Source organism: Schistocerca nitens, chromosome 4 (assembly GCF_023898315.1).
Source record: "Schistocerca nitens isolate TAMUIC-IGC-003100 chromosome 4, iqSchNite1.1, whole genome shotgun sequence".
NCBI classification, from domain to species: domain Eukaryota; kingdom Metazoa; phylum Arthropoda; class Insecta; order Orthoptera; family Acrididae; genus Schistocerca; species Schistocerca nitens.
The window spans coordinates 378514433-378586521 of NC_064617.1; positions in this window are offsets into that span (position 1 = coordinate 378514433).

Consider the following 72089-nt stretch of genomic DNA (forward strand, 5'->3'; position numbering starts at 1 on the left):
TTCCTGTAAGAAAAGACACCACCTCGTTAAGCGAGGATGTAGGAGTTTACACGTCAGAAGAAAACTAAGAGCCTGATGATCAGAATAGACTTTGATTTTCTTGCCATTGATGTAGTAGTTGAATCTCTTGAAAACCCAAACTACTGCAATAGCTTCCAACTCAGTAACAGAATAGGATCGTTCAGTTTCTGTAAGAACCCTACTAGCAAAACTAATCACTCTGATGTCTGGTTTTCCATTGGGTTCATGGATCTGGAAGAGACATGCGCCTAACCCCTGAAAACTTGCGTCAGATGACACACAAAATTCCTTTTCCATATCTGGATGATAAAGAATGTTGCTATTTAACAAAGCTTCTTTGATATCGAGGAATGCCTTTTGACAGTCGTCAGTCCAATTCCACTGAGTATTTTTCTTTAGCAATTTCAATAAATCAGGGTTGTTCATTACTTGCTTTGATAAAAATCTTCTGAAGAATGAAGCGAGTCCAAGATAACCTTTAAGTTGTCGTTTTGAAGATGGGATAGGTAAATTTTTAATTGCACTTAGCTTAGCAGGATCAGGAGGATTCCGTCAGATGAAATGACGTGTCCTAAGAATTTGATTTCGGCTCGGCCAAAGTGTGACTTTTGCAAGTTGGCAGTGACTCCGTATTTCAGGAATCGCTGAAACACTTTCTGTATTAGTTCAACGTGGCCTTCCCAGGTTTTAGTGGCGATTAAAAGATCATCAACGTAGAGAGTGACTTCATCAATAAGATCTGGACCAAGAACATGATCTAGGGCAGAGATGAACACTCCAGAACTAACATTCAATCCAAAAGGCATGACCTGAAATTGATAGGATCTGCCGGCGAAGATAAATGCCGTATACTTTCGTGAGTTAGGATTTAGTCTCACTTGCTAAAATGACATTTTCAAATCTATGCTACTCAATTATTTAATTCCATAAAATCTCTGCAGGTGTTCTTCAATCGCTTCAGGTCTCGTTCGTACTGGCACAACAATTTTATTTATGTTTCGTGCGTCAAGTACGAGTCGTACGGTGTTATCCTGTCTCAAAATCGTCAACAAGGGGCTACTATATGGCGAATTAGAATACTCTATGACTTTCCAGTTCAGCATTTTCTTAATTTCATTACGAACTGCTTCCCTTCTTGCATACGGTATGGGATAAGTCGTGCGACAGAAAGTTTGGTGCGGCACCACTTCCATAGTATATTCATAGTCTTTTATAATACCGGGTCGTTTTGAAAACACGTTGATATAGTGTGACAACAAACTGCATAATTCCTGTCGCTGAGGTTCGGATAACTCTGTTGATTCTGTAGTCTTATTGTTTATTTCCTGCTGAGAGGGTAAGTCACTGACTGTTATTGTATCATTATATGTATCACAGTTACCATAAAACAAATTGAAATGATTACAAGGTGGTTTTCTGCCTATCCTTTGTAATCTAATGCTATTACAAGTGCCAAAGTTTTTTACTCTTTCTTTCACTAACTCCAGTGCAACTTCTGTTTGCTGTACTAACAGTGTGCAAATGCCTATTTAAAGATATATTCGGGCTCTATATCGTCGTAGAAAATCCATTCCCAAGAGACATGGCACTGCCAAATTCTTGACAACGAGGAAAATACATTTTATGGGTATTGATTGAATCTCCAGTGGTTCCCAAGCTTGTATACTGACCTTTTGTGTCTGGGAGCCGATGGCTCCTGTTATTGAACATCCTTGGACGGGTAATGTTGGAATTTTAATTAATGTAGTAATTTGCTTATAGAAACATAAGGACATAGCATTAATATTTGCACCTGTATCTAGGATTACAGTCGTCAAAATTCCGGCTATAGGAAGTTTTGTCATAGCTTCCACTTGGTCATCTATCGGTTCATCGCCGTCAGTCGTCTCTTTCTCTTGTAATAATTGTTGTCTTATGTCAATCCCGTCATTGTATCTCAGTACAAGTACGTCATAGTTAGTCTCTCCGTCGAAGTGGTCGCCCCCATTCTGTCTCACAGCATCACTTAGGGAGCTTTCAGATGCTGAACTTAGTTTTCCTGTTTGTGTGGTTTTGATTGGCCTTCATCATTAGAAAGTTCGACCAATCTGACATTATGTGAACACTGAGGAACAAAATTACTGTAATGCACAAACCTTGTGTCAAAATGTTGGTGCGTTTGTACTGGTGTCCAATACGTGTTACTGTCTTCCGCGTTTGCGAAAAATACAGGGGGATTGTAATGCCTTCGCGGGGTCTGATGATTTTTATTACTATTGTGATTTCCGGAATTGTTACTGTGAAATCCACCTTCACACTGTGGTTTGCCGTTAAACTATGTGTTTCTGTACATTCCCTGCGCTTGATTTTTACTAGGCGCGGAGTTGTATTGGTATGAGTGTGCGTTATCAGCTGTTTGTTCCTGTCCGTAATTTGAGTGTTCGCTGCGCGAATACGGTGCATTCCATTGCGATCCGCTCTGATGTTGCCAACCTTTTTCACTGAAACCATTTCCAAACTTCTGCTTGTACGGTTGATTGCCGTACTGGTTACCAGTCGTGTTATACACGGGATTGAATCGGTTGTGTTGATTATGTCTATCCCTTTTGTGCGGATACCCATTGCCTTTATTTCCGTTTTGCCAATCGTTACTATTTTTGTAACCGTTCCCCGGCTTTTCATAGCCGTTACTCTCGTAATGTTGTGGCCAAGAATTGTGCGGAGTATTCCGCGGTTTGTTAGCTCTCATGTCCTCATAGATCAGGTCTAGGGAATCTAATATCGACAGAAAGGTATCTGGATCATCATCTGGTATGGCTATCAGCATTTCACGAATCGATATGGGTAATTTAGACTTGAGAATCACAATTACATCTTTACTATTAATAGGGTTATCCCAGTACCTGATTCTGCCAAGATATTTTTCGAAGTACTTTCTCAGGCTACTATTCCTGGGGTCAAATTGTTCTGCATTATAGACTTCTTTACGAAGGCGCTTCTGAACACCTTCGATCCAAAATTTGCTGAGGAAACAGTGCTCAAACTCCTCATACGTTCTACACTTATCAACCATTTCGATTCCCCATATTGCCGATTCGCCACCTATATATCCAGTAACAAATTGGATACGCTGTCTATCAGTCCACGAATTTGGAAAAATGTCAGAGAATCCACGAAGAAAAACAATTGGGTGGATATTTCGTTTTTCCGGGTTAAAGGTTTGAAAAACTCGATGCTTTATCATGCTTTCTTCCTTCATCATTTTTACTACTGAGTCAGATTCTTGGTTTCGGTGACTAACTGGAATATGTGGTGGTGAAGTGTGTTCATTAGATACAACAGGTATTCGGAATTCCCGAAATAATTCATCTTCTTCCTCTGAGGCTAAAGAGTTAGGATAATTCGGTCTCTGTATTCGGGAACTACTACTCACTTTTGCCTTCAGGTTATTTAGCTGTTCCGTTACCTCTTGCTTCCAATTTGGTAATTCTTGCTGAAGGGTACGCCTAATGCTACCGAGTTCAGTCATTACGGTATCTCCGGAGCTTCCAGGAGCTGACAAGATACCAAGAGTGGTTGCTTTCACAGTCTCTATTAGGTCTTTGTTAATTTTATTTTCGGCAAATTTTTCCTTTCCAGCAATCCAGTTCTCATACTTTTCTCTAAATTCTTTCTCATGACTATCTAGCCTCTCCTTTACTTTCGTTTCAGTTTCCAGAGTCAAGTTTGACATTCCCTCGGTTAGTTTTTCTACCTGCGTAGTTACTCTGTCTAATCTGTGATTAACCGTGGTTACGGTGGAGTCAAGATTCTTGGTTGCGTTTCGGATGTCAGCTGTCTCGCTTTGCATGGTAGCTAAAGTGTCATTCAGTTCGAAAATTATTCCACTTCGCATTTGAGAAACAGCATCCTTAACTTGCTTTGCTACTTCTTTGGCTACGTTTTCTGTAACTGTTTTTATTCCTTCGCTTACTGTAGAAAGTTTATCTTCAATTACTGTAGAAATTTTATCTTCAAGCGAGGCTAAAATTTGTCTATTTTCGTCTTTCAAATCATTTTTAATGGAATTCACCATTTGGCGATTTTCCTCTTTCAATTGGCGATTTCCGTTCTGCATCATTTGACTTACTTGACTCAGTAGCTGTTTGAATACATCGTGTGTCACTACCCCTGAATTGCTTCCACCTGCCTCCTTTGTAACCGGTATATGGCTGCGACTACTAGTGGCAGAAACTATGCTGGCATTGTCTAATTCAGTACCGGTAACATTATGGTGTGAGGCACTGAAGTCCGTAAGATTTCCCACTTCACTTTCTACAATTGTTTCGATTGGTGTCTCAGCCCTACTAATTATCGTGCGGGACCGTAAGCTACGCGTCACTTCACTCGTTTCATTCTGTTCATTTGAATCTAGTGATGACATTTTATCGTCTGCCATAGCTCACTTATTTACAAACAGTAAGTCAATGAAGTTCGTTTGAGCTACGGCCGTCAGCTGTCGACAGAGATGTAATTTATCGGTTGCGAGTCGGTTGTCACTGCTACGTCACAAGATCGGAATGTCGGGAGTTGCACGTCACGAGAACAAGAGACTATTCTGGACCGAAAAGAAAGTATGGCTGCACACTGGTCAAAATAAATGAAAACTAAGGCTGGTCAGCTCCGTGAACAGGCAGCGGACATTTAAAAACAAATGATATGCAATACACAACAATGGAATATAAACAATACTTGAAGAAATTACCAATCTACTAAGTGCAATCTACTGAATTCAAAGCAAATTTTACTGCAACTACTAAAGATCGTCACAAATTGATTAATGTCGGCTGAAATTAAGGAAGCTTGGCTACGGCTAACGAAATTTTAACTTACGTTACTGATGACTGCCTTGGGCGTTGCAACTAGATTTTAGCACAAATTCGGTTCCAAAAAAAAATATCTCTCTTTCGTAATTTACTCTGAATATCTCGTTTGTTTCGCTCAATGGAAATTTTATTGGATGGTGTTTGATGCCATGGCCGGCTGGTGTGGCCGTGCGGTTCTAAGCGCTTCAGTTTGGAACCGCGTGACCGCTACGGTCGCAGGTTCGAATCCTGCCTCGGGCATGGATGTGTGTGATGTCCTTAGGTTAGATAGGTTTAAGTAGTTCTAAGTTCTAGGGGACTGATGACCTCAGAAGTTGAGTCCCATAGTGCTCAGAGCCATTTGAACCATTTTTGAACCATTCCGTACAGCACAGCAACATCAGCAAACAAACGCAGATTGCTGCTCACTCTATCTGTCACATCATTTGAACCAATTTTTTTTTGATGCCATGTAACAAATAACAAGCACAATATTAGCTACAATTCTTTATGAATATTTCCAAAATGCGTATCTTATATAAATTTTTATTCCTTTGAGGTTTTTTTTTTTTTTTTTTTTTTAATTCGCGTCCCTGTTCGGGCGCCAATTATAACGATATGTTTACGTAATGTGTATACATAAACATACAGTTATAAATGTCCCCGGTCGTAGTCGCTAATCATAACAATATGTTTACTTTAGTGCTGTAGCATATAGCTATAATCAGCGGTGGAAATATATTTGCGATCGCCGACCGTGTGCGGCTGTTTCTTGTTGGATCGTCTGATCAGTCGGCAGTTGCATTGCAGAGGAGAGTAAATGCCTATTCAAAATATAATTATTTTTGGATAGCTCAACATGAATTTCCTAAGGGACCGTAGTTTATCATGCATTTACCAGTAGAATATGGCGCGGAGAAAATATTTCGCCGCATACAACTTCCATCCGATTTCGACGAAAGAATTCGTGACTGTGAACTCTCTATTTGGCAGAAACATAAAGAAAATTAAATAACTTCATGAAGGTGTGAGACATAGATTCTATATTAAATAAATAGTCCATACACCAGTTCCATTTAACTCTGAATTTATGGCAATTAATAGATGAACTTACACTGCAATGAAGGATTTAACATGGATGCCGTTTTGACTGGCACTTCTCTTCTCGTAATGAAAATAATTCCTTTGACGTATTCACATACACGTCGCACAATAAATTTACTGCTATGCAGTATTGCACTTTTAGTATTGCACTTTTACTTTACACTAAGATAATATTATTTTTAACGATAATGAGATGGCGGAAAGACATGCGCGTCCGACACAAGTTACAAGATACAAGAGAAAAATGAGTAACTGTTCATCGAGAATATCTCATACATCAAAAAAAAAAATGTGTAAAAGTGTTAATAACGCTATTTATTTTCCAGAAAAACTTTGTTAGTGGTTTCGAACCGATAGGTTCATCTTCAAGAGACTGTTTGCGTTTAGATTACATTCGTTGTTCTTTACATTAACTGCTGCCTGTTTTTAGGAACTAATGCAAATAGAAACAAATGCAATATAAACGTGATGATGAAGCTGGCGGTTCGTAACCGGCAACGGTGCCATTTGTGTAAATAAACAGCGTTATTGACAGTGGCCGGTTGCTGTTTTCGTCTTTGCGAGAATCAAATCGTATTTTGTACACAGACTTGGTGACGAAAAGGTCCGTTTTCGGCAAAACAGCAGGAAGGAAGTTGTTCCAAGTGCTGTTAACACTGAGGCATTGCTTTTAGTTTGTGATAATACACGTACAGAAATACAGCATAGGGTTTTAACTAATAGAACGGTAGTCAACAAAAACCACGTCTCATACCTTTTAAAATTTGGAACTCGAAAGTTAAACACACCTTGGCTTAAAGACCATGCGCCCTCTACTAATGCACGTTTGAAAGACTGTCTCAAGGGTTTGGTACCAGGATCAAGTTTAGGAACATGCAACAGAGTACCGAGGACAGAACACCACTGAAAACGCGTTTTGGAAAGAAAAAAAGCAGTTGTCGTTGACGTTGTTGTTGCTGCTGCTTTTTTGTGGCGATCAACACCATGGTTATGAGCGCCTTCGCAATTACTGCATGGCACTAGTGGAGTTAAGACACATAAGATGAAGAAGAGCTAAAGAGCGACGAAAGTTCACATTCGCTACCTCGCACTCTTCCTCACAGTAGCACGCACAGTCCCTGTGAACGGTACAAAGGAGAGAAACGATTGAAGACAGACTATTAAAATATTGACACCAGACCTGAAGAACCACGAACATATAATCCCAGCAGAGGCGACTGGCCGACTGTTGGTATAATAACTGGATAAGCCAACCATCCTCTATACACACTAAAAGCTTCTATCTAATAGCTCAGTAAAGAGCAGACAAAACAAAAACTCGAAAAACACGTGACACATTCAGCTCATCATCGCCTAAAACTGAGGGGAGGTCTGCCAATAAACTGACTTGAACACTCTCGTTAGTATACACCACGATCAGTTAAAATGTGTGATGTCCTTAGGTTAGTTAGGTTTAAGTAGTTCTAAGTTCTAGGGGACTGATGACCATAGATGTTAAGTCCCACAGTGCTCAGAGCCATTTGAACCATTTTTAGTTAAAATGTGGCGAACCGTAATCGGCATGCAACATGCATCACAAACGGGCGGTTATTCACTTCTGAGAAGGAAGCAATGGGTCGGGGGTCTCTCCTATTCGAAGACTTGCACGCAAATTTCTTCACTTTTAAATGGTGAAAAAGAAGTGCGCCACAGCCTTGCAGTCTTTATTGACACCAGAGTCAGCTTGTTATCTATCGCTTCCAGCCACTATTCCCACCAAAGACGTATTACGTACCATCTCAGCAATGTCGGCACAGTGCCCAGAGGGATAGGCCAGTGGGCTACGTTCGAAGGGTATATTCCTCATTGGGAGCTGTGTCGACTATCTCATTCCCACGAATCACCACACATTATGGTACCCAGCAGAATGATAACTTCTTCCCAAGTCCTTGCAGCTGGAGGACAGCGTCCTGGATGTTCTGGACGGTTCCATCTGGTGGCTAACTATGCTGGATTGTCTGCACTGCTCTAAATGAAACAGACCAGAACATGAACTAGAAAACGCGATCACGGTTCATATGATCCACAGCTTTAAGAATTGCATATGATACAGCGTCAAAGATAGCAAACTCACTCGGGAAACGGAACCTGAAGACACTGGTGGGCGAAATGACGGAACAACCAGTAATGCACCGTGTTTAGAACCATCAGTGTACATGGTGTTTCAAAAATAGTTTTACGAACCATGTGGACAGGTTTCTTACGTTCATGAAAGCATATGTCTGAAAAATCGAGTTATTAATGAAAGCTGGCGATCTACAGCTTTCCAGTCACAACCCAACAACTTCTCCTACGTACCCGTTTAACTCATTGTATGTATGGCGTTACCAAACAATCACCTACAATTCCAGTCCGCACATTAATTTCAAACTGATGCTGACGTCTAGCCTGTACTGTAGCACGAGGATTTCGATCGTCTCATAGGTCTTCGATGTGGACATCAGTTATTCCGTGTGTTCCAAATGTTGCCTCGTCTGTGAACAAAGCTGAAGAAACAAACAACGGATTGGCAGCTAGTGCAACAAACGATAGGCAAAAGTTCTGCATGATCGGCATTCATAAAGGCCGGCACTCATAAGAGATGATGCGGATACATGAGTTGCTCTTGTGGTATCTGACATGCTGAACTTTGAGAAGCACCACATGCCAAGGCACTTTTCTTGCCCCAATAACTGTCTCTCCTTCGACAGCCCGTAATACATGCTCTTCCTGGGCAGGCGTACCGGCAATACGTGGTCTCCCTCGATCTACGGATCCCTCTCGGAAACGTGACAGTACACAACGCCAAAGGTTGGATGATTCGACTGTCTTCGGCCTGTAAACGCCGGCTGATTCAGTCTCACGTCCATTACCGTGGCGTTGTGTTGCCAGGGAGACTTGTTTGATTTTGTCATTTGTCTGTCTTCAACGTGTCCATTGTGTATTACAGGTATTGAGTCAACTGAAAGTAGTCCTTTCAAACGTGGCAGAGTGTTCATTTCGTCAGTTGGCAGACATGACTTTTTATGTACTGCCGCTCGAGTAGTAATGGACGTGAGACTGAACGACTGAATCAGACGGCGTTTCCAGGCCGAAGACAGTCGAATCATCCAACCTTTGGTTTTACGTACTGTCACGTTGCCGAGACGGCATCCGCAGATCGAGGGAGACCACGTGTTGCCGGTACGCCTGCCCAGGAAGAGCACATACGACGGGCTGTAGAGGGAGAGACAGGTATCGGCGCAAGAAAAGTGCCTTGGCATGTGGTGTTTCTCCAAGGTCAGCATGTCAGATACCTCAAGAGCATCTTATGTATCCGCATCATCATTTACGAGTGCCGACCCTTATGCCTGCCGATCACGCACCACAAGAGAACTTTTGCCGATCGTTTGTTGCACAAACTGCCAATCCGTTGTTTGTCTCTTCAGTTTTGTTCACAGACGAGGAAACGTTTGGAACAGATGGAACAACAAATGCTCACAACCAACACCTATGAGCCGACTGCAATCCTTATTTTCCAGTACAGGCTAGAAGTCAGCATCAGTTTGAGGTTAATGTGTGGGCTGGAATTGTAGGTGATTGTTTGGTAGCCCCATACATTCTCCCAGCATGTCTTACAAATGCTATCTACGGGGACTATATTCAGAACACCCTCCAAGACATACGAAAAGGTGAGCCACTGCATAGAAGAAGAAACATAAGTTTTGTACTTGATAGAGCTCCAGCACATTTTAGTCACAGTGTTCGATGTGTACTGGCTAGTATCGACTATGACGGAAGAATAGGTAAAGGAGGGGGGCGTGGGTGGGACCTTAAAGAATTAGACTTTGCAGCTGATCATTCGGGTGCAGAAACTCTTCAGCAATGCGTCGTGGAAGCCTGTAAAACAATTGAAAACTGTCAGGGAGTATCTGAAAGGAGCAACAGTTCATGATTCGGCGAGTGCATGCGTGTTTATAAGCACGCGAAATATATAACGAGCATTTATTACGGGATTATGTGTTGATGAGATGCAATCATGTAAACTGTAAATTTTCATTAACACCTAGATAGCGAAGGATTTTTCCGGCATATGTGTATACGAATTTTTTCCTTGTTTTGGTGTAACGAATCTGTTCCCAAAGTTTGTAAAAATAATTTTGTAACAGCGTATGGTATGATGAAGTCATGGTGCTCAATTACAATGAAAAAAAACTGTTCTTAAAAACAATGTCTAGAGCGAAATATTTGTTGCACTCTGTCAAATCTAAGATTACTGTAGGCTTCACTAATAATCAGGGCGGTGCTGTGGACCAACCCTGCATCTGTTGTTAATCGGTGACACTCCTGCATCCAGCAAATGTTGCCCTGCCCGTATACCGAACGGTTTCGTTCCTCATGGATGGGTTTCGTTCCTCCACGATTGCACGAATGTTAAAAGCCACAGGAAAAGCCAGTGTCGTGGGAAACGATCGGAGCTTCAGTGCTCGTTTAGCCTCTAGCAACAGTCGCGAGGAGACAATGGTGGGTGATCTGATTTCGCACACAAGCTCACTATAGGGCGTGTCCAGTAGGGTTCTTTGGCAGTTACGCTTAAAACGCCCTCTTGAGTGAACCTGAGGAAAGCTGCCGGAAAGAGTATTCCTGACTGCATACCGAAAACAAGTTCAGCAAGGAAGGACCGCAGAAGTGGAAGAGTGGGAGACGACCACTAAATCTCCATTCGTGTAACTATCAGAGGATGTATCTCCTCAGAGTGTCATATGCCTCTTGTAAGTAGGCTGTTTAGGTTCTTGTATTGGTAACGCCACGTAGCGCTCTGTATGAAAATCACTGGCTGTGCTGTGTGCAGTGTGTGGCTGGTTAGCATTGTTGTAATATTCGCCATTGTAGTGTTGGGCAGTCGGCTGTTAACAGCGCGTAGCGTTGCGCTGTTGGAGGTGAGCCGCCAGCAGTGGTGGATGTGGGGAGAGAAATGGCGGAGTTTTGAGAGCGGATGATCTGGATGTGTGTCCATCAGACACAGTAAATTTGTAAGACTGGATGTCATGAACTGCTATATATTATGACCTTTGAACACTATTAAGGTAAATACACTCCTGGAAATTGAAATAAGAACACCATGAATTCATTGTCCCAGGAAGGGGAAACTTTATTGACACATTCCTGCGGTCAGATACATCACATGATCACACTGACAGAACCACAGGCACATAGACACAGGCAACAGAGCATGCACAATGTCGGCACTAGTACAGTGTATATCCACCTTTCGCAGCAATGCAGGCTGCTATTCTCCCATGGAGACGATCGTAGAGATGCTGGATGTAGTCCTGTGGAACGGCTTGCCATGCCATTTCCACCTGGCGCCTCAGTTGGACCAGCGTTCGTGCTGGACGTGCAGACCGCGTGAGACGACGCTTCATCCAGTCCCAAACATGCTCAATGGGGGACAGATCCGGAGATCTTGCTGGCCAGGGTAGTTGACTTACACCTTCTAGAGCAAGTTGGGTGGCACGGGATACATGCGGACGTGCATTGTCCTGTTGGAACAGCAAGTTCCCTTGCCGGTCTAGGAATGGTAGAACGATGGGTTCGATGACGGTTTGGATGTACCGTGCACTATTCAGTGTCCCCTCGACGATCACCAGTGGTGTACGGCCAGTGTAGGAGATCGCTCCCCACACCATGATGCCGGGTGTTGGCCCTGTGTGCCTCGGTCGTATGCAGTCCTGATTGTGGCGCTCACCTGCACGGCGCCAAACACGCATACGACCATCATTGGCACCAAGGCAGAAGCGACTCTCATCGCTGAAGACGACACGTCTCCATTCGTCCCTCCATTCACGCCTGTCGCGACACCACTGGAGGCGGGCTGCACGATGTTGGGGCGTGAGCGGAAGACGGCCTAACGGTGTGCGGGACCGTAGCCCAGCTTCATGGAGACGGTTGCGAATGGTCCTCGCCGATACCCCAGGAGCAACAGTGTCCCTAATTTGCTGGGAAGTGGCGGTGCGGTCCCCTACGGCACTGCGTAGGATCCTACGGTCTTGGCGTGCATCCGTGCGTCGCTGCGGTCCGGTCCCAGGTCGACGGGCACGTGCACCTTCCGCCGACCACTGGCGACAACATCGATGTACTGTGGAGACCTCACGCCCCACGTGTTGAGCACTTCGGCGGTACGTCCACCCGGCCTCCCGCATGCCCACTATACGCCCTCGCTCAAAGTCCGTCAACTGCACATACGGTTCACGTCCACGCTGTCGCGGCATGCTACCAGTGTTAAAGACTGCGATGGAGCTCCGTATGCCACGGCAAACAGGCTGACACTGACGGCGGCGGTGCACAAATGCTGCGCAGCTAGCGCCATTCGACGGCCAACACCGCGGTTCCTGGTGTGTCCGCTGTGCCGTGCGTGTGATCATTGCTTGTACAGCCCTCTCGCAGTGTCCGGAGCAAGTATGGTGGGTCTGACACACCGGTGTCAATGTGTTCTTTATTCCATTTCCAGGAGTGTACATTGTTTGTTCTCTATCAAAATCTTTCATTTGCTAACTATGCCTATCAGTAGTTAGTGCCTTCAGTAGTTTGAATCTTTTATTTAGCTGGCAGTAGTGGCGCTCGCTGTATTGCAGTAGTTCGAGTAACGCAGATTTTTGTGAGGTAAGTGATTTGTGAAAGGTATAGTTTAATGTTAGTCTGGGCCATTCTTTTGTAGGGATTATTGAAAGTCAGACTGCGTTGCGCTGATAATATTGTGTGTCAGTTTAGTGATGATCAGGATAAGTAAAGTGTGAAATGTCTCAGTACGTTCAGTTCTGCTCAGGTGTTTGAAAATCAAATAATGTAAGAGGTTTATGAGCACAGTAATTCAACAATTTTTCTAAGGGGACGTTTCACTCTTCATTGTCGAAAAAGACTGATATTAAATGCTGCTTTCCTACGAATGCATCTTGTACAGTCGCCTCCAGTAGGACGAGGTTATCAAGAGTGCGAAGATACCGTCTGAAGCCACACTGGAAACGACTTGGGAGAGTGTAAACACGGCGGGAGTTGATCATCCGCTTTAGCGCCTTTATTACACAGCTGGCAAGAGAAACACAATGATAGCTGCTAGGGTTTGTGCGGTCCGTCCTGGTTTAAGAACAGGGATGATTAATGATTGTGTAGAAGGGATAGGCTATTCCCCAATACGGATATTAAGTTGAAAAATGGGGTTTTGTAGCCAAAAGATGATGATCATGATGTTTGCTTCGTGGGGTGCTCAACCGCGCGGTCATCAGTGCCCGTACAAAGTCCCAATTTTTGTACAGTCCATTTTCTTTTTCACAATCCAATCTAGTCACTCTCACAAATCATGAGGACAACACAAACACCTAGTCCCAGGGCAGAGAAAATCCCCAACCCAGCCGCGAATGGAACCCGGGACCCCGTGATCCAGAGGCAACAACGCTAGCTCCTAGACCACGAGCTGCGGACTGTAGCCAAAAGAGTGAGGAATAACATGATGTGTGGGAATCCCGAATAAAGCCAACCTGCTTTCAGAAAAAAATGGTTACGTTACTTAGTTAACACCCCTGGTACATCGCCATGGCCTCTGCGATCTTTACTGACGTGACTTTCAGACCTCCATTGTCGCCTAAGGCAATAATGATCGGTACATTCTTTTCCCAGATATGTTCCTTACTGATTCCCATATTGCAGTGGCGGAAGGTTACCGATTAACAGATTTCAAAAACTGGTGCCATGATCGCTTCTTGCTCTCCTGCTCTGTCTACCGGGCTTAAGCTCTTGCTAGCTGAAAAGCTTCAAGGTACTCTGCCGATGGACTATGGTTGGATCTGATCAGCGTTGTCCACCTGTCCCGTATACCACAACAACACTCATCGTTCCAACAAGGAACAGATTGCCTCCTGTGATGGCCTGGTGATTTTGTTGCAGATGAGTCAGCAGCGGAATGGATCAGACCGGTAATGAGATCCACCCAATCTCGGACGCTCTCCTGGTGCTCAAGTATAGCCAGCTTTCTATAAAACGTCCACTTTGCCTTGACGAGCATCCACTTGTCATTTTCTCTCAGGTTCCGTTCATCGTTAAAGGTGGAGAAAAATAGGGAAGTGCTCGCTGGTGTGGAGGTCGTCCGCTACTTCCCATGGGACAGAATGTGCGCGAGAAGAAACTGTCAAAGAAATAGCGGAGAGAAACCCGTTGCCGTTCAAAAATGTGTTTTTGTATCCGTTGTCAGGAGGCATATAGGTCAAGATCTTAATACAGTTTCAACCACTCGACCTCTCGGGCAGGTGGACTGACAGTCCCTGTGCACTGAAATCTCCTAAAAGAAGGTACGGTGAGAGAAGTTGGTTTATCAGCTCAAAGAGTGACTCGTCACCCAGTGGTTCGTGTGGCGGAAGATAAGTAGATCACAGTACAAAATAGTTCAAATGTCTCTGAGCACTATGGGACTTAACATCTGAGGTCATCAGTCCCCTTGAACTTAGAACTACTTAAACCTAACTAACCTAAGGACATCACACACATCCATGCCAGAGGCAGGATTCGAACCTGCGACCGTAGCAGTCGCGTGGTTTCGGACTGAAGCGCCTAGAACCGCTCGGCCACCGCGGCCGGCTTAGATCACAGTGTTAACTGAAATGACACAAAATTCACAGACGGGAACTGCTTATGGTGGGGTGATTTAGGGTGACAGATGGGGAGTAAAGTGTGTCAGTGACGAACACTGCCACTCCTCCCATAGCACTTTTGCTACTTAGATTATCTTTACTATGTAGAAGATAGCCCCTTAACACATGAATCTAAGAGGCCTTAAATGTGTTTCCGAAAGCATAGACATAGTGATCTAGCTTGTTAGGAGTTTTAGTTCGTCGAGTGTTTTCTGAAGCCGTTTAAATTCCAAAATATGCTTCCATTATCTGTTAGTGAGGTTTGCGCTCCCTTTCTCTTTGCACATTGGTGGGGAGCCAAAGGTCGCATGAGGTGGTGTAGCGGGACTTGGTGGGTCCCTGAAAAGGGGCCACTTCCATCGCCAAATCTTCAGCATCTAACAACCCTACCACAACAAAGGTTAAAATTTAATAATGGTTATGGTGTCGCTCACGCTGCTAAATACTGCATTTTCGGGCAACAACAAAGTTATTATGTGGCAGGTGTCATTAACAATGAATAAACTAGGTACTCTTATTTTCGTATTTCCCACGCTGGTCTCGTTGTAAAATCATGGCTCAATCGTCGAAAATCTAGGTGGTGATTGTTCCAAGCTCGGATGCAAAGAGGCCTAGGTTTTATTCTGCTATATTCGAAAGTTTTGTAGATGTATTTCACAAACCATTCTTGAATATTACACTTTTGCGGGACAATGGTGATGTAAAAAAGTAATCAGCGCTCCGAATTTAAGTTACACTTCTTTTTTATTACTTTTGTTGCAATATCACGTAACACACAAAACATCACTTCACAATACAAAACATACTTGAAAACATCTTCCTCACTGTTAAAGTTCACATTTTATAAGCTGACTACAATATGCGTCTTTCCAACATGACGTCCAAGACTTGACTTTCGCAAGGTCCGACTCTCTAACAACTAATAATCGCTTACGCGCCCAAAAATCAGAGTTACAAGTACGTCAAAGATCATAGTGACAAAAGAAAGAATGCACATAAGAATAATATCACTGCAATATAAACATATCGATGTATCAAAGTACCTCTACATTAATGAAATCAAATCTGAATTTTGTCTCAGAAATATGTTAACTACTTCACAGAAACACAGCAGAATATAGCTGGTATCGAGAGGTTCAGGTGAGGTGCCGTAATGGTTACGTAATTCAAGTACCGTTACAAGCAGCACTGGTGGCTGGTGATTCGTCGTTGTTGCTTTAGGAACATGAAAATGGGATCCTATCTTTTAAACTGATGCATTTGAGACCACAGAAGAGGTACAGAAGAACACACCTACGGTATAGCAAGACTGTTCTTCAGAAATTTGTACCACCACTCTGCGATTGAATAGCTGAATGTTGTATCATCAAGCTGTGATGGATAGCCTTTGGTCACAGACAACTGGTAAACAATTGCTATGATTTAAGTTATTCAGTAGCAGGATGATGGGGCGTTTCTGAGGGAATTGGGGACGGATTCTGTGCAGGTGAACTGCAGCCTCGTCAATTTTTACTCTGAAGAGGCACTGGAATTGTCGCGCCAGCCTTTTGGAGTGATCCTTTGCTGGAGCTTGATAAAGAGTGTGGGGGAATAGGACAGGACAGAGAATGATTTGGGGATCCTGTTTTGGCAAAATTCTATTAATATACACATCTGCCTTGAATGGAGGACAACGCCGAAATCATCGCCGTACCAAAGATTGCCACCCAAGAGCCTTTGTGAAATGTTTGTGTCCCATATTTCATGAGTGGGCAAGTGTTCCGACATCATCTTGCCTCCCTCTGTACCGCTTGTGTCTCGGTCCTTTTAACAATCACGGGAACACATCGGCACATTTGTGCCCTATTACTGTAACTAGTCCTGAAATCATGAAATGCATACTTAGGAGAGATACCCAGACGGCTTCTCTTGTTGGGATGGGTAAAGGTGGTCACCAGAAGTCCATTGGGAACGGTTTTTTAAGAACTAATAGGCTCCATAGATGTCCCACGAGCAGATAGTGTAACAGATGTCCACTCAGTGCCCCGCTTGTCTAGGTATACCTTGTTTAACCCTGGTGCGACCGGTTCCCTAGAGATTATCCGCTAAGAACAGTTTGCCTCAACATCGCATCGGCGCGTAGCACACCTTAAGACTCAGGTTTCTTTTTTTTTTTTTTTTTTTTTTTTTTTTTTGATAGGTTTGTAAAGTCCTTGTGACCAGGCAGTTAAACTACAGATACACTTTCACGGTTTCAATTTTGCCTGAAGGCATACTTCTCCTGCTTGACAAATCTCGCAGAAAGAAAGACTCGTCTGGCATTGTTGGTTAGATGATCCCAAGCAGCTTTTTAGCCATATAATAGGAGAGGATTCTCTTCTTTTCCACTAGGCATGATGGCCCGTTTACATGCAGTGTATGAAAAGTGTTTATTAAATGGATTTGTTGTGTGTAGGTGACTTTAGTGTGTTTATAGCGTGCTGTTGTGTCCGTATTGAACGATGACGATTATCAGAGAAAGATGACCATTACACCCTATGCCGGCACATAGCTTACTTCTCATGAGTAGGATTAAAGGGGGGGTGCTGGGTTTAACGTCCACATCCGAGGGACGGATCAGCATCAACAGTGCCACACGCACTTACTACACGAGACACAGTGGAGAGGCTCTGAAGTTAATCAGTTCAAAAACTTCACGGGAGTACCACTCCTCACCTTGCGCGGGCAACACTGATGGTAAAAATTCCATTCACCTCAAGGAGTCGCAATTGGGCACGTAGTTTAGCACGTCGGGCAGTTTAAAGACAGGAGATGCTTCATTGCAGAGAGAAAGTTTGATTCTTGATTATTAAATATGTTTCCACGGTCGCTCTAGCGTACTGCTCTGATTGAAACGGGGTTAATTTGATCTTGTATCGATTATGGATGCCTGACTCGTAACAGTGCCCATATGAAGTACTTCACCTCGTAAGAAAAATTCCGTAACGCAGTCTTTCTTCGGAGCTAAAACATATAAAATAAGACAAGTCATGTGCAGACAAGATGTCCAATTCGTTCTCTGACCACCTAAAAGAATTAGAGGCGTTACGCCCAGTGAAAGACATGCTTGGTCTCAGTGTTCATGGAATTTATTAAAAATTCCTTGTGAATGCGGAAGCAGTTACATTGGTCGTAATATACTTGCAAATCCAGACCGCTGCACAGAGCATCGACGCCACGTTAAATATCACAGTTTTTAAAAATCCGCTGTTGCCACAGTCATCCTTTCAAACAAACATATGATTGTGTTTGACGAAACGCTTATCTGATGTCACGCATTTACCTACTGGGATTCTGTCCTTAAAGAAGCCTTTAAGAGAAGAATTTGAAAACGAAAGCTCTAGCCGGGACAATGGCTATATCCTGGTGCACGGAAACAAGTGCTCGATGCTGGGAGGCTACCGAGAAATAAACTGATCGCCTCTCATACACACAAACGCTTTTTCTTTTAAATCCAAACACGTATCCACACCTCTGTGCTATCGTCAACGAGTATTCCTTACTAAACTCTGTAAAACGTGAACTAGTTTCGAGTCATAAATATTCTACGAAAATTAGGCCTAAAACAGTTTTTATTTGTTGTTATTGGCTTAATTTTTTACATCATTGGCTTGTGTAGCACTCAGTGTACACTATCAGAAACTGACAGCTTGTTATCTACTACTAAATGATGTTAATTTGAGTCTTGGTTGACAAATTAGCACGTCACTTTAAATCTGAACGTGATTTTGTGGGTGAAAATATTTCGCGGTTATATTTCCGATTACCTACTATTAGTTTTCGAAAATCCTTTTTCAGCTAAATTCCCACGAGTTATTGAGATATGTGTACTCAAAAACAGTACAAAATATTTTGTGGAAATTTGTTAGTAAAACACGATTTCAACTTTAGCAAAACACAGTGTTAACTTTTATGTTGTATCAAGGTCCAGTTGGCGTTTACTTGTATTTAATAATGTAAAAGATAATGAAATGACAACAATAAACGTAAACCTTCTTTAGGCGTACATTTTTTAAAATAATTATCGCTCAAAACATATTCACGTTTTACAGATTTGACTAACAATAAATACAGGAACTCCTTAATAAAACATCAGACGATAGTCCTGCATACACAGTTTAATAACCCCGACTAGCTCGTAAAGTAAACACACACGCACCCATGCAGACACAAATCTGGATGATGACTGGGTGTTGTGTGCTGTCCTTAGGTTAGTTAGGTTTAAGTAGTTCTAAGTTCTAGGGGACTGATGACCATAGATGTTAAGTCCCATAGTGCTCAGAGCCATTTGAACCATTTGAACAAATCTGGAATTGGCCAATAAAACATTTTCATTTTAGATTCATTCTATATGATTCTGGAAGAAATTGTAATTAATCACTCATACAACAGAAATGCATTTCTTACTCACTAAGGGAAATCTGTGAGAAATCAATAGTAGTACATGAAAATAATGTACACCAACACTTAATCAAGCTTGTAAATGAAATGTTAGAACCAGTTACAAATAGTTTTAGAAATTTCTTATGGGGAGAATTTTTCATTAACATCAGAAATCATTTACTTTGGACTAAGCAGAAAGTAATGATGACTGCGACCAAGTCCACAGGTTCTTCACATATATCGTATACTCCATAAAGAATTGACCCATTAATCCAATTAAATGATCGTCACATCAAATCCACTTTTCTTCTGATGTGGTTGGAACAGAGCCATGCGGTGAACTGGCATTTGCAGTTGGCTGACATGCATGTACGCTCTCAAAATATATGTCAGGGATCGATGTTTATTGTCCGTTGACATCGTATAATCTACTCTGGTTTTGATTCATCACCACTACGTCTCGAGTTATAGATTCCACCTTCACCGTTAATTCATTTTCTATTTGACAAAGCCAAGACCTAAATTACCCTTCGACTCGTGCATAGCTTGTTTTAACTGTTTATCTACAGAGGAATGAACTGAAGGCAAAGATGCTATTGCTGCTTGAACACTTTCGTTTACGTATTGGTGAAACTGGTCTTCCTTAGATCTGAACCAAGCAACCAAATCTGACTGAACCTGAGTGTGATGTTCAGCAAACAGCTGTAAAGTCTGTCGTGATATTATTTACCCTTTGTGACAAATTTTCTACTTTACTATCCCCTTGTTCTTGTTTCTATTTCAGTCCTGATACTCCGGTAGAAAGAGTCGGTTACTTTACGGAAGTTTGCTCTTGACCTCTTCTCGTCTCGAGAATCTCATTCGCTATTCCGGTTATTTCAGTTGTGAGAGCACCTTCTTGGCATAGCTTCGATTCTTTGAAATGACCATATCATTCTGTTGGGTAGTCAGCTGGTTCTATTCTAAAACTAAATTTCCTATATTAGCAGTCATATGATTCTGCATAGTGGTCATTAGCCTTGACTGCTGTAAGATTTCGGGTGCTGTAATGACTGATTTCGTGATGTACGCATATCTTGGCCCGCCGGTTTGGTAGGCCCTCTAGTCCGTATGATACCAAAGTAACAGGGCAGCTCTGGCCCTGATCTGGAAGGCTGTTGGTGCACCTATGAACAAACCATCAGTGGCAGCTTAGGTCCTGGACTCCGGCGTCAGTTACTGTGGTTATGGAAAACCATTCATTATCCCAGGCAGCGAGAGTATGATCGACACAGTCTGGCACTACTGGAACCATACAGTAATAAGAAAATCAAGTGTGAACGACATGGACGTCATCGATCCTACTAATCGACTGCCTCTAAGCTGACGGGTCAGGGTATTTATATTGAACTGGGGAGAGACTCTGCTGTACGACGTCATTCGTAAGGACAGAATCAGTCCAGTTTATTGCGAGCGGCCTCTGACTCTCTTGTTTGACGAGTTTGTTTCAGTACCATAACTGCTCCTTCAAGTCTCAGATAGGCGTTGTTGCTCCACATCTAGAGCAGTGATCTTTTAATTCTGTTGCGCAGTGTAGATTCCAACATCAGTTAGTGTAGTACAGATCACTCCGGAAATACGTGTATTAGTGTCTGGTTTTCTATTAAAGTTTTCACTTTTCTTTACGCATTACACCAGAAAATCTGAAGGCGTATCTTTGTTTAAATTTTCGAGTCCAAAAATGTAGTCTTGGTGTTAATTCAAAAATGTCCTGCCGAAGCATAGGAGCTGGGGATACTTATTATTGTTTCCCAATATTTTTCATAAATAAAATATCTCTTTTCAAGATCACAGGTCAGTTCATGGAATGAATGCTAGAAATAAGACTAACGTTCACAAAGATTTAAAGTCACTTAATTTGACGCAGAAAAGTGTTAAGTATTCAGGAACACACATTTTCAATAACGATCCAGCAGTCATAAACAGCTAAACCACTAATAAAGTGCTGTTTAAGAGGAGCCTAAAGGATTTATTGGTCGCCTACGTCCTATATTACACTGACAAATTCTTTAGTAGAGCCAAGTGATGTGTATATATTATTAATACTTTCAAATAATACGAATATTAGCTAAAATCTGACTTCTGTGCATCTTCAGTGCAGCAATGTGATCTCTGTAAACAAATGTTGTAAACTGTTTTTCTCTTTGATGATGCGTGATTATAGTAGGCTAAGAATTACCATATGAACCTCAGTGTATTATCATTTATATGTTTTGTGACAAGTTTGTAGGTGCCTTTTAAATGAAAATATGTGTAACATTTTTTGATATATTCCACATCCTAGATAACCGTTTCACTTGCGATCTGTAAAACAGACATTAACATAGCGTTATTCTTTGTAAATACACTCCTGGAAATTGAAATAAGAACACCGTGAATTCATTGTCCCAGGAAGGGGAAACTTTATTGACACATTCCTGGGGTCAGATACATCACATGATCACACTGACAGAACCACAGGCACATAGACACAGGCAACAGAGCATGCACAATGTCGGCACTAGTACAGTGTATATCCACCTTTCGCAGCAATGCAGGCTGCTATTCTCCCATGGAGACGATCGTAGAGATGCTGGATGTAGTCCTGTGGAACGGCTTGCCATGCCATTTCCACCTGGCGCCTCAGTTGGACCAGCGTTCGTGCTGGACGTGCAGACCGCGTGAGACGACGCTTCATCCAGTCCCAAACATGCTCAATGGGGGACAGATCCGGAGATCTTGCTGGCCAGGGTAGTTGACTTACACCTTCTAGAGCACGTTGAGTGGCACGGGATACATGCGGACGTGCATTGTCCTGTTGGAACAGCAAGTTCCCTTGCCGGTCTAGGAATGGTAGAACTATGGGTTCGATGATGGTTTGGATGTACCGTGCACTATTCAGTGTCCCCTTGACGATCACCAGTGGTGTACGGCCAGTGTAGGAGATCGCTCCCCACACCATGATGCCGGGTGTTGGCCCTGTGTGCCTCGGTCGTATGCAGTCCTGATTGTGGCGCTCACCTGCACGGCGCCAAACACGCATACGACCATCATTGGCACCAAGGCAGAAGTGACTCTCATCGCTGAAGACGACACGTCTCCATTCGTTCCTCCATTCACGCGTGTCGCGACACCACTGGAGGCGGGCTGCACGATGTTGGGGCGTGAGCGGAAGATGGCCTAACGGTGTGCGGGACCGTAGCCCAGCTTCATGGAGACGGTTGCGAATGGTCCTCGTCGATACCCCAGGAGCAACAGTGTCCCTAATTTGCTGGGAAGTGGCGGTGCGGTCCCCTACGGCACTGCGTAGGATCCTACGGTCTTGGCGTGCATCCGTGCGTCGCTGCGGTCCGGTCCCACGTCGACAGGCACGTGCACCTTCCGCCGACCACTGGCGACAACATCGATGTACTGTGAAGACCTCACGCCCCACGTGTTGAGCAATTCGGCAGTACGTCCACCCGGCCTCCCGCATGCCCACTATACGCCCTCGCTCAAAGTCCGTCAATTGCACATACGGTTCACGTCCACGCTGTCGCGGCATGCTACCAGTGTTAAAGACTGCGATGGAGCTCCGTATGCCATGCCAAACTGGCTGACACTGACGGCGGCGGTGCACAAATGCTGCGCAGCTAGCGCCATTCGACGGCCAACACCGCGGTTCCTGGTGTGTCCGCTGTGCCGTGCGTGTGATCATTGCTTGTACAGCCCTCTCGCAGTGTCCGGAGCAAGTATGGTGGGTCTGACACACCGGTGTCAATGTGTTCTTTTTTCCATTTCCAGGAGTGTATGTCTTGCGTATTATTGTTTTGTGACATGTTCTACATCCTTGAGGGTCTCCTCACTATGGATTCACTGGATCGAAAAGTACATCTAATCTAACCTAAGGTCATGGTGCCATTCTTGGATAGAAGTTTTTCGGTTCTTTGCAACGTCGGATTTGTTTGTTTCCTCAAACGCTCAACGACTTCCTCTGTCATCATCGCCAGCAGTTAAATGTTGTACGCTACGAAATGGCCGTGTGGTACCTGCATATGTAATTGGCCAAATTATGTCTTGGAGACGTCACGAAGCCACGAACCTAACACGTGCTAAGATTAGGTCGATATCTGTGATGGAGGAACAGTAGTATTCTGGTTCCATTATAAGGCATATAACTCATCTTATTTCATAATTTGGTTTTACTAGTCTTGCAGCGTCCGTATTTTAAAATAAAATTACTGGATATAAGCTCCGCCTGTTGTCGAAACAACCGTTGTTACGGTTCTGTAAAATCGGAATCATTATAGGATCACTTTGTTGTCCCTCTTTCTGACTGTCGGTCTCTCTGTTGAAAACCCATTTTTTCAGGAACGGTAGACGTATAAAGCGGAAATTTGCGTCACGTACTTAGGTCTTTGCTAGTGTAAAAAAGTTGAGGGTCCAAGCAAATGCAATCAAAAGATACCGCCATTTATGTCACGCAATTTTATTCTTGCAGTGTCACTCATCAGAATCTGCAGGGTACTTCCAGTTGACCCAGAATCACGAAATTGGGCAAGAAGCAAAGTTTCATAGTACAAACCAAGGAAGAAATCCGAAAATTGTTAATTTGTAATTATATTACTCGAAATAATTTTTTTTGTCATTTGTCCATCCATCTGTTAAGGCCTTTTTTTTTTTTTTTTTTTTTTTTTTTTAGAAACAAGTAGACGTATTAAGTTGAAGTTTTTGTGACTTATTAAGGGCTGTGGTCCCTTGGCGGTAAAATAAACGTTAGCTTCTAAGTCAATGCGACCAAAGGATACGGCCATTTATGTCACTTTTTTTACGTTCGCAAATTCACTCATCAAACCCTATATGGTGATTCCTGTTAGTCTAGAATCATAATCATGAAGCCTGGCAAGAAGAAAGGTTTCACAGTACAAGTAAAGGTGAAACTCCGAAATTGTTAATTTCGAATTATATCACACGAGAAAAATATTTCTTTTGTCATTTGTTATCTGACTTCAAACATGAAATTAAAACATTCTCGAAAGTCTTAAGAGTCCTTGAGGCCAATTTCTTGCACGTATCAATTTCTGTAACAGACAGAAGTCGTCGATATTCTCGATTCCTGGAATGTATGGACTGTCTGCATATACAATTAAGTCTGCACGGAACCCTCAGTGTGCGGTCCCACTCACACCTGTCCAATTTTTTTCATTTAAACCCAACAATGCTTTTGCACTCTTGCGCCATCGTCAGTGGGTACTCTTTACCCAAATCCGAAAATATGAACCTGTTTCGTTGACAATTATTCTACGAAAATCATCAGATAACAGAAAAATAACATCATCAGATATTGGTAGCTTGTCTTCTGCTACTAAATGGTGTTAATGTGAGTCTTGGTTGGCATGTTAACACATCACCTGCCTGCAAAAATATTTCGCGACTATACTTACGATGACTTATCTTTGGTTCTTGAAAATCCTTTTTCATTTGCATTAACATGTGTTAAGAAGCACATACAAACACTACATATTTTTTGCGGAACGTTTTTCGTAAATAACGCTTTCAGATTTACCAAAACACAATGCTAATTGTGCTGTTGTGTGTCAAGTCCAGGTGGCATTCAGTTGTTCGTAAGCTGGTTTAGCTACAAATTTGAATAGTTTTTACTTAAACCCTCCGTGTGTGTGTGTGTGTGTCTTTTTTCTGTTAAGTTCATTAAATGTGTTCATTAGTGTGCCATAACACGATGTACAGTTCTCGTTTATAATTTGTTTTTCTACTGCTACTACCTTCTTTGTATGGACTTTTTCTTCTGTTCTACATTTATGGTATAGTTTGTCGCTGGGTTTTAGTACTTTTAAATCTATTTATATTTTAATTGCGTGATGGCGGTGAGCGATTAGGTGGTCAGCAAATGTGCTATGGAAGTTGTTACTTCTTAGAGCTCTGAGGCGTTCTGTTTTAAAGTTATTGGATGTCTCTGCTACGTAAGCTGATTAACAATAGTTGCATGTAAATTCATATATACCTGATCTACTGAATGTATCTTCCGCTGTTTCCAATATTCTGAGCTTTTTGTGTATTGTATTGTATGTTCTGCGACCTACTTGCAGTGAATTTTTCATTAAAATGTTGCGTGTTTTGTGAACTACTTTATCATTGTGGGTCAGTATGTGCCACTTTGTTAAGTCTTGTGTTTAGTCACTGTCTATCTGTTGTGGTCTGCTGTGCTGTGATGCAAGGCCTTGTGCACATGTGGCCTGTTAGTTTCTTTTTTGGTTCAAATGGTTCAAATGGCTCTGAGCACTATGGGACTCAACATCTGTGGTCATAAGTCCCCTAGAACTTAGAACTACTTAAACCTAACCAACCTAAGGACATCACACACATCCATGCCCGGGGTAGGATTCGAACCTGCGACCGTAGCAGACGCGCGGTTCCTGACTGAGCGCCTAGAACCACTAGACCACTGCGGCCGGCAGTTTCTTTTTTGTTTCAATACTTTTTGGGTTAGTGTCTTTTTGAAAGAGGAAACATACGAGTAACCATATCTACTGCTTTTTGTTTTGTTGTGCTTGGGTTTTGTGCATGCTTCAGTTTGCTTATAGGTGTTCTGTTTAATCTGTGGAACATTACTTCACCGAGCGGTCTCAGGCGCTACAGTCATGGACTGTGCGGCTGGTCCCGGCGGAGGTTGGAATCCTCCCTCGGGCATGGGTGTGTGTTTGTCCTTAGGATAATTTAGGTTAAGTAATATGTAAGCTTAGGGACTGATGACCTTAGTAGTTAAGTCCCATAAGATTTCACACAAAGAACAACTTGCTTGTTTGTGTATCAGTGGGGCCCGCATCTCGTGGTCGTGCGGTAGCGTTCTCGCTTCCCACGCCCGGGTTCCCGGGTTCGATTCCCGGCGGGGTCAGGGATTTTCTCTGCCTCGTGATGGCTGGGTGTTGTGTGCTGTCCTTAGGTTAGTCAGGTTTAAGTAGTTCTAAGTTCTAGGGGACTGATGACCATAGATGTTAAGTCCCATAGTGCTCAGAGCCATTTGAACCATTTTGTATCAGTGGGTGGTTTGGTTGGTTGTAAATGATGGTACTCATGGTCGTCAGATTCCTGAATATTGCGACGTTATGAATACCGTTTATTTGTATGGTCAGAAATAGAAAAATTAATGTGATTTTTATTTATGTTGCTAATGTGAAATTAATGTTGGGTATAATTTTTTTATTTCTTTGTGTAGCTGTTTTATGTTCATTGATCAGGCATATTATGTTATCAACATAACGGTATCAGTACATAATCCTGTAATTCTTTATTTTATTATATTGCTGAAGATATTGTTCTCTAAGTTGATCATGAATATGTTGGATAGGAGGTCATTAATCAGTGATCCCATTAGCAGTCCTTTGTGTCTGGAATAAAATTATTTGTTGAACACAAAGTAATTTTCTGCTCTTGTGGTTCCGATTTTGCTAGTTTTTAAGTTATCCCCACAATAAGCTTGATTACAAGTTTTCACATTAGATATTCAGGAAGTAAAGTCAGAAATACTATTTCTTATAGTTTGGCTCACAGGGAATCAAGTCTGTTGAAAGAGTTCTACGGTGTTTTTCATGATGAATGAGAAATCAAATACTGTTTTATTGAAAGCGAGGAGCTGAGACCCTTATGTTTACTTTGCTTTACTACAATAACTGTTGCAAAAAATATATGGACGCAAACAGTAATGACTGTAATTACTTTCTAACTAGCTCTTGCAGATGGAGGTCTATAGGTCTATATATATGACTCGATTATGATAACTGATTGTCGTAGAAGCACCTTGTTGTAAACGTAAATTAGATTCTAATAAAAATTCTACGTGTAAACAGAGAATTAAGAAACTAATGAAAGCAATGTCAAGGATCTGTACTTAAAATACTGAAGAACATATTATTTTTTAATAAAAGGTGTGTGCCTACGTTAATTAATGACATTCGGCAACCTTGAACAATTCAAAGTACCATATATTAAGATCAGGAGGATCAAGGGATACAGTGGGTGATAGGTAGAACCTGCAGCCTTTTATCAATTCCGTTTGGAAAGAAAATTCTTTCATGCAGATTCTTCTTTTCACTACAGTATACCAAGTACCGACAGCTATCGTCCACCTTCCACTGAATATTGTACATGCACCACACATACACTATGTGATCAAAAGTATCAGGACACCTCCAAAAACACACGTTTTTCATATTATGTGCATTGTGCTGCCACCTACTGCCAGGTACTCCATATTAGCGACCTCAGTAGTCACTAGAGATCGTGAGAGAGCAGAATGGGGCGCTCAGCGGAACTCACGGTCCTCGAACATGGTCATGTGATTGGGTGTCACTGTGTCATACGTATGTACGTGAGATTTCCACACTCCTAAACATCCCTCCGTCCACTGTTTCCGATACGATAGTGATGTGGAAACGTGAAGGGACACGTACAGCACAAAAGCGTACAGCCCGATCTCGTCTGTTGACTGACAGAGACCGCCCACAGTTGAAGATGGTAGTAAAATGTAATAGACAGACATCTATCCAGACCATCACACAGGAATTCCAAACTGCATCAGGATCCACTGCAAGTACTACGACAGTTTGGCGGGAGGTAAGAATACTTGGATTTCATGGTCGAGCGACTGCTCATAAGCCACACATCACGCCGGTAAATGCCAAACGACGCCTCGCTTGGTGTAAGGAGCGTAAACATTGGACGATTGAACAGTGGAAAAACGTGTGGAGTGACGAGTCACGGTACACAAACATGGGTTAGTAACTTGGTGAGCGTCATTCCGGTTACTACACGTACATGCTATTGACCGACGAAGTTATTATCCACTAATTAAATCAAGTGTTGAAACCGTTCTTAACTCTAGAACGTGCGTACCGAATATCGGTTGACCATCTGTGTGCATGTTCAAGGTGTTCAATACGCCAAATATTAACCATTTATGCTGTTACCCTATATAATAATGAAATATTAATTAGGTAACTGAATATTCCTATATAACTAATCGACAACTTACTACTCCATTACAGAATATAAGTGCTACCACATAATCCTTCATTATGACCGATTGTGGTCAATACTATGTGTATACGACAGCAGTGATGCCATCACATAGTCATACACAACTTTTTATTAACTCAGTTAATGGCAGTCATATCCATATAAGTACCTCGAGAGGGTAACGTCACCTTGCCACAATCTACTGGATACGAAGTTTTAGTTCAGACTAATTCCGCTGTCATTCCCTAAGTTCAATCGCAGTGGTCACCAGGCCCGAATTATGATGGCAGTGGTCCGGCCACACACAGTTTCTACAGTATGTGTGTGGATCACCTCCATGAAGGCAAATTGAGTACACCATTGCCGCCACATTATCCCCTACTATAGTGTTTTCCGCAAGTAATGACCATAACTTTGCCAAGAAGCTCAATCAGGCACGTGCATTAGTTTTTGACTTGATTCTAGACTATTTCAGGTCAGATATACTAATCTTGGATAATGACCATCTATTTCATATGGCCCGTATTGCCCTATGTTACAGATTAGATATAGACTTGTTCGTAAGTTCAATCATGACCATTTGTGTGCTAAGTCAATAGGATGTTCATGCATTGTAACCATAGTTACGCAAGTGCTTAACACTTACGTCTTAAAGATTTCTAGACCTAGTCATAATAATGACGATATTGGCTTTATATTATCCTTCCCACTCCTAAGTTCTTTTTAGGTGATTAAACTTCGTGCTTAAGCACAAAAAATATCCTCGATAGGCCATACCTTGTGAGCACATGATGTCTTCCTCAAATCATGACCAATGAATACTTCATAAATGTTAAGACAGTCGATCTTAATACGTTCTGCAGAGTATAACATATACTCCCTTTTCCTCAGCTATACCTTTTCTTTCACTTTACTAGTAAATTCAAGGTCGGGAGTTAAGTTCGCGTCTCGTCGCAACAAGTAACTATCATACAGTTTATGCGCAGGCGCAAGGAATTGTGTCCACCTAAGCGGTCCTCATGACGCTACGGTCAGTTACAGTATAGCACTCTAGGCTGCCGCATCGCGGTGGCGAAGTGGGGCCGAGGCAGTTTCAAATAAGTTTTTACAGTCTGACGATAATTTGTGGATTCGTAGTTTTAGCTTGACGATGTCCACTAAGGCCAAACGGTAGTTACTGTTATTCTGAAGGTTGGGTTATCCCGACTGAAACCTAGGTAAATTCTAGGTATACTGTGCAACTGAAGCTGTTGATTATTAAAATTGAAATTAGTAATCTGTCTAATGGGAAGTGACCAGAGAGGGACAGAGCACTCGCAGGGTGGTGTGTGAATCAATCAAACACGCACCCTCCTTCGCAGCGGATCTGTCACGTGGGAAGCAGCTACCAGCGGCAGCTGGCCAGAGCACAAGTCGCTTGCCTATGTTACAGACAGACGCTGCACCCTCTGGGCAGCCTTGAGCCTCCCACTGACGACAGTAGAGTCCACTACATACAACTTAGCATCTGGCCGACGTTGAGGCCACAGCTAGGAAACGTATATTGAACTATAATTTGAGTAATAACTAATATTGCTTTATTGGCGTCAAACGACCCCTCACAGGTCCTGGAGCTGACTAAACAGTAGGAAACAGTAGGAGTTTCCATCCTAGGGAGTGAGCGACTACTTCAAATTTAAATCTGATTCTTAGACCGTTTTATGGTGGTTTCGTTGATTTCTTCAGAGTATGACTATTGTTTCGAGTTTTCCTTGAAGAAATTTTCCAAAATCGTAATAGTTCCGCGAGTAAATTTTACCACTAAATAATAAAAGTTCATTTGTTTTAGGTTCTGTAATTTTTAAACACTAAAAAACTAGTTCAAAATATTCATTCAACTTCCATAGTAATGCAGTTTCTATCTTTTCAAGTGATCTACAAAATTCCTACATTGCACAGGCAGGTCCCTCTCTTACAATCGACATCACAGGAGTCACTTTTTCAACAAGTCTTCTCGCCAAGCGCAAGAGATGAGAGATTAAAACTGTAGGCAAGGAATGCAATAATTTACTTTGGTGATAACGAAAGTATTTAAATAGACTTTACACATGTTTTTAGGCAAATATTAAAAAAAATGTGAAAACATTCTTGGTAATAACTTTATAAAATTTACATAGTTGTAGCCAATTATTATTGCTTTTTCCGTCTTAGGCTTACTGACAGTAATTAACAGGTATGTTTCACTAGACCCGTTTCGCATTTATTTGTAAAGCATCTTCTATTGTCATTGGTGTTTTTGACTCCTGTTTACATATTCTACGCACTACTCCTTCGTTGGTCGGGACGAAGAACCAGCGGTGTTCAGAATATGTAAACGAGAGGAAAAAACAACAATGACAACAGGAGCTTCTTTACAAATGAACGCGAATCTAGCCTTTCTTGATACAATAATTTACCAACAGCCGTAGGTATGCCATATATTTATTTATATATGCTACCAGTTTCGGCGTTACACTGATGCCCTCTTCAGGCCCCACACGTCATAGTCGTAAAATCGCTATCACAGAAGGAGCCATGTAATTGTATCCTTGAATCAAATCGCTATGCAACAGCTCTTAGTGGCCAGGCGGCACAGACTGGGGCGGTTCATAAAATAAATTTCTACGATACATGCGGCTGTTGGTAAATTATTGTATCAAGAAATGCATGCCAGTCGTTGTCCCACAGTCTATAATGGATCAACAACGACGAAACGAGTCTGGTGAAAAATACGCTTTAATTGTTTCCAGTAAGCTAACACATAACAAACAATATTAATTGATTGTAAGCGCTAGAGCGGAAGATGACGATCCAAACGAACATCTTAGACAGTTGTGTTTCTTGTCAACTTCAAAATTATTCTATTCATGTCGAATGAGAGGAGCAGTTCACAAGGTAGACTGACGGAAAAATATCTCAATACCAAAAAATAATTAACGTAAAGTAACGAAATTCCGTGAATAGATTTGTTTAGGTAGTAAATTTAAGTGAGTAACATTTCAGGATCACAGGTTAACGTAAGCGCGAGATAAGCCATTGCAAATGTGAAATGTTGATACATTAATAACCGGTGGAAAAGCCAGAATGTTGAATGCAAGCATGGAAACGTGTATGCAGTGAGTTTTTCAGGTGCCGCATGTCAGTTTACGGGATAGATTGCGTGCCTCTTGCACTTGGTCGCTTAATACAGGGGCGGCTAATACTGTTTGTGCATGACGCTGGAGTTATCGTTCGATGGATTGGAAACTGATCTGGTGATTGAGCAGGCCAATGCAACATGTCGACACTCTGTAGAGCACGGCGGCTTACGACAGAGGTATATAGACGAGCGTTATCCTGTCGGAAAACAGACCCTGGAATGTTGTTCATGAATGGGAGCACAACGGATCGAGTCACCAGACTGACGCATAAATTTGCAATTTGCGTGGATTAACGCCGAGAGTGCTCCTGCTGTCATATGGAATCGCAACGTAGACCATAACTCAAGGTGTAGGTCCAATGTGTCTACCCTGCCCTCCAAAGAGCTCTCCGTTGACACCAACGAAGTCGCAAATGGCGGGTGTTTGGTTCAAATGGCTCCAAGCACTATGGGACTTAACATCTAAGGTCATCAGTCCCCTAGACTTAGAACTACTGAAACCTAACTAATCTAAGGACATCACACACATCCATGCTCGAGGCAGGATTCGAACCTGCGACCGTAGCAGCAGCCCGGTTCCGGACTACAGCGCCTAGAACCGCTCGGCCAGGTATTTGGGATCAATGGAATGCTCGCTACAAGGCTTCTGGCTCGGTGTTGTCCTTGAAGTAACTGATTTTTAACAGGCCGTTGCAGAATTGCAGATGCAGTAAGGATGAGACAGAGCCATACGCCGAAAACAGTGGCCTGTCCTCGTCTCGGTAGTGGCAACTGGCCATCCCGAGCTCGATCTTCTTGGGACAATACATTCTCGTGACCACTGCTACCAACAATCATTTACAGTGGCTACATTCCTGCCAAATCCTTCTGCAATATCGCAGAAGGAACATCCAGCTTCTCGTGGTCCTATTACACGACCTTGTTCAATTTCAGTGAGGTGTTGATAATGGCGTCTGTCACCTTATCGGTATTCTTGACTAACATCAACTCACCACGTCCGAACTCAAAGGTAACTAACAATCACGACCGCTGCAGAGTGTTTTTTTAGCAAACCTAATTTGCATCATCATAGTGGCGCTACTAGCGCCACTCTCATGCGACTGGAGCGAAATTTGAATAGATATCATCTTTGGATGTAGAAACATACCTACCAGTTTTGGTTTATGTCGCACAAAGCCTTCTGGGCGTTGCGATTTTTTTGCTGTCAGTGTATATCACTTACATAGGTGTCGATTTAATAAAGTTGTCACTTTTTTAATGAAGCGATCGTTACATACGGGTGTCGAAGAGTATCTCATATGCATTTGGCTCCATTGCATCACACTATGCAGCCGATTATTTGTATACGTCAGAACTACGGACCTAGTATAAAATGTAAGTTGCTGAGAAGTTTGTTGCCTGTGCCACTTATAATACCATTTTTGGCTCTTCGCACAGACTACAGTAGCTTCAGGAAGGGATGTTTTAACTACAGGAACCAGCAACATGACATTAGTTGCATGCGGCCTCTCTTTTCCGAAGGCAGGGTGAGGGAGAATGACAGGAGCTAGATGCGTGGGCGGGGCCGCTGCTTTGAGCGCACGTGTACCGCACGGAGACAGCCACAGCACACGTGGCCGCCGCCGCGTCCTCGTGTGTGGGCCCGCACCGCGGCTGACAAATTGTGGTCACGGCTTGTTTCCGGGCGCGGTTTCGCGACCGCAACCCGCTCTCCGCACTAATTGGCTGGGCGGCCCGCCACATGGCGCGTGGGAAGGCCGCCGCTCCCTGCAGCAGCATCGGCACACACCCAGCGCGCGGCGCAGCGCTCTGCGTGGCGGGGAGGTCAGGGGAGAGCTACGTGCACACGTAAGGGTTTCGTAATCACTGTTCTGTTTATACGAGGGACGATTCTTTTCGCAGATAGTTACTTTCTTTCTTTCACTGGTGCCATGTCCTGCGCTGACGCACGGTCGGCATTGTTAGGAACGGATTTGGCAAGGTTAGTGGAATGGGGTGGCCGGATTCCCTTCCTGCCATCATCCCGTAACCCCCCCCCCCCCCCCCCGGGACGGAATTAGTGTACCCCCGTAGTGAATAGTGCGAGTGTGTTCAGAGTCTGCGAGTTGTGTAACTGAGGCGGAACGTGGGGACCAGCCCGGTATTCACCTAGCGGGATGTGGAAAACCGCCTAAAAAACACATCGAGGCTGGCCGGCACACCGACCGACGACGGTAATCTGCCTGGCCGGATTCGATCCGGGGGCGGTGAGCGTAACCGAGTCCAGGAAGCAGCGCATTAGCGCTCTCGGCTAACCTGGCGGGTCCTTTCGTAGATAGTTACTAATATGAGGACGGTTAGTGGAAGTATCTGCACCAATAGTGAAATCAAAGCGGATAGTTGTCTCTCGACGAGACACTTTGTAAGCCTCTTGCTTCTCCCTGAAATTCGAATTACGTGCAACAAAAGATCCTGAAATATGCCCTGATGAAAGACCCTTTTCTATACAATGGCACCTCAAGGAATCGCCACACTTAGCATTATATGTACGTTACAAACAAATAAAGACGATGACAAGACACTATTACATTTATTTAAATGTACAGTAGTAAACTTAAGGTTCTTCTAATATAATTGGTTTCTCACAAAAAAATATTAGTTTAAGAAAAAACAGTTGCTCCACACATCAAAAAAATATTAGCATACCTGCACAAAAACGAAGTTAAAGTCTCTGTAATTCACCTAACTCAATTCTAGTAGCTAGTGTGCATACCGTTGGCATTGATGGGAGGTGTAGGCGTCTTGGCATATAGTGAATCAAATTATGAGTAATATCTGATGAGATATTCGACCACCCCTCCAACAACACCGTCAGAAATTCCTGCTTCATGGAGAACGACGTTTTCGAACCTTTGTATCCAAGTACCGGTACCCCAAAGATACTCTATCGGGTTAAGCTCGGGGTTCTGTGGTGGAGTGAAAACCCTCCTTGGAGCATTATGTAATAACCACTTCCGACTTTTCAGAGCCGTATGTTCAGGGTCGTTGTCTTATTGAAAGTAAAAAACACCACCAAGACTCAGTTTCTGTGCACTCCTACGGAAATGCCCTCGCAACGCTTCGATATACATATTTACGATGATCCATGACACCTTCAATGATTGCCAAGTCACCAACATCAGAAGCTGCCGTGAATCCTCAAACCATTGCGTTTCCTTCCCTATGATTTATTGCAGGGGACTGGAGCTCCGTATTTGGTTTCCGCCACACTTTTCCCTTTCTGACAGATCCAAAAAAGTTAAACTATCATTCGTCAGAAAATAGCATAATATTACAAAATTCAATCTATTTATTGCCATAATCTTTGGCAACCTGCAAGCGTTTTCGTCGGTTTACTTCCGAAATAAATTGCTTCTTTCTGGGAGAACTAGCATGAATATCTACATTCGTAATATTTCTTCACTTACCTGTTTGTTAGACATTGACCAGATGTCCAATACAAACGTCCCTGCACTTTTAAAGAGCTCTTTTTGTGCAAGATGAACTCTCCTATGTCACTCCCTATACGTAAGAACTCTTGGATAGCCGGATCTGCGTTTATTCTCTGTTATACCAGTTTCTTGATACATTTTGATGATTACCCGCACTGTTGTATAATAAACAGAAATTTCTTTACCAACTTCACGGTAACTTTTACCTGCGAATGCAATAAAACCGTCTCGTTGCGGAAGGACAGGGAATGCACCTTCCCATTCGGACTCATCGTGTAAAGTGAATGCCCCGTATACTGGCCATCAGGCAAGCGACTGAACTTTTTGCCAACTCCGACTGCACAAATCTGGTACAAGCGGCGCTGTCTGTCAAGTACAACAAGAAACGCCTTGAGTGTGCCAATACTTTTTTGAGCACGAGAAACCTCTCATTTAATTGATTACATATGTTTCTCTTGTCTTACGAAAAAGTTTTAAAATACAAATTGAGTCAGAGCTAATGGTATACGTATTATGTTCCTACTATTTGCACATTCTATATCAGATGCGAATCAATGCTACTTAGAAATACGGCTTTATTGATTTCCAAAGATGGAACAACTCTCTATTAAGCAGGTGGTCATAATGTTTTGGCACATCAGTAGGTGGTGAAGAAGATCATCTGGCAGTTTACGTGTTTCGTACAGCGCCTTGCATCTTATGAACAAGTATGATTATGAATCCATTATCGACGAAATAATAACCTTAATAATACTTGTTCATAAGATGCAAGGCGCCGTACGAAACAAGTAAAGTAGACTGATAATTACAGACAATTAAAACCATTTTATGTGGCAGTCATTTATTACATCACTACGCATTTCAGTGCTTTCATACACAGCCTTCACTTGGAGAATTATGTAGTTACATTTTTGACCCCTTTTCACTGCAGGAGGACATTGGAAAACAGGTTTCTGTTGATAAAAAAATATTTTTTTACATTAACAACACTGCTGCTACGATATGGCGTCTCTCCTCTCTGTTAACACAAAGAAAAATAATCACATGTTTGTCCACTTGTGACATTGGTGTAAACCACTGAAATGCATGGAGGTATAATACAAGGTGCAGGTATTTATATATGTGGTACTTTAATACGTATATAATCCGCATGTTGACTGTTTTTTCTCTGCATCAAAAAAACTGGTGACAAAACGTAGTAGTTTTGTTACCAGTTTGTTTGACATTTGTGTGTAGATTGTAAGAGGCTGGCAATAAACCGTTTGACTTTCGGAAAAATATCAACCACACTATTCCGAAGACTGTAAGAGCCGCCAAGTGCGAGAATTATGGAACAATCAGCTTACAAGCTCATGCATCCCAATAGCTGACAAGAATACTATAAAAAAGAATGGAAAGAAAATTGAGGCTGTGTTAGATGACGATCAGTTTGGCTTTAGGAAACGTAAAGGCTGCAGAGAGGCATTCTGACGTTGTGGTTGATAATGGAATCAAAACTGAAGAAACACCAAGAAACGTTCATAGTATTTGTCGACTTATAAAAAGTGTTCGACAATGTAAAATAGTGCAAGATGTTCGAAATTCTGAAAAAACCATGGGTACGTTATAGGGAGACACAAGTAATATACAATATGTACAAGAACCAAGAGGGAATAATAAGAGTTGATGATCAAGAACGAACTCCTTGGTTTAAAAAGGGTTTATACGCCCCAACTGTTCAATCTGTACATCGAAGAAGCAATGATAGGAATAAAAGAAAGATTCTGGAATTAAAATTCAGGGTGAAAGTAAATCAATGATACTATTCGCAGATGACATTGCTATCCTGAGTGAAACTGAAGAAGGATTACATGATCTGCTGAATGCAGTGGACAGTCTAATGAGTACAGAGTATGGACTGGGAGTAAACTGAACAAAGACGAAAGTAATGAGAAGTATCAGAAATGAGAAGAGCGAGAAACTTAACATCAGAATTGATGGTCATGGAGTAGATGAGATTAAGGAATTCTGCTACCTACGTAGCGAAATAAGCAATGACGAGCAAGGAGGACATCATAAGCAGATAAGCAGTGGCATAAACGGCATTCCTGGCCAAGAGAGGTCTACTGGTATCAAACATAGGCCTTAATTTGAGGAAGAAATTTCTGAGAATATAAGTATGGACCACAGCATTTTTCGGTCGTGAAACATGGAGTATAGATAAACGGGAACAGAAGAGAATCGAAGCATTTGAGATGTGATGCCACAGAAGAATGTTGAGAATTAGATGAACTGATAAGGTAAGGAACGAGGAGATTCTATGCAGAATAGAGGAGGAAAGGAATATTTGGGCTGGCCGTTGGTGGCCGAGTGGTTCTAGGCGCTTCAGTCTGAAACCGCGTGACCGCTACGGTCCAGGTTCGAATCCAGCCTCGGGCATGGATGTGTGTGATGTCCTTAGGTTAGTTAGGTTTAAGTAGTTCTAAGTTCTAGGGGAATGATGACCTGAGATGTTAAGTCCCATAGTGCTCAGAGCCATTTGAACCATTTTTTTTGGAATATGTGGAAAACACTGACAAGGAGAAGGGACAGGATCACAGGACGTCTGTTAAAACTTCAGGGAATGAGTTACCTGGTACTAGAGGGAGCTGCAGAGGGCACATCTGTACAGGAAGACAGAGATTGGAATACATCCACCAAATAATTGAGGACGTGGGTTGCAAGTGCTTCTTGAGATGAAGAGATTGGCGCAGGAGAGGAGTTCGTGGTGGGCCACGTCAAAATCAGTCAGCAGATTGATGACAAAAAAATAACAAACAAATAAATAAATAAATAAATAAATGAAGATTTCTCGGAAATCAGTCTGCATTAATAAAATGCTGTTTCCTATCCCTACTGTTCCACATACGTAAGTAGCAGGAATGTTTTGTGTACCCCAGTTGCATTCCTAAGAATAAAGCATTGACTTTTACATCACCACAGGTTTTCCAAAAAAAAAAAAAAAATGGCTCTGAGCACTATGGGACTCAACTGCTGTGGTTATCAGTCCCCTAGAACTTAGAACTACTTAAACCTAACTAACCTAAGGACATCACACACATCCATGCCCGAGGCAGGATTCGAACCTGCGACCGTAGCAGTCCCGCGGTTCCGAACTGAGCGCCTAGAACCGCGAGGCCACCGCGGCCGGCGCACAGGTTTTCCATTTACGTTCCTGATAACTGACTGAATCCTAGAGGGATGTCATATTTGCATATGTCTCCTTCATGTGAACTGCATAACCAAAAGGAAAGGAAGGAAGGCTGTTGCCATTCTGAAGAACATAGCTTTCAAACAAAGCTGGAAGGAGTCTACGAACAGCCTCCATTCAGTTGGATCAATGTTCAAATTCAAAGATTTCATCAAGTCATTAATGTTGCAGCAAAGAACAAGAGTTTTTTTCTTCTCCAAAAAGGGAAGCAGTTCCATGTGACGTTTCCCGTACTGTGAGACTGTGACATAACTTTCGAGAAGATTTTATTGCCGCAGTCGAAACCCAGGAATTTCTGCCTTCTCCTTTGACAATTCATGGCCTGTAACGAGATCGCTCCATTCCGCTTGACTCAGTCTGTGCGGTTTATAATCTTTTTTCCTCAAAATCAAAGTCACTGGATGTGGAAGGATTGTCTGGTTTTTCTTCTTCTTCTTGTTCCGCATTGACTGCATTTTCTACTTCAAAGACGCAACTTTCGGTGGAGTAGGAACTGGTAAAGTATCTGAATGAGGAATCGGTCGTTTAGCAGATCGAAGATTCGGATACTGAACTGTTCTTCTTTTCTTCACAGAGAATCCTGCCTTTATAGGTTGAGTCAAGCGGAAATAGCAGTCATCGGTATGATTTGTGGGCTTCCGCCAAACCATGGGCACATCAAAAGCCATAGATTGTTTCTTATTTTTCAATCTTTCTCGCAGTGTAACTGAATACAAACAGCTTAAGAGCATTTGTGTTTTGTTATTGAACAGGTGCTCCAACTCCAAAATAAACTTTCCTCCAAACTGAAAATGTTGACTACAAAAATGAAATGTCACTTTAACTGCAAAGCAAGAGCTAATCTACCATTTTTATACTGCTTTTTTTAATGCGGCAAATGGAAATACGTAAGAATGAACTATTTTTGAGCCCAAAAATTTTCATCGTCGGACAGTGTTCTCTGATTGAAAGTATCCGCCCACTTTATTAATGGGCATTAATAAGAGGCTTGCCCACCCTACGCCTTTATATTGGCTTGGAATCTGCTGGGGACACTTTCAGTGAGGTGTCTGAACGTCTGTAGACGAATGGCAGCTCATTCTTCCTCTAGAGCCGAAATCAGAGAAGATAGTGCGGTTAGACGCTGGGGTCATGAGCGAAGTAGACTTTCTAACTCATTCCGAAGCTATTCCATTGGGTTCAGGCCGGGACTCTAGGTAGGTCAGTCCATTTCAGCACAGCTGTTGTCTATATTGAATTGCCTCACAGATGCTGCTTTTGATGGGTTGCATTTTCGTGCTGATTCAATCGCTTATGTCTCCGAACTGTTCCTGTACTGTGCACAGTAGGATATTGTTGTAAAACGTGTGCATATACTTCCGGATATAGGGTTTCCTTAAGCACAATAAGGGCATCACACCCTAACCGCGGAAGACAGCCCCATACCGCAACACAACCTTCTCCATACGTCACTCGGTGTTTTTTTTTTTTTTTCCTGTCCCCCATGACCATTTAAGTTCAGTTTCTCTTTACATGCTGAGCAATCCATCAGTGTCCTCTGATACACCTTGTCTTCATTTTCTGCCGGTGACGTCGGAATGTATACCTGAACTATTATTGCTGGTGTTGGTTTGCTTCCGATTGTGATGAGAGAAACCTGATCACTGAACTGGTCAGAATAATCCACATTCTGCCGTATCCTCATCACAGTCCTACACCCACAAAACCGTTTTCTGTTACTGTTCATATTGCAGTATATTCGTGTATCCAGAAATCTTAGTCTTCTTTCCGTTTCACTTCACTAGCTCCTACTATATCTTCATTGCTTGTCTGCATTTCCATTTTAAAATTTTCTCTAACATTAAAAATTTTGACATCTCACTCCTAAAATGTTACTCATCCGTTGGCTTTCCTGTCCTTCTCTGACGGTCAGCTTCACCTCGGCTGACCCCCTCCTTGAGATCTAAATAGGGAAACTAAAGTGGAATCTTTGGCGAACAGAGTGAGCATCACGAAACTTTTTTCAATTAAAGGTCACCTTTATTGAGGATACACATTATGTGACTACAATTCAGTGATTTTGCATTTTCTTTTGCATCGCAATGACGTTAATCATTCTTAAGTTTTACCTTTCTTTGGGCAGTTTCCCACACGAATAGCAAGATGGTGCCCAGAAATTTTAACAATTCCTCCACCCTCTTTGACGAACCCGTTTGCAGAATGAGTGATTTCTTATGCCAAAAGACTTTGGGCACCATTGCTAATGATTTTTACTCAAAATCCAGGTAGTGCCTGGGTTTGAACCCGGGACACAGCGCGTTCCTATAGTACACACCGACGCTATCCCTACGTCGCGGTAGCACCTCTATCTTCCCAGAATGGCTAAGCCATGTCTCCGCAATATCCTTTCTTCCAGGAGTGCTAGTTCTGCAAGTTTCCTAGGAGAGCTTCTGTGAAGTTTGGAAAGTAGGAGACGAGGTACTGACAGGCTGTGAGAACGGGTCGTGAGTTGTCCTTGGGTAGCTCAGATGGGAGAGCACTTGCCCGGGAAAGGCACAGGTCCCGAGTTCGAGTCTCGGTCCGACACACAGTTTTAATCTGCCTGGAAGTTTCACCTCTATCTTTGCGCAGCTGAAAAATACACTGACGGAAAAAAAATTGTGAAACCGAGAAGGAGTTGTGCGAAGTAAAATAAAGTTGGTACGCCTCTTTCTACATCTGAAAGATGATATTTATTAAAATTTCGCGCGGATGCAAATCAGGTTTGCTTTAAATACACGCTTTGGGGGTCCTAAGCGTCAGTTACCTTTGAAATTGGACGTGGTGAGTTTATGTTAGCCATTATCAGCTGCTAAATGAGTTTGAACGAGGTCGTGTAATAGGGCTACGAGAAGCTGGATGTTCCTTCTGCGATACAGCAGAAAGACTTGGCAGGACTGTAGCAACAGTACGCGATTGCTGGCAGTGGCGGTCACGAGAATGTACGGTCACAAGAAGACCGGGCTTCCGAGGGTTACTTGCCACACCAAGAGGGACGACCAGTGTGTTCGACATGGAGCTCTGGCGCATCGTACTGCATCTGCAGAAGCAATTCGACAGCAGCTGGCACCACAGTGACAGCTCCCAGCCAGACTCCCTTTTAGAGCATTCCTCTTATCCTTGATCACCGCCATTTGGGGCTTCAGTAGCGTCCAGTAGTTGTGCCAAGCTCATTGGGGCGCAAGGTGGAGCGGAGGTATGTTGTGTATTCTGATGACAGTTGGTTCTTCCTTGGTTCTAGTGATGGCTGTGTGCTGGTTTGAAGGACGGCAGTTGAGGGCCTGCAACCAACCTGTCTGCACGCTAAACACAAGAGACCTCTACCTGAAGTTGTGCTCTGAGTGCCATTTCGTATGACAGCAGGAGCACTCTCGTGGTTATCCCACGCTCCCTGACTACAGATTTGTACGCCAATCTGGTGATTCGACCTGTTGTGCTGCCATTCATTAACAGCATTCCAGGGGGTGTTTTCCAACAGAATAACGCTCGCCCACATACCACAGCCAATATGTTCTACAGAGTGTCGACGTGTTGCCTTGACATGATCAATCACCATATCTGTCTCCCGAAGACATACGAGATATAACCGGACAACCACTCCACGTCATCCACAACCAGCATTAACCGTCCGAGTACCGACTGTTCAAGTATGACAGGCATGGAACTCTGTCGCACAAACTGGCATCCGGCACCTGTATACAACATTCTGACGGTTACATGTGTTATTAATGTACCAGTATTTCATATTTGCGATGGCTTATCTCGTACGTACATTAATCTGAGATCTTTCAATATTAATCACTTGAATATGTTACGTAGTCAAATGTATTCCCAAAATGTCGTTATTCTATATTAATTATGTTTTGGTGATGCGATTTTTTCCGTCAGTTTATGAAAACTCTTTCGCGGGTTGCCACAGCAGCTGCTGTTGACAAGGAAAGTGTGGCGCGGTCGCGTGAGAGTGGGTTGATACCCCACGCGGGACGGACAGGAATTCAGCGCACACGCCAGCGGGGAATGTTAACTAAGACGCGACGCCACGTGTGGCCCGTAATTGGCTGTTGTGCTGACCCCGACACGTGGGCGGCTCGTCACACCCCTCTCACGGGCGGCATTTAACGCACGTGTCCGCGCCTGCGTCACTTTGTCTCATCGCCGACAGAGTTCAGACAGGGCCCCGTGAAGAGAACGCCATCACTGCACACTAGCCAATTTCTTTTACACTGCTGTTATAAGCTGGGCTGTGAGAACTTCATTCACAAAACCTGTTAGCACTTTTGTAATTGGAGTTATTGAATTGTTCGTGAAGTCTAATGGTTTGCCGTCTGTCTCATATATGTTGGACATCAGATGGAATACTTTCTTCATTGATAAACAACTCTAAGGAAATGCGAACTACTTCAGGTGTCTTACATCGACTTAGTACTCTCTCAGATTCTTCTCACAGTATCTTAACTCCCATCGGATGTTCAGTTACTTCCTCTTTCCTTTCCAAACTGTTATCTTCACGTTCATTGTCCTCATACAGCCCTTCTATATATTGCTTTCCCCTTCGGCTTTCCCCGTCTTTGATTAGTATTATCCTGACATCTGAGCTCTTGATATTCATACAGATGCTTCTCTTTACTTCAAGACTCTCTCTTTTTTCTCCTTTAGATGTCACTTATCTTTCCCCTGGTCATGCATGCTTCAGTAGCCTTGCATTTGTTCTGTAGTGATTCCTGCTTAGCCACTTAGCACTTTCGGTGAATTTAATTTTTTCACATCTCTATTCACTTTTACCTTCTTCATTTGATGAATTTTTCATATTTTCTCCTTTCCTCAATATAATTCAGTACCTTCTGTGTTATCCAAGAAATCCTATTGGGGATTGTCTTTTTGCCTATTTGATCCTCTGCTGCCTTTACTATTCCATCTCTCGGAGGTACCCATTCGTCCTCTATTGTATTCCATACCCTTTTGTACTCAATCTTTGTCAAGTGATATCTTTGAAACTCTCAGCAATTGTAGATTCTTCTCATTTATCCAGCTAACTTTTTCTCCCTCATTTCCTTAAGTCATGGGCACAAAAACAACAATCATCATCCTCATCATCATCATCACCTTCTTCATCACATCATCACCTTCACTGTAGTACTTCTACATATATCTCGCGAAATGAACAGGGATTTGAGTTCTACTACAGACACACAGTCTTTCTTCCAGTGCATCATTTACAAATGCCGCTGAAAGTGGTATTAGTACACGACTTACTCTCCATCACAAGCTTCTGATGATGAGTCTAGAAACCAGGGAGAAAAAAGGAACATCAGTAGCGTGATAATACAATGTAGCCAATTTTCATGCGTGAACAACAGCTAAAGAATAGTTCACACTAAACACCAACGGGACTTCTCTGATCGGAATGGAACGTCGCCATCAAACGGTGGTATCTTAACACCAGCTGGAACGTCAACGTGACATAATGTTGTTTAGCCCAGCACTGAACGGTAATTGTCAGATTAGAAGATACCAGCCGTTTTACAAACACTAACAATATACATATTGGCATTTATGAACTAAGAGTGACTGTCGTGAACTGAAAAAAAAAAAAATAATGGAGGTTCTTGACAAAAGTCATTTGGTAAATTTTCCGTGTCACTGAGAACTTAAAGAATATGTAAAGTGTCAATTTTGTTCCACATTCCATGGATCATTTGTACGATTAATTGTACGGATGTGAAACGAATACTTAACATTCATGTTCATATGTCAATATGGCTACATGCTGACATTTACAAGTTTTTTTTTAATTTCAATTTTAATTTTTTTACTGATACAGATGTGAGTCAGTAATTCCCAACCACCATCTTTTGCACATTACAAAAATACAAATTATTCTACAGAACAGAACGAGTTATCAAGGAGAAACGTTTTTAGTTTGTTTTCAAATATAACTTTGCTGCCTATTAAATATTTTATATCATTGGTTAAGAGATCAGAAATTTTGGTAACAGCATTGTGCACCCCTTTCCGTTCTAAAGACGATCTTAATGTGGAGTAATGAACGTAATTTTTTCCTTGTGGTATTGGAATTGCATACATCATTGTTCGTTCTGAATGCCGTGGATTGTCTACAACAAACTTGTTGAGCGGAAATGAAATGATCATATGATATTATTGACTGAGGGCAGCCTAGTGCAAGTCCTTCCGTCTGATGTGTCGATGATAATGAGATGAAATAATGAGGACAACACAAAGACCTAGTCCCCAAGTGCAGAAAATCTTAGATATGGCCAGGAATCACATACAAGTCCTCATAAGCTAAAGGCAATAATGCTAACCACTAGACCATAAGTTGCAGACACTTCCTGACGGAATAAATATGCTGTGAAGCAGTAATAAAAATGTCTAACTCATTAAACAGATGTGTAGAAGTTGACTGGGATTGACCATCACATGTTACTGTTCCAGCACATTTCTGAAAAATCAAGACTTATTTTCTTAAATATAAGTTACCCCAGAAAATTATTCCATATGACATTATTGAATGAAAATACGCAAAATATGTCAACTTACTGGTTTCTCTCCCCCCAAGATCTGCAATGATTTTGATTCTCAGTGGAAATGTTGCTGAACTAACTTGTTTTAGGAGTGCTTTTTCCTCTTTAAATTCTCATCAATATGAACATGTAAAAATTTTGAACTTCCACCCTAGTTATTATTTCCTCGCCATTCGTTACAGTTCTTACTGGTGCAGTACTTATAGACGTTCAGAAAAAAATGTGTTATGTGTTTGAAATTATGTGTGAGGCCATTTGCAGTAAACCTCTCAATACTACTTTGAAAAACATTATTTGCCTTTTCTTCCATTGCTGTATATATGTTTGGACTGCTTACAATAGTAGTGCCACCCACAGAAAGAACTAATTCCCTTGTGGTATATTAGACTGAAAGTCGTTTACATGTATAAGAAACAATAGTGGATCTAAGATTGAGCCTTGTGGAACCACCTAAGTATTTTCTCTCCAGTCAGATGAGTCTCCTCTGCTTTCATTGGTTGCATTACTAAGTATGAGTACAACTTTCTGCATTCTTTTCGTGTTGACCAAACATTTCCAAGGTCAGTATTAATTTGCTCTAGAAATTTTATGCACAGAAACACATCAAACAATATGCAGAAGGCCATATATACCCTCTCTTTAGTTTAACCTGTGTTTCCCATATTCTTTCTAAGTATACATACAAAAAAAACAAAAAAATATTTCCCCTTCAATAGAGGTGACTCTTCTACTGTCAAAAAACGTTTTTTAAATGAAAATTGATTGATCTGCTTGATTTCTTATGTATTTATGAAAAGGCTGATGATTTATTTGTTCAAGTATCGTAAAACCTAAATAATTTGACACTTTCAGTCTCCTTTCGTCAGAGAGCACTCTTATGAAAGTTTCACAATGTATCACCAGCACATGACACGCAATAAAATAAAGATTTAGAAGATGCCAAAGTATGAAATCCACTAGTAACAATGAGTGAACATGGCGAGAGATTAAAGTTCGATATTAACAGACGATACTACCATATCCCTGTCAACTTCAACATCAAAATTTTCTTCCGAAAAAAACCCTGACAGTGACGTTCCGTTACGTTAACAGACTGGGCGAAAGCCTCATTCTAAGTGAATTATGAAATGGGGATCAAGAAGCAGACGAAGTTCTACTACCTAGGCAGCAAAATAACTCGTGATGGTCATAAGAAGCAGACTAGCACTGGCAAAAGGCCGTTCTTGGCCAAGAGAAGTCAACTACTATCAAACATAGGACTTAATTTGAGGAAGACAATTCTGGAAACGCACATTTGGAGCATGGCATTATATGACAGTGAAACATGGACTGTGGGAAAACCGGAACAGAAGAGGAGCGAAGCATTTGAGATGTGGTGCTACAGACGAATGTTGAAAGTTAGGTGAACTGATAAGGAAAGGAATAAGCATTTTTTCCGCAGAATCGCCGAGGAAGGTGATATAGGGAACACTCTGCAAGAAGAAAGGACAGGATAATAGGAAATGTGTTAAGACATTAGGGAATAACTTCCGTGGCATTAGATTGAGCTGTAGAGTATGAAAGCTGTAGAGGAAGAGAGAGACTCGAATATATCCAGAAAAAAAATTGACGTTCTACTACATTTCATAACGCCATGACGTCCATTAGCGATCGACCTTAACTGCATGGAGGCTGTCAGTCGTGTTGGCCCTCATGTTAAGCTCTTTCCCGTCCAATTTGAACTAGAAGTCTCACAGACAACCTTAAGATGAGCCATTTCATCATATTTCACTTTACGATGGCTCTGGAACTCCCTTATAAAAAAAAATTGCAAGGTGTGAGTAACAGTCGCGGTCTTATAGTTCGTATCAACTCATTTACGTATATGAACAGTTTATTCTTGCCAGGAATAGAGGATCTCTACGATTTTTGCCTATTATCGACATTGATACTCGAAAAATATACAGGTGTCTAAAATTAAAGCATAAAGCGTCTATTTTCTCGTCCTGTGTCGAGTTTACGATATAATTATATAAAATGTCAACCAGATGTCCGTAGGACCGTGTTCTTCAAAAAAAGACGGCATTGCGGTCAACGGACAACCATGTCAACGATGTCGTCAGGAGATCTATGAAACGAGTATGTTTGCCAGTTAGCTCCACGTCTACAATCACTGTGTACACTGTCACAGACAGTGCACTATGGTACACAGAAGATGTCTACTAGACTCCCCGCGGTGGAGGGCCAGAGAAAGAAAGGAAGCAGAACAGTCGCAGACTGATATGGCCCAATGGCATAGCGTGAATCGATCTGTCGTTTCTCTGATGTGGCGACAGTGCATAAAGATCGGAACTGTATCCTGAAGACCAGGGGAGGACAGACAAAGTGTGGCTTCAGAAGAGAGGACCGTTATTTGGCTGTAAGGTCACAACAGTACCGCCTTAGTACTGCACGGCCACTGGCAGGTGAGCTCTCAGCATCCAATGGACATGTATAGAGGAAAACTGTACGCAGAAGGCTTCGTCAGAGTGGCCTGCTGTATGTCTACCTCCGGCGCGTCTTCATGGAGAGTGGAGACATCAACACGCCATCTGGGCGGTCGAACAGTGGACCAGGGTTGTTTTCACAGATGAGTCCCGATTTAGTCGGCAGAGTGATTATCGATGGATTCGCATTTGGAGGGAATGGAACACGGTTTCGGGAGCCAAACATTGTGGAAAGAGACCGATATCGAGGAGGATCCCTAATGGTGTGGGCAGCGATTATGTTTATCACTCGAACATCTCTTCATGAAATTGTACAGTCAAATCGGCAAGATTTGACTGCTGTCAGGTATCGTAACGAGATCTTGGGACTTCATTTGCTTTTGTTGCGAGATGCTGTGGGCCCAGACTCGGTACTGACGGACGATAACGCTCGATCTCGCAGAGCACAGGTGACTGATGTTTTATTGCAAACGGAAGATACTGCACACATGGCGTTGCCTGCTCGCTCTTCCTATATGAATACCGTAGAGCATGTCTGGGGTGCACTAGGTACACGGCTTGCATCACGTCAGTATCCACCAACAGGTCTCCAAGACTGCTAGCTGCTCTGCAAGAACAATGTGCGTTATTGCCTCAACATGAGACTGATGACATCATTCACAGCATGCCCTGTTGTTGCCATGCCTGTATTGCTGCCAGAGGTGGTCACACTCCATACTGAGCATATTAAAAAGTTGTCGGAATATGTGTGCAAATCAGTTAAGTGGGAACAAACGAAGAACATTTTTGTCTACCGTTATGCATGTTGCAGTTGTTTACGTTCTGTATTTTTTACATTGTTTCTACATTACTATCACTTGTTTATACTGTTTTGTAACAAAATAAACGCAGCCTTGCAGAATTTCCGTTTGTTGCTTTAATTTTGGACACGAGAGTATTTCATAGTTGTTATATAAAAAGAAATTAAAAATTTTCGGGAGTTTTCCCTTCGTTGTACTATTAAAACTTGTTTCTTGCCAAATTTCATGATTCTAGGTTAACGGAAGCACTCTATAAGCTTTGATAAGTGAGTTTGGGAGTACCAAATGTATGACATAAATGGCCGTATCTTTTAATTGCGTTGCCTTAGAACCTTCAATTTCTTACAGCGCCAAGACGACCGCAAACCTTGGTATGTGGAAGAGAAAGAAAAAGGGTTTTTACGATCGGACAAACAGAGAGACAGCCAAACAAACGGGCAGCAAGGCGATGTTATAAATGATCCGTTTTTACCTAAAACACATCTGTCATTTTATGTAAGGGTGCAGTATTATACCACTTGACACTGTGACATCGATAATATATTCTGTAGTCTGTAAGGCGCACCCAGGAACAGATATAGACTCAGGTCACAATGACGAAGAGTAGGCTCAAGTTTAAGATATTAGCCAGGTAGAATCAATATGCAAAGAAGTGGCGTACGGAAATACTAAAACTGATGAGATATGCTTGAAGTCCTCCAAGGTTATAAGTATAGCAACAAGGAATAGTTCAGTAGACTGTACAGTCGAAGAGGGATGGTCATCTCTAAGAAGGGCAATGGCAGAAGTTGGAAAGAAAATAATAGGTGCAAAGAGGATAGCTGCGAAGAAACATTTAGCTGATCGATGAAAGAAGAAAGTACAAAAACGTTCAGGCAAATTCAGGAATACAGAAATTCCAGTCACTGAGGAATGATATAAATAGGAAGTGTAGGGAAGCTAAGACGAAATGGCTGCAGGAAAAATGTGAAGAAATCGAAAAAGTAATGATTGTTGGAAGGACTAACTCATCATAAAGAATATTAAAAGCAAGGATGGTAACATTAAGAGTGCAACGGGAATTACACTGTTAAATGCAGAGAAGAGAGAGGATAGGTAGAAAGAGTACATTGAAGACCTCTGTCAGGTGGAACATTTCTCTGGTGTGATAAAGAAGAAACAGGAGTCTGTGTGGAAGAGATAGTGGATCAGGTACTAGAATCTGAATTTAAGAGAGATTGGGACGACTTAAGATCAAATAAGGGATAGACAACATTCCATCAGAATTTCTAAAATCATTGGTAGAAGTGGCAACGAAACAACTATTCACCTTGGTATGTAGAATTTATGAGTCTGGCGACATACCATCTGACATTCGGAAAAATATCATCCACACAATTCCGAAGACTGCAAGAGCTGACAAGTGCGAGAATTATCGCACAATCAGCTTAGTAGCTCATGCATTCAAGTTGCTAACAAGAATAATATACAGAAGAATGGGAAAGAAAATTGAGGCTGTTTCAGAAGACGATCAGTTTGAATTCAGGAAAGGTAAAGGCACCAGAGAGGCAATTCTGATGTTCAGTATGATAATGGAGGCAAGACTAAAGAAAAATCAAGACATGTTCATAGGTTTGTCGATCTGGAAAAATCGTTCGACAATATAAAACGGTGCAAGATGTTCGAAATTCGGAGAAAAATAGGGATAAGGTATCGGCTGAGATGGGTAATATACAATATGTAGAAGAGCCAAGTGGGAATGATACGAGTGGACGATCAAGAGCGAAGTGCTCGGATAAAATGGGTGTAAGACAAAGATGTAGTCTTTCGCCCCTAGTGTTCAATCTACACATCGAAGAAGGTTGATGGTAATAACAGAAATGTTTAGGAGAGAAACTAAACTTCAAGATGAAGGGATATCAATGATACTATTCGCAGATGACATTGCTATCCTGAGTGAAACTGAAGAATAATTACAAGATTTGCTGAATGAAATGAACAGTCTAATGAGCACAGAATAAGGATTGAGAGTAAATCGAAGGAAGACGAAAGGAAAGAGAATTAGCAGTAATGAGAACAGTGAGAAACTTAATATCAGGATCAATGGTCACGAAGTAGATGAAGTTAAGGAATTCTACTATTTAGGCAGCAAAATAACCAATGACGGAGCGAGAAGGTGTAACCTCCCCCTCACTTATCGACCCTAACGACAGTGAAAAATTAAACCGCGTGTACCTAATGGAAATTTGGGAAAAGCAATCGTCACCGAAGTTAATCTGTCGGTAAAGAGGGAGGAAAGGGTTACATCTTAATGAAAGGAAAAATGCAAATGAAACTGGTGGAAATTAATTTTGAAATGGGGTAAAGTTGATAAAGAAAGTAAATGTGCGGCCGTTACGTTAACAATTAACTAGCGGTAATTAGATATTTGAGATTTGGGGAAAATTACGGTCGCCAGTCCTATGGACAATTACTATAATAACTGAAAAAGAAAGGTTATTGCACATATAATTAGCACTAAAAGCGTGGCAACTGAAGGTTGTGAAAACTGAATGTTTGTCTGAAGTAATAAATTTCGCTACACCCTGACTTAATTTAGCAAAAGAATTAATAAAACTGGAAAATTGAAAGTTAGTTTAGTGACTGAAATTAATAGTGAACTTTGTTTCTGAAGTATATCGAAATTCAGTAAAATACAGTTAGTCTTGGGCTACCTCAACAACCATTTCAAAAGCTACTTGAATCTACGCAATTTAGAAATAAGAGATTTAACTTCGAACTTGAATTAAATGATTCTGAACAATTAACAATAGTAAAATTTAGTACGTACCAAGCTGAGCTGCAGTCACAGGTAAGCTAAAATATGCTAACAAAACTCGCACTCTTAATTTGTGCTCGTGTAATCTAAATATTGTAGCCAGCTATGAATACTTTAACTGAACTTTGAAATTAAGGCAGTGAAATTGAATTATATTATTTTAATGCTGGCGCTTGAATTTCAACGACACTCGGGTTCATTTCGGAAAAGGAAGGAACCCTGCTTGGCAATGCAATTGGGACAATGAGCAACAATGGTTCTTGCTAAGTTGCTGTAATTTTGTGATGCAACAATTTTAAAAGCTGAGGTCTGCCAAACAGTTCTGAAACTTTACGTGCTTTTAGTCTTCCTTGTCGGTTGATTGAAGGTTTGAAGTCGTCGATCGAGGAGGTGGCGACAGTCACACATTGTCGGCCGTCGCTGTTGCAGAAGCTGGATGCTGGCGCGCCTTCTTCTCGACACAGTCACCAGGCGAAACGGGCTCTTGATGTGTGCCAGCTAATGCTTCCCATCCGCGACACCGTGCTAGAAACTATTATAGCCAGTCGAGCGCAATTACATGCTGCCAAACGCCGAAAGCGCGGCAACTCGCGGGAGCGTCACACCACACACCTGCTCAACCGCACTACTCCAGCCAGCCTCCCCTCTGCTCAGCCCGCGCTCCACGCGGCAGAGTTAACACTACCAAAGATCCTAAACACTTTCGTTCTCCACACGACCTATCGATGTATTCGTTCGATAGCATAGTTTCCCCTAGGCAAGACCCAGCGTAAAATACACTCCTGGAAATTGAAATAAGAACACCGTGAATTCATTGTCCCAGGAAGGGGAAACTTTATTGACACATTCCTGGGGTCAGATACATCACATGATCACACTGACAGAACCACAGGCACATAGACACACACAGGCAACAGAGCATGCACAATGTCGGCACTAGTACAGTGTATATCCACCTTTCGCAGCAATGCAGGCTGCTATTCTCCCATGGAGACGATCGTAGAGATGCTGGATGTAGTCCTGTGGAACGGCTTGCCATGCCATTTCCACCTGGCGCCTCAGTTGGACCAGCGTTCGTGCTGGACGTGCAGACCGCGTGAGACGACGCTTCATCCAGTCCCAAACATGCTCAATGGGGGACAGATCCGGAGATCTTGCTGGCCAGGGTAGTTGACTTACACCTTCTAGAGCACGTTGGGTGGCACAGGATACATGCGGACGTGCATTGTCCTGTTGGAACAGCAAGTTCCCTTGCCGGTCTAGGAATGGTAGAACGATGGGTTCGATGGCGGTTTGGATGTACCGTGCACTATTCAGTGTCCCCTCGACGATCACCAGTGGTGTACGGCCAGTGTAGGAGATCGCTCCCCACACCATGACGCCGGGTGTTGGCCCTGTGTGCCTCGGTCGTATGCAGTCCTGATTGTGGCGCTCACCTGCACGGCGCCAAACACGCATACGACCATCATTGGCACCAAGGCAGAAGCGACTCTCATCGCTGAAGACGACACGTCTCCATTCGTCCCTCCATTCACGCCTGTTGCGACACCACTGGAGGCGGGCTGCACGATGTTGGGGCGTGAGCGGAAGACGGCCTAACGGTGTGCGGGACCGTAGCCCAGCTTCATGGAGACGGTTGCGAATGGTCCTCGCCGATACCCCAGGAGCAACAGTGTCCCTAATTTGCTGGGAAGTGGCGGTGCGGTCCCCTACGGCACTGCGTAGGATCCTACAGTCTTGGCGTGCATCCGTGCGTCGCTGCGGTCCGGTCCCAGGTCGACGGGCACGTGCACCTTCCGCCGACCACTGGCGACAACATCGATGTACTGTGGAGACCTCACGCCCCACGTGTTGAGCAATTCGGCGGTACGTCCACCCGGCCTCCCGCATGCCCACTATACGCCCTCGCTCAAAGTCCGTCAACTGCACATACGGTTCACGTCCACGCTGTCGCGGCATGCTACCAGTGTTAAAGACTGCGATGGAGCTCCGTATGCCACGGCAAACTGGCTGACACTGACGGCGGCGGTGCACAAATGCTGCGCAGCTAGCGCCATTCGACGGCCAACACCGCGGTTCCTGGTGTGTCCGCTGTGCCGTGCGTGTGATCATTGCTTGTACAGCCCTCTCGCAGTGTCTGGAGCAAGTATGGTGGGTCTGACACACCGGTGTCAATGTGTTCTTTTTCCATTTCCAGGAGTGTATTTTAAAGCAGTGTTTGAGGGTCACTACTTTACGAGGACGATTACAGAAGGAAACTGAGAAGGGATCTTGTGTGACCATTAAAAACAACGTTTTTGGAAATGTTATGAGGCATGTTTCAAGAACAAGTATTGAACACTAACTGCAAAACGATACGTCACGGAGGAAGCGTAAGAAGAAAATAAAGAGGTTGACGCGTGACTCTCTTCCCAGTGACAATTAGCGCAATACGCTACCCGAGCGGGGTCATCCATGAATTCTGTTTGAAACATAGTTTCGGTTTTATTTCTGAAAAACCAGTCCACATAAAGCGACTTCACTGACCGAATTCTTGAGATTCGCGCCATGAAACGCTGCAGGGTATCCGTCTCGATGCTTTCCACTTCCCGAGTCTATGCACTTTTAAACAAACCCGTTTTAGCGTAGTTACGGATGTTAACCGCAAACCGCTGTAGTTTTTAGAAACAGAGTCCTCCCGAGATTATGACTTTCACGTTATTGCAGCCTCTTTCTCCCCCCACAGTACACGAGCTTTCATCTAGGCGAAATTGCAGCTCGCGGTGTAATAGAAAAGCGCAGCTGCCGTTAATAGTCGCATTGTCCGGGATCTGAGCAGCAGACCGCTGCCACCGCCGTAATGACTTGTTGCCTCAGCGCAAATACATGTTTCCTGCCAGATCTCTCTCTACGAAACTCATTTTCGCTCACGATAGTGCACCTCTGGCCTGCTAAGAAGTTCACGTAGTTTATTGCTGCAAACCTTTTTTTCCAGCTGTGAGGGACACCTAGATTTGCCTTTTGCAATAAGGCCATTGTCGGAAACCTGTTTGTGTAATTTGTGAGCAAGAGGGAAGAGTTAGAGGTTAGCGTCCTGTCGATAGCATGGTTATTAGGCTAGATAGCGTACACCCACTTACTTTGATAAAGTTAGGGTATAAGTCATTCACGTACTGCCGGCCGCGGTGGCCGAGCGGTTCTAGGCGCTTCAGTCCGGAACCGCGCGACTGCTACAGTCGCAGGTTCGTATCCTGTCTCGGGCATGGATGTGTGTGATGTCCTTAGGTTAGTTAGGTTTAAGTAGTTCTAAGTTCTAGGGGACTGATGACCTCAGATGTCAAGTCCCATAGTGCTCAGAGCCATTTGAACCATTTTGAACTGTTCACAGGCACTATTCCACTATTCGTCAGAAGTGATTTATGGAAGTTGAGGGAAAACTTCGGTATGAATTGCCGAAGTCCACACTCTTGCATCTACATCCGAACTTTGCAAAGTACCTAAATGCTTGTACCATCTTTTAATTATGGTTTCTTGCCTTTAGATCCGTATACGACGAGCGGAAAAAAATGACTGCTTAATTGACTCTGTGCATCCGTAATTAGTCTAACCTAGCCTTCTGGGTCCCTGCGAGAGCGATATGTAGGGGGCTGTAGTGTAACCCTAGATTCCTGAAACATTGGCTTTCGCAGGACATCTGACCTTTGTCTTCAGGCGTCTGTTAGTACAGATTCTGCAGCATTTCCGTGGTACTCTTCCGTGGGTCTAACAAACATACTAGCATTTGTACTTGTGTTGCTTGAATTGCTCAATATCCCATGTTAAGCCTATGTGGCCTGGCTTCGCCTCACTTTAGTAATATTCCAGGATGGATCACACGATACTGTTGAGAGAAATCTCTTTTGTAGGCTGTATTTTCACAGTGTTCTACCAACAAACAGGAGGCTGCAACATGCTTTACTTATGTGATTCCTGTGCACGGTTCAGTCACAATAAAGTGACCACCGCCTATGTTCGACGTCAGCGTGCAATAACCATTCAGACGCCACGTGGCAGCACTAGCAGTGGAGGATATGTAAAGCGATTCGGTCAGGACACGGGCAACAGTGCAGTCGTTATCATACTGCGGAAAGGAAACTATGTACCTGACTTTCAAAATGACGTGATCATTGGCTTTCGGGCCAAGGGTGGAAGCATTTCAGAAACGGCTGAATGTGTAAACTGTTCGAGCATAGCCGTAGCTAAGGTATACTGTGCGTGGCAAAATGGCTGTATCCAAAACTGGAGCCGAGGTAGGTAAGGTGCATCACCAGCTTTAGGCGACAGAAGTGAACGACAGCCGTATAGGTAAGTGTGTACGGGCGAATGGACGTGCTTCTGTTGAGCAGCTGACTGCTCAGATGAACCAAGAAGTTACCAACTGTGTCTTCTGCAAGACGTTCAGCGTTCGTTGATGCATGTGGGCCTCCACAGCAGGTGCCTGCTACATGGACCCATGCTGACTGCTCAACGGCGACGAAGGATGGTATTTGAACGCCTATACCGCAACTTGACGTCTACAAAGAGGCGACAGGTGGACTTTTCGGATGAATCACGTTTTATCTTCCATCGCACGATCGGCCGTTGGAGCGTACGGCGTGAAACGTTTGAAAGCGAACAAAGAGGGGGCGTTATGGTCTGCGGAACATTTTCGTGGCATACCCTGTTTGATGTCGTCTTTCTGGAAGGCACAATGGATCAACAAAAGGACGGATCTATCCTTGGGCATCATGTCCACGCCTACAAGCAGTTTGTTTTCGCTTGGCTCGTTGGCACCTGCTAGCAGGACAAGACAACTTGCTGCACCGCTCGCAGTGAACGTGTGTGGTTCGAGGAGCATCGAGGTGTTTATCTTACTGCCCTGGCCATCCATGTCCCCGGATTTAAGCCCAGTCGAGAATCTCTGGGATCACTTTTATCAGACTGTTGGCGCCATGGATCCTCAACCGACAAACCTAGCGCAGCTGACCACAGCACTGGAGTCGGCGTGGCTCCAGATCCCTGTCGGTGCCTTCCAGAGCATCACCGACCCTCGTCCTCCAGGTCTCGCAGCGGTCCGTGCTTTTGACAGGTTTTCACATTAACGTGACAGGACAACGTGTATGAAATCTGGAGAGCACAGATTGAATATTTTATTTCAGAGGAAAACCGCAGTAAATGTCCAAGGATTACGAAGGAAGGAAGAAAAATTGGAGAATAACATCCCGTCGACAACGAGGTCGTCAGAGACGCGACGCAATATCGGATTGGGGAAGGATGGGGGAGAAAATAGGCCGTGCCCTTTCAAACAAATCACCCCAGCATCTGCCTTTAGCAATTTTGGGAACTCATGAGAAACCTAAATCTGTGTGAGTGGACAAGGATGTGAACCGTCATCCCCCCCCCCCCCCCCCCCTTAAGCAATACTAGTCCGCTAAACTTTACGCCACCTCACTAGGTCAGATGGTAGTGAATATGTTCCTGAAAAATTTTTTCTGACAGGACACGAAATTTGACTTCTTTTACAATCAGGATTTCCCAGCACGCCTCCAAATAAGTCTCAAGTCTTTCTTCACCACGGGATGAGGATGAGAAGGTGGGGACCCATAACCCTGTCTACCTTTTACCGCTGGGACAGATCCTCGGTATTCATTTGATTGCAGGGTGAGTGGACCTGCGTCTGCCATAGTGGGACTGGAACGAGCAAAAGTCCCCATTTATATCTAGGATCGAATCCGGGACCACCAGGGATGGGGTCTAGAGCTCTGCCCACTAAAGCATCACGGCCTTAATAACTGGTAACAGTGTTAGGAAGTCAGAGGTGGAAACATCGGTGACAGTGAAGGTCTTAGCCAAGTCTACAGGGGACAAAGACTGCGTAAAGCAGGACATCCAGATGATGCAAAAATTTTGTATTATCACCACAAATTCATTACGTTACAAGATTAGCGTTCTTGATCGTGCCACTGCATCCTATCTGATTCCATCATATCAGTCCATTTATCTCTTTCATATGTGCTTTGCTTGTTCCGAAATGAGTAACAAATAATGTTGAATTGTGGAGCGGGTGTGGAAAGCTGTATTTCTGTACTAATTGTAATTAGTGCCCCAATAATGGAACACCATGAGGAAAAATGTACAGAATATGTTGCAAGACATTCAAAATGAAAAATGCCACTTGTAAATAAAGTTACAAAGTGAGTTACTAGTCCTTTTAGGCATATACACAGTATGCATCTAAAATCCATGACCAAAGTAAGGACTTGGTCTTAGCATGGTAGGATGGTTTCTTCGTTTTGAAGTTTCTTTACAGTATAGCTATAGTGATATGGAGCCACTTAGTTTACATTTCTAAAATCACATGGCCCTGGTGACTGAGCTTTATATTACTTAATTGGTGTAACCACCTTTAAAACGGAAGAGCCAATTACAATGTAGCCTCTGCGCTTAAAAGTATTCGAACCAACTGATTTAATACAAGAAAGACGTCACATACTTAAGAAAGAATCTGAATTGTGTAAGATATTGTCAAGTACGTTTTCATTACTGATTTCAAAAAATCATTTATGGACTGGATCACCAGTCACATTGATAAATTTCGTTGAAATTTATATATCGTTCACTATGGAATATTAGAATGAATAAACAATATACTGTTCACGAATAGTTATAAAAACCATTTGCTTGTCAAACGTAACAAATGAATTAGTAACAGGTAACTCTAAGCTTCAATAATGCAGAAAAAATTCAACTGTTGCTCTTACGCTCCTCTTGTTTGTCTTCATCAACAGATGGCTGCACTGGTAAACGTTCAGGGTTCAGTAGGTCTACAATAGTGTATGACACAGCAGAATTTCAAATTAATTACTTACTGTGTCTCTGATGGTTGTAAAATGTCATAATATTCTTTCCAAATATGCACAACTGCTTTATCAACGCAAAGAAGCGTAGTGTTTATCTCAAACTGGTGCCAAAATATGACTGTAAACTATAAAGTAAGTACTACAGTTCAGTTTCTGATGGATTTTAACACATGTGGACTGTTAAACAGACAGGTATACTTCATATGTAATATGAGAAGCAGTATAATGCGTGCTCTCCATAAATACTTAACAACCAACGTTTTCTTATGCACTGTAATATGAAAACGAATATAAAACCCTCTCTCCATAAATAATTAAAAGCTGATGTTTGATTATGAAGTATAATTAACTTCAAAAAATGCTAAGTAAAATGAACTACGTGCTTAAGATACTGTTTCTTATCATTACCAAAAGGTGGCGACATTTATAATTAGATCTAAGTACAACGCTTGGTTATGGCACAGCAGAGCCTCAGATTAAATATTTCCATATCTATCTATGATGCTTGTCTCAAGTGCCACAATGTTGTTTCCATGACAGAAACGTCAGCCAAACTATATAAGCAACGCAAAAATACAACGTTTATGTAATTATTCCAATTTTATTTCTCTCATAACCGCATATCCACCAGATTCGTATCTAAAACAGGACTGTGAACTCTAAAGTAACTACTCTAATGCTGTTTCCATGCCTAAGTTGTTGCAAATAACATGACAAACTAATAGCTGACATTAGAAACTACATCTAGAAGATCGATGTTGTAATATTAACCTGGCCAGGCTTATAACTGCAGAAAATACATTATAGCTAAAATATTAAGCGAAGCAGGTAAGCAAACAAAGAAATAAACAGCCTGATTTACTGGAATAATGTAATTAATTAAATATAATCTTTGTATAAGTCAGAATACAGACTCAAATTAATATTTTCACACCTAAATTGTTCTTGAGCACCATTTGAGATGGACAAAGGTAATACATCCATGTTATACAGGCTACTTAAAATTAAACTTTCGCTGCTTGAACCAGTGTGACAGAAAGCTATATATCTTATGGATGCCCAATATGTTAGGAATGTTGTTCAGACTGTGCGCTGCAGGATTTGCGTTATTAGTAGTGTTAGTATCATGGCTTATCATTAGGTACATTACTGGCACAGCGACATTGGGACGAAACAGATATATCAATGTGTATTATAGTTGCAGTCAGTCAACATAGATCTAGACAAAATGAGGAGGGCTTTATAAAGCTGTTTATCAAAACAACAGCAATAATGCTATTTCTCTTTGCAAGTATGGATGTATTAAAGGAATATGGAGAGGCCCTCTTTCCTCTCTGAGGTTGAAGTACATGATTCGGAAGTTAGAATTAAGAGGCAATTTAGGACTTGCCCCACAAATTGTTGAAGAAGTTCTGCTGCCATGGCTGAGAATGCTGAACGCAATGAGCGATCTTCAAGCAGCACACGAGCTTTGTCACGACAGCTGTACGTTTTATGGTGCACCGTTGTTTCGTGTAACAGTAGGGCAATCTCTTGTGCGGTTCCAGGCCCTCATGGATGTAGGTGATCACCACATTGGGCAATTGAGCACGGTTTGTAACGTGGAACGCAAACGCAGTACGCTTTTAAGAGATGATATCCTCTACTGTGGAAATTAAAATGTGACTCTTTCAATGGTTTACTCGTTTCTCTCTTCCACGTGTCCTCACAAATGTATCCACAAAGTTCCATTGTCCTGCGATCACTAGTTTGGATTGATGATTACTGCTCATGTTACAGGTGACTCAGGTCTACCAGAGTTATGTACAATAGCACCTTCTGGCGAAGTTTGCATTAATTACCAACTGGAATTCTGGTGGCATGTTTCCCTGAACGTTTATAGATTGTATTTTCTACAATCAGCTATTAAGTAATACCAGCATCTAATAAAAAATACTCAGTGTGAAAGCACACTCTCACACATACAACATACTCAAAGAACTAACAAACTGAGCAAACACCATATTAGGAAGTAACACTTTAACTAGTGTTTTTTCTAAACACTCAAAGAGAACTTCGCTTATGCTTGGACACGTATCACACATACAACATATTCAAAGAACTAACAAACTGAGCAAACACCATATTAGAAGTAACACTCTAACTATTGTTTTTTCTAAACACTCAAAGAGAACTTCGCTTATGCTTGGACACGTATCATACCCAGAGACCACAGGAGAGCTGGTAATATCCAAAGATGGTGCAAACAAGAGCAGGTGCACAACTTGATGCTTATTGTAATATGGCAATATAATTACAGACCAGTAAAAAATTAGTGCAAAGGAAAACTGTATTATGTATCGAAATATGTAAGATTTCGTTAACTTTATCAGCACAAAAAAACTTCAAATTAAATATTTCCACATCTAAATTGCCTATATTTCTTAGTAGGATGCATGCATATTCTAATATGCAAGTATAATTACAGACCTCCACGAAAATTCGAGCAAAATAAAATTGTATTATTTCTCGAAATATGTAAGGTTTCACACATTGTTCAAGCTCTATAGACCGTCAAATTAAATATTTCCACATCGAAATCTGTTACTTATAAAAATGTATTACTTTTCTGTATTACTTATTAAAAGACATGCATTTGCTAACTGGCACAACTTAAATAAATTATAGGTTCGATCTTTGTACCACAAATTTCATTTAGAGACCACATCATGAGCATTTACAGCAAAATAGGAACGCTAGCAAAAACTCAAACAAGCAATAAAAACAAATAAAATTTATTATAAAAAATATTACATTCCAAATAAAGTTACATGCACACGTTAATGTCTGTGCATATTTACCTACAACAAAGAATATTCAGATTTTAAGGTGTACATTATGTTTTCATACCTTTAAAATTTTTGACACATTTCACACTGCAGAATATTCTAGTATTCTTACAGATACTTTGTTATACTGAAACAGAGTCATTTCTTATGCTGTCCTACATAGAGGAAACAAGTGCATTTAATACTCATCCCAGTTCATCTTCAACATTTTTCAGAGTGTCGTCTATTATATAAACAATAGGTTGTTACAATTCGAGTGAATATTTAAGATATTTCCACCAGCTCAAGAAGTTTTGACAGCTGTATCAGCCTTAATAAAAGCTAAATGACATGGAACTGCATTTTGTGGGGGGGAAACTGTCTATGAATAATATGCCATTAATACATAATCAACCAGTTTTTTGTACTGAGACAGAATCAATTCAGTACAATAAATACATTCATGCTTATCATACACTTCAAAACCAATAAAATGTTCACAATCTGTAAATAATTCTGCAGCTGTGGGGCCACATCTCCTAATCATGAATGTTATCGTAATCATCCTCTTATTCTGCTTCTTGTTTCTTCTTCCTCATTGGGACTGTCGTCATCGTCTTCACCAAAGTACTCCTCCTCTTCTTCCTCTTCTTCTCTTTCAGCTTTCGTAAATACACTGGCGTCAATTTCTTCTTCTTAGTATTCTTCTTCTTTCTTGTCCCAATCTCCAAGAAACATGTCAGACTGGTAGTTAGACACACACTTTTTGAATTAAATCTTCTCCTCCTCTGACAAAACTGGGCGAGATTTTTTGCATCTGACACTAAACTCAGCTGGATTAGGGTCTGAAAAAAAGTGAGAATAATATGATACTTCCATTAAGTGAAGTTAAAAATTGTATGTAACATTGGTTTACTATGTTTTCTGGGGATAGCTGGGAATTTAGTCACATTAAAAACTCAATTTCTTTATTTAAAATATTATTACCAGCAAAATTGGTTTTCAGTTTCTGACAGAGATTTAGTGTCTTGAAATTTAATCAATATTTATTAATAGTTTTCCTGACTGAAGAACTAATCATTGCTTATGTTGCTGCTTCACTATATATTTGTTTTGGCGTTGTGCCTCTGTTTGCCCTCTTTTTGTAATGGTACCATTTGCCTTCACAATGAAAGTACTGTCGCAACAACAAACAACAAATCGCAAAAATCTCAATGACCCATACATCATCATTTTTATACTCATCAAAATGTAACATCGTTGGAGACTGGATCAAGGCACATATGATGATGTCAGCAAGTCTATATTATGATGTTGAGTAAGCAAGTTGAGTTGAGATTGATCAAGTCAAGATTTGGGGAAAACTGTATTTCCTCTTAAGTATTTGTTATAATGTTGTTGCACTATAGTGTAAGCATTACAGGGAAATACAGATAATTTGCTATGGTGTATAGCACAGAGTGAGATGTTGATGAGGCAGATGTGGAAATACTCTATATAAGAGTATTCGCCAGCTGTGTCAGCAAGGGTTTAAGAGGAGGTGATTCCCCCTGTAACTTCTTATCTCATATGTGAATTCCTGTACTTTGTTATTGTGATAAGTGGTGTATTACACGTTTGCTTGTCTCTGGTTGTAAACGTTCCAAGGGGATCAGGTGTTCTTCTGATTAAACTATCGTCTTAATATAAGAATGATCGGACCTGATAACTTGAATTAAATCATTTCATAGGGCGACAATTATTGATATTAATTTATTAGAACGATGTTTTATATTAACAACCGTTAACGGCAGAAGAGGTAACGCAAGCGGATGATAGCAATCAGAGAAGGGAACATTTCTTGAGCAACTCTAGGTTTTCCATCACAGTTCATTCCTAATTCTATTCAGTACTTTGCAAATCATCAGTCTCCATATTATAAGAGTATGGTCTTTCAGGAGGAGAACGATTTGGCAGCGTCTATCAATGGCTTAAGCGATGAGAAAACATTTGCACACCCAACAGAATTTCTATTCATTTGTAATCGACATTTCTTAGGGCCACGGATTTGGCAGGAACAGTTTTTAGCATGTAAGCACATTCATTATGTAAACAGGTGTAGAAGAAATATTGTACTCACTGGGTAGTGAGTGACACATATGTCAAGGGCACACCTAATTCGCCATGATCTCAAAAACTCCAGAAAGTGCTTAGAAAAACGTAATGCAGATAGCATCTAGTTAATTTCTATACACAGACATTATTGCACTAAGGAATGAAAGAAACTGTCACCTGCTAGCGATTAATCTACAGGCAAGTGGAAAGGTGATGGACGAAGGTAGCCACGCTGCTCGGAAAGAAACCTCAGTAAATAAGTTCAAATCCTGCCAAAACTTCTCTCTGACGTTTATTGATGTATTGGTTCCATAAACAGACTTTCTGTGTGCGGCTAAAGCCCGTGGTAAATGCGCACTATCAAGAATGAGGACCTCAAATAATCCAGGAAACAGTATAGACGATGGTTAGTATTTCACACAGGATATAGCTACTAGCTGTAAATAGCGTCTGATATGGAACAAAATGGAGAATACTATAGTTTGCTAGCAGTGAATCCAAGAGCACATGGGGAGGTGATAAACAGAAGTGGACAGGCTAATTGCAAAGAAACAATAGCTAAAACAAGCTACACGCTTATACGGGATTTAATACATTACACTACAAAAAATACCATAGGTCGTCTACTACAGGGCCATGAACATGCGATAGGTGGTGGGCAAGCTAGTCACAAAGAAACAGTCTCTATAACTGGAGACAACTCACTCTGATTCCTACGAGAACTATCTATAACCAAATATTAACAAGACGTTACAGGCTCTGTGTGTGTGTATGTGTGTGTGTGTGTGTGTGTGTGTGTGAGTGTGTGTGAGTGTGCTTGTGTGAGCTCGCGTGCGCGCACGCTTGCTTTTTGTACTCTATAAATAATTTTATCAAACAGTTTACTTTCGAGTTTCGTCTCTGTCTTCATGCACCATTTTCTTTTGAGATGTAGCAACTGTGTCATCGTCTTTGGGTATGATACGTCTCTAAACATAAGAGAAATTATCTTTGAGCAATAAGAAAAATATGCAGTTAAAATTGTTACAACGAATAAAATCGTCAAAATACCTTCTTCTTTACTGGTATTTGCTCAGTTTGTTTGTTATTTAGCTATTTATTACGTGTGAGTCTGTGCTTTCACACTGCGCATTTTTATTAGATGTTGGTGTTATTTAATAGTTCATTACAGTAAATACAACCTATAAACGTGTAGAGAACTGTGGCACTATAGCCCAATTTGTAAGTATTGCAGCCTTTGTCAAATATCGCAGGCCCGACTCATTTGTAATAAACGCAATAACTGCCAGTTAATATAATATCAATATTTTTATAGTGTATAACATGACGCATTACCTTTGAAACGTCCCCTTAGAAAAATTATACATGACTGTGCTTAAACTAACAGACAATATTTTTCTTTAGCGCAACGCAGTCTGTCTTTCAATAATCCCTACAAGAGAATGGCCCCGACTAAATTAACCTATACGTTTCACATATCACTTACCTCACAAAAATCTTCGTTACTCGAACTACTGCAATACAGCGAGCGCCACTACTGCCAGCTACATAAAAGATTCAAACTACTGAAGGCACTAACTACTGATAGGCATAGTTAGCAAAAGAAAGATTTTGATAGAGAACAAACAATGCATTTACCTTGAGAGAAACAATGCATTTACCTTGTTTTTAAGCTTTGCTTTACATAGTTGCTTCTTTTATTTGATATCTGGTTTCCAGCTGTGTTGCAGCATTGGTTATATAAAATAAAATTGAATGCATTAGCGAATGTGAACACTTTCTGTCAACAGATCTATTAAATAATAATTTTATGATCCACATTCTTCGAAAAAGGAGCACTTGGAAAGGAAAGAACAACAAGAAGGGACTAATAACGGTAACTGCATATATAATTTTCTTTTCAAGTACTTGGTAATTTTTTGTAGAATACGTTTTGTGGTGCACCACTTTCATTACATAGACATTAAGATGTGAATAGACATTTCTCTTATCTGCACTGTTGTCTTTAGTGTACTATTTTTTCTGCTTGTGGGTTTGTCATGTTTAGATATAGGTCATTACATTTTCTGCTACTGTTTGCCAGGCATAGTGCTACTGAATTTCACTTTGTATTACACTGTTAAGCCAGTTTTACTACTGATTTATTTTTCTTATTTGCTGCACATTTCCTTATATTAGTTGTAATGTTGCATTTGCTTTGCTAATTTAGATATACTGCCGCTTGCTTTACCAATTTCCATTGTTTTGTCATTGCTGTTTGTGTTAATTGCTTTGTGCTGCTGCATTGTCTCGTCCCTTAGTTTATCATCTGAACTCAGTAGATTTAAGTTAGCTTAAGATGGGGTAGGCTATATAAGAAAACGAGTTGTGATGAATTGGAAGAAATGTATTTAGAAGCTATAAGAAAATGGTTTGGCCAAAAAAACTATTTTGAAAGAGGATATGAACAAAAAAGTAGGGTTTAGGGACAATAGGTTTAGGTAGGATTTTCTTGGAAATAAATGATGAGGTAAGATAATGGAAAATAAATAATGAGGTAAGAAATATGTGAACATATAAATACAGAAAGCATGCTTGGATAGGATTTTTTTTGGTGGAAACAAATGTTGAAATAAGACGAAAGTTCTATGGAATGAAGTTTTGGGTTTGGACTGCAGTACCAAATATTACACTGAAAACAAACCCTGTCCTTTCCTCCTGTGTTATTCTGCTATGTGTTTGTGTACTCTTGTGTATTTATGTTTTTCCTGTTTTTATGTGTTTAGCTAACACGATTTATGTTGTAGAATTTTTCTAGTACCAAGCTACATTCACTATGATGAGGAATACTGTTCTCCTCAAATATAATTTGCATTAATAATATGTTATTTTCTTTGTAAAGATGTTTATAGACATTATTTATATATTTACTTATGTCATAATTCCTGTAACACTGATGTATATGTTTATTTCTATTGTTTTGTACAGCCTGTATTACTACAAATGTTGTCTGTACTATTATGTTCCTTAATGATGTATTTTGTACCTTTGTAATTGTATTCCTATGTTGTAAATTTATAATTGTATAGACACCAGTTCATCAAATTAAGTTGCATTTCACTGCACACTGTTTATGTTGGTCATAGTATATGCACAATATGAAAAAAAGGGACTGTTAGTGTTTGCAAGTGCGTTAATATTTCAGCAAAGGACTAGTTAACAGCATTTATGGTTATAAGAAGAGTTCCAAAAACTTTGTGAGTGCACAAGTGGTGGTTATGGACTTGCGATATTTTCTGCAAGACTCTTCAATGGTAATTGTGCACCTACACAGTTGCAACAGATGGCTGCTGGGCATCTCTACAAGGACTACAGTGTGTCTGAATCTTTGATGGCCCACCAATACCATTATTTCTACAAGGACTGCAGTGGATCTGCATCTCTGGTAGCCCACCAATACCGTAATCTCTAACAAGACTACAGTGGTCTGCTCTGTGATGACCTACCTAACAATATTCTTCAAAACTTCGACTGACTCTGCTGTGGGTTTGCTCTGTTGTGGCCCATTACCTGTCTGCATGTCAAGAGTCAGCACTGTCTTTCCGTTGGAAGGACAACACTACTTCTTCAAGACTGCATGGAAATTCACTACTTCCGCGTGCATTTTCTTTTACTGCTCAGACTTTGAGAAAAACACTGCAATTTTACTGTGATGAACGATGAGGACTGTCTTTATGAACTGTGAGAAAATTTTAGCTTTTGACCAACAGTGTATCAATAAGTGTGTGCATTTGATATCTTTGTTATTGTAATTATGAAAAATTTTTTCAAATCTGTATTGGCCACTGCCCAAAACAATTTGTAACATTTTTTGTGGGGAGCACGGTGCCTATGTAAGTAGGCTGTTTAGGTTTTTATATTGGTAAAGCCACGTAGCGCTCTGTATGAAAATCACTGGCTGTGCTGTGTGCAGTCTGTGGCTGGTTAGCATTGTAATATTCGCCATTGTAGTGTTGGGCAGTTGGCTGTTAACAGAGCGTAGCGCTGCGCTGTTGGAGGTGAGCCGCCAGCAGTGGTGGATGTGGGGAGAGAGATGGTGGAATTTTGAGAGCGGACGATCTGGACGTGTGTCCATCAGAAAGAGTAAATTTGTAATATTGGATATCAAGAACTGATATACTCGCTGTATTGCAGTAGTTCGAGTAACGAAGATTTTTGTGAGGTAAATGATTCATGAAAGGTATAGGTTATTGTTAGTCAGGGCCATTCTTTTGTAGGTATTATTGAAAGTCAGACTGCGTTGCGCTATAAGTACTGTGTGTCAGTTTAAGCAGAGACATGTATAATGTTTCTAAGGGGACGTTTCACTTTTCTCCGCCTTAAAATGGTGCCTGAGAATGATTTAGATGTGAAAATATTTAATATGAGCATCTATTGTGAGTTACATGAAGTGTAGACTCAATTAATTACATTATTCCAGTAAATAAGACTGCCTACTTCTTTGTTTACTTACCTACTTAGTTGAGTATTTTACCTATGATGTATTTTTTGCACTTATAAACCTGATTAGGTTAGTTTTAGAACATTGATCTTCTAGACCTAGCCTCTCATGCCACCTGTTGGTTTACCATGTTATTTGCAACTATTTAGGCATGGAAACAGCATTAGAGTAAATACTTTACAGTTCAAAATCATTTTTTATGTACTAATTTGGCCGATATGAGTGTACGTGGAAAATAAAATTGCAATAACTACATAAACATTGTATTTCTGCGTTTCTGGCGTATTTTTGCTGACATTTCAGATGTGGAAAAATCCCGTGATACTAGTCAAGCATCATAGATGTGTAATCATTTAATTTGACTCTCGTTTGTGTGTTAAAGTAAGCGTTGTATTCAGATATAACTGCAAATGTCGTCACCTTTTGGTGATGACAAGAAACAGGAGCTTAAACAAGTAGTTCATTTTATTTAGCATTTTTCGAAGTTAATTACACTGCATAAGCAAACCTCGGCTTTTAACTATTTATGGAGAGTATGTTTTATAACCGTTCTCATATTACACTGCATAGCCGGCCGAGGTGGTCGAGCGGTTCTAGGCGCTACAGTCTGGAACCGCGCGGCCGCTACGGTCGCAGGTTCGAATCCTGCCTCGGGCATGGATGTGTGTGATGTCCTTAGGTTAGTTAGGTTTAAGTATTTCTGAGTTCTAGGGGACTGATGACCTTAGAAGTTAAGTCCCATAGCGCTCAGAGCCATTTGAACCATTTTGAACACTGCATAACCAAACGCTGGTTTTTAACTGTTTATTGAGAATACATATTATGAAAGTTCGCATATTCCTTATGACGTTTACATTCTTGTTTAGTAGGCCACATGTGTTAAGGCATGAAAATGGCACTGGGGTACTAACTTTATACTTAACAGTCATATTTTTGACTCCAGTTTGACTAAACATTATACATTTTTGCGTTGCTGAATCTTTTTAGCAGATTTGGAAAGAATATTGTGACATTTTAAAAGCATCGTAGATGCAGTAAGTAATTAATTTGAAGTTCTGATGCATCTTGCAGTATTCTAGGACTGGTGAACTTTGAACGTTTGTCATTGCACCCATCTGTTGATGAAGACAAACAGGAGGAGCATAAAAGCAGCAGATGAGTTGGTTTTGCTTAGTTGAGGATTTTTGAATAGTATATAAAGTAAAACTCATGTTTGACAATTATCTGTTACTAGATCATTAATTACATCCGATAAACAACTGTTGCTTTTGACTATTGATAGAGTGTGTGTTATTTATTCATTCTACTGAATGATATATAAATTTCAATGAAATTTACCAATGCGACTGATGATCCAATCCACATACGATTTTTTGAAGTCAGTAATGAAACCATACTTGACAACATTTTACGCTGTTGAGACGCATTTTTTAAGTGTGTGGCGCGTTTCTTGATAAATAATTCAGGTCGTTCGGATACTTTTGAGCACAGCCGAGTTGGAGCTGGATTGTAACTGGCTCTTTCATTTCAATGGTGCCTAAAATACTACGCTTTGATTGGAAGGCAGCAGAGAGAGGTGGTATGTCATATAGTCTGTGTGTGTGTGTGTGTGTGTGTGTGTGTGTCTGTTGTTTTCTGGGTAAATACTTTCGAGTATAGCGAGAAAAATGAAATATTTTGAATTCCCACCAGTTTTCAAATATGTGTCGTGTGTGCGTGTGGGTTGGGGAGGGGGAGGTGGGGGGGGGGGTTAGGGGTGCCTGTCTTTACAATGTCACATAAACTTATGTTTACAAATCATTTTAACATCTGCAACTGAGCGTCGGTCAATTATAAGCCCTTGTTCAGATTACAAGAAATCTTCAGGTTTACAAGAAACGAGAGGCGCGTGGCCGCCACAGCCTGGTGTTCATTGTGGGGCCACACTTTCCTTGTACACCTGAAGATGTACTTATAATAGCTCGAAACCGGCCGTAATTGAACCATTAAAACTATTTACAAGTGAAGCTGTTTATTAGCTGATTCTACTACGAATCATTGTAAAACCACTCTGTTGTTGGCCAGATAGGAGTACGCAAATGGGGAGAAGGGAGGATGTGGCACAAGGTACAACTGGGATATTTCCGTAATATAGATTTTTATCAAATTTGTTTTAAATTTCTTGCAATCGTGCATTTTTAAATATCCCACCAGTGCCACCTTCAGTTCTGAAATTTCTTACCAATTTTGGAATCTTCATTTTGGATTTTTGAATTTCCGACACGACTGTAGCGCCAACTAGAGATGGAAACTTGATCTGCGCTCTAGGTGGTACTAATTTTGCTTATTTTTACTTGTGTTACTGCTTAGTATGGTTACATGAAAAAATGAGTTGTGTGTAATTTACTCTCGACAGAGAAGTCCATTTCAGTGGGAAAAAGGAAAGCAAAATACATAAAATTTCATTACTTAGTATCTCAACAAATATTACACAGAAGTTGCTGATTTCCGCTTAATCGTTAAATTGGTTTTACTGACTTCAGTACTTGAATCTATAACAAGTACTTTGTAGACCGTTTGCGGGGCAAATATTACGAGAAAATAATTTTTTTACTAGTGTCCATTCCTTGATGAAGATTTCTTTAATACTCTGCAGATTCACGGCGATGCATATCCGTAGGCACATACTGATTCTGTTTCTTGCAAGTCCTCTGTGAGCTTGACGTCTCTTTCTACCTTATAATTTACAACTTTCAATTTATTAACTAGGAGTAAAGCGTTGACGAAATCTTCGATTTCCTAATTAATACTTTTTAATACTTTCATTTAATGTTTCGACCTCATGATTTAATGCATTGGTCATTTCCATTTTTGTATCAGAAGACAACGTAGTCTCAAACAATACAAAGGCGGCATATCAGGGGGCAGGTGCCATAAACGAATTTTTAGATTTTGTAAAGCAACATGAGAGATATCACAATCGGCAACCTGATATTCACAAAGCCTTGAAATAATGCTCGAGAACATATAATGCGCTTCGGTTGCTCTATACGAATGACGCAACCTTACGAAGCCGTGAACTAATGCTGGAAAACACGTACTGTGCTTTGGCTGCATGTGGGAGAGACAGCCACGCTCAGATTTACACACTGACAAGGGAAATACGGATATCACAACCTGAATTCTCTTCTAGTAGAGATAATTCAAATTCATTAAGGAATGCAAATGCTTTAAAGCAATAAATTGTTTTAGCCATCCACCTCGCATGATGAAGACCCCTTGAGCATGGAGAAACACTACCTGAGACGGTGCTTTGCCAAGAAAGAACGCAGTTAGCTCTAAAATTTCATTGTAATCCTTTCTAAGATAATTTTCTCTCAAATTATATCTCACAAAATGGAATATTCGAAAAATATTGAATTGATCAAAGTGTTCCTAGACTTGCCCATAATGAATTCATTAATAAAGATTCGATGGCAGGCGTTCCGAAATATTTTAAATGTCGTACCTGTGCTGCTGTTGCTCGAAAACACTTTTGAGAGTGATTTTATATAGGTGATGCTTGTAAGGTAAATACATATGTTGTTTCTGGTCAAATGTTCGAGCGAAGCACAAGACTATACAAATTACTTAATGGATCTTCATAGCGAAAGAAACAGTGGCAAATGGTGAAATGGGGAATCAAATTTACCAGCGTGAAATATTGTTCTGCAAGAAATGTTTAACTTTTTGTAAATAATGAAGGTAATTAAGAAAAGAATTCCTATTTCAAGGAAAATTTAAATGTTTCGAGGGAGAGCTATTTAAATGAAGTGTTAAAAAATTCATCTCTTCAAGCTCCAGGTTTTTTTCGTATAAGAAGTTTCATTGGTATTGAAATTATGGAATTTTGTCTTTCATGTTGAAAAAATAAAATAAATATAAAATTTTTCAGTTGATGTACGGCATAGCCCAAAAGCCCGTTAACATTTGAAAATCCAATACTTCACGAAATAATGTAGGTAGAGATATACAAGTTGATACACGCGCTTGAAATAATATGTGGTTTCTCTGAAACCAAAATAGCCAATATATTTCACTTCATATGATATAAAAGCAATAATTAGCATAACAACTGATTTTTAGCAAAGACCATCCTATTTAAGACAAATTCATCAACAATACCTGTTGTCGAGAGACAGTGCTGTGAACAGCACTATACAGCATATCAGTAGGTATGGTGAGAGACTGCCATCGAATGTTGTCTTTTAGCATCCCTAATGAGGTCGAACGATCGCGTTGGACTTGAGATTTCAGGCCCTGGGGACTTGAGAGGCCAAAAATGACGGAAGTGGTGACTCAGCACGCGAACATCACTAGACGATGTGCGCAAGAGATCTTTCATACGTATAGCGATGTGATATGCAGCGCCATCCTGTGTAAATCGTTTCTTCCTTGAGGTGGTTATTAGCCAGGCTCGGTATGATGCAATTCTGTAACATACCGTCACACTGTCAGTTTGAAAAGCAGAACCTTCATTTCCTCGAAGAAAAAGGATCCGATGACGATTGATGTGGTAAATCCGCATCACATCGTGACTTTCTGTCATGCAATGGGGTTTCTGTAACAGTTCTGCCGGTCGTGGTGGCCGAGCGGTTCTAGGCGCTTCAGTCCGGAACCGCGCGACTACTACGGTCGCAGGTTCGAATCCTGCCTCGGGCATGGGTGTGTGTGATGTCCTTAGGTAAGTTAGGTTTAAGTAGTTCTAACTTCTAGGGGACTGATGACCTGAGATGTTAAGTCCCATAGTGCTCAGAGCCATTTGAACCATATAACAGTTCTAGGACTTTCGGTAATCCAAATTCTGGATTGTGGATGTTGGCAGACCCTCTGAGTAAGAAAAGGGCTTCTTCGGTCCAGCGCCATCTGTTGCCTGATTTTTGAATTAGTTTTTGGTTTCAGTAAAACTCCATGTCACTTCAGGTCAAATGTTTATCATAAAAGTAAGAAATATGATATATTAGAAAAACATCTGAATCACCTGAAGCTGTATGTGATTTTGGTTGTCATTCATAGGAGCGTGAAATGTTTCTCTAACCTGTATTATTTCTTACTTTTACGGAAAACATTGCACAAAACATTTGACCTTTACTTAGCAGATTGAATTTTCTAATTTTTAATCTGGTTGTATGCATGGCCATCTTTAGAGCAGCTGTTATAATCACTTGTTATTAGTTTTTCGGTCTTAAGCTTACTACATTACAGACTAGATGCGTTTCGCTTTTATCTGTAATAGTATTTTCCACTTTCATTGGTATTTTTGTCCATTGCTTGCATATTATACAAATCACTGCTTTT